Source organism: Anas platyrhynchos, chromosome 2 (assembly GCF_047663525.1).
Source record: "Anas platyrhynchos isolate ZD024472 breed Pekin duck chromosome 2, IASCAAS_PekinDuck_T2T, whole genome shotgun sequence".
In the NCBI taxonomy this organism is placed as follows: Eukaryota; Metazoa; Chordata; class Aves; order Anseriformes; family Anatidae; genus Anas; species Anas platyrhynchos.
In genome coordinates this window covers 104,699,836-104,771,924 of record NC_092588.1, presented here as the reverse complement: position 1 = coordinate 104,771,924, position 72,089 = coordinate 104,699,836, and the positions used below count along the sequence as shown (strand labels likewise).

General features: G+C 39.5%; 1 protein-coding gene across 6 annotated transcripts; it reads right to left on the bottom strand.

The window, feature by feature from the left end:
* Window positions 1–16,169: 16,169 nt before the first annotated feature.
* RAMP3 (receptor activity modifying protein 3) lies at window positions 16,170–69,343 on the bottom strand. 6 transcript variants are annotated; one of them, XM_038175009.2, is made up of 5 exons: window positions 69,055–69,246; window positions 49,836–49,880; window positions 47,868–48,000; window positions 36,219–36,359; window positions 17,623–17,763 (listed from the first exon to the last, which is right to left on the bottom strand). In XM_038175009.2, the coding sequence occupies exons 1-4, from the start codon at window positions 69,104–69,106 to the stop codon at window positions 36,239–36,241; spliced, it is 351 nt and encodes a 116-aa protein (XP_038030937.1). In that variant the 5' UTR covers window positions 69,107–69,246; the 3' UTR covers window positions 17,623–17,763; window positions 36,219–36,238. The 6 variants fall into 6 exon arrangements, with proteins under 6 accessions (XP_027307101.1, XP_038030936.1, XP_038030937.1 ...); XM_027451300.3 differs by lacking the exon at window positions 36,219–36,359 and having other exon boundaries at window positions 16,170–17,763; window positions 49,851–49,880; window positions 69,055–69,239; XM_038175008.2 differs by lacking the exon at window positions 36,219–36,359 and having other exon boundaries at window positions 16,170–17,763; window positions 69,055–69,237.
* Window positions 69,344–72,089: the final 2,746 nt, after the last annotated feature.

Sequence of the window (72,089 nt, the reverse complement as noted above, 5' to 3'; positions counted from 1 at the left end):
CCTATATAGGTATCTCACAGATTTCTAAAATAACTGTCTGGTGTATTGAAGGAATACGTGAGGAAAAGGCTGTAAGAGTAGCCAGGTATACAAGTGTTCTCTAAAATGCACCTCTTCTGCAGAGAACAGATATGAGTATCCTGGACTACATGTATCTCTGCCTTGCTATAACTTTTCTTATATTTTATCTAAAGCATTATCAATTTAAGTAATGAGCTGAGGCTTTTCTGTACAAACCCCAAAGGAAAAAAGGAGGTTCTTGTCCAAAGAATATACAAACTAAACAGAGTATGGCACTCATTCCACTGACTTCTTTAGGCACTGTTGTTGCTCACATCTGCAAAATAAAACACTTATATTTAATTTCCTATGAATTTAAAAGGTTAATTTAGGACAATCTAATTTTTAGCCAAAACAAACTTCCCAGGTCAGCAGGTTAAATACCACGCTAAGTGTACTACTGACTTATAGATTGCATTTTGGTAGAAATGTGCATTTTAACTCAAGATGCTTTCTGGCTTCAATTCAATGAAAACATTCCCAGGTTAACCCAATGATTTATCTCACCTGGTCTTATTGCTGGTAACATGCTAACATCAAGTGACATCAGCCCTGAAGATTACTCCTAAATTACAGAGTCATAACCCATTCTTTCATCTTGATTTGTAGTGGTTTCTTTAATGTGAAGGGGATGGAACAGAAGTACCTTACAATTGTTATTAATCAGGCTTCTGAAAATAAAAACATTATGTGGTACTCTTTTAAGACACAGAAGTAGGTGTAACAAGTTAATCAAGGTTCCTTATGTTCAGGTGTCAGGAAGTAAGACAATGGGTCAGCCCCTGGGCAGGGGATCCAGGGACCACTGGCAATGTAAGGCTGTTGGGCCTCACCCCTGCAGTACCCAACCAGGTGACATGGCTCAGGGCTCTGCCACAGCAAATGGGCTGTGTGGACGAGGCCTGAGAAGCCATGTCAACGTAAAGGACATTGCTGGGCACAGATTGGTCATGACAGTTTTAGGTTATCTCAGTAGCAACAAGATCCTCCTTAATGGAGTTTTTGTTTTGGTTTGGTTTGGTTTTGGTTTTGGTTTTGTTTGTTTTTTTCATAGCTAGTGTGCACTGACTTCACTATTTTCCCTTCTTTAAAATCCCATGTCCCCAAATCCTCTGTTTCCCTAAGCAGGTGGTCAAATGATGCAGAGACACTCAGGTAAAAGTGCCTCCACAGACACTCAGGCCAATGCCACCACAGAGCCGTAGTTTATACACTTCCCTGGGCTTCCTTTACCATGCAGTAAATGAGAACCAGCCACCATCTGCTGGTAGGAGTCTTCTTCCTGGATGGACTGAAAAAAAAATGAGAGGACCTTGTAGAGAAGCTTTTACTCTTAATGGCATTCAGTCATAATCAGTTTTGACCAAGGATATTCACTGTCTGTCCTGGCTAGTAGTGAAATGTGACACTTCAGAGAAGCCATGTATCAAAAGATGACTTGGAAATCCTAATTCATTAATTAGAAGTGTTAACAAACAACAAGAAGTGAGAAATTCATTCTCTGTGTCAATGATGTGTGTTGCATAAGTGTAAAATGAAGGCTACTTTTGTTTGATGTTCATCACACTGTATGGCTGGCTATTTATAAACTCCACTAAACCCAGTTAGGCATCTGTTCCCTTGGTAGTATCTTCGAACACTGAAACAAATGCAAATGCTTTGTAAGAGATGCAGGGAACAACATTATTATTATTATTATTATTATTATTATTATTATTATTATTATTATTATTATTATTATTATTATTATTATTATTATTATTATTATTATTATTATTATTATATTTTTATTTTATTTTTTTATTATTATTTCAATTTTTGTTGTTGTTGTTGTTGTTTTCCCTCTGGATAGTATATTACTTTCCAGGGGGAAAAGAAGTGAAACATTCCATTTAGAAGAAATGTTTGGAAGATCAACAGCTGCATTTTTCCTTCTAATTAAATATTCCCATGAGCAAGAATAGCATATATTCAAAAAAGAGAATGCAGCTTCTATTTTTGCCTGTGACATGGGTGGTCCAATTGGTTAATGCAACTGGCCTTTCTCCTCTGAATGCTTTGATTTTAATAATAGCTCTGGGCACAACAGCATATGTTGAGTATAACTGATTCATTCTAGTTGTCCTTATTTGTGTTATAAAACCTCTGTACAATATTTGATTTAATACTCTGGGGAAATTTGGAAACCAAAGGAAAATACCAGGGAATAACTGTTTTTGCATTAATTAATTTTACCAATATAAAGAAAATTTAAATTGGTACTTAATATTGCTCATATGACATTTGTCACCATGCAGACATAAACATAGTTCTAATATATGTAGAAGTCAAGATGAAGGGAGATAGAGGTATTCTCTGTGAAGGATGTGGAGCTGTTAGAATGGGTTCAGATGAGGGCCACAAAGATGATCAGAGAGAGGGCTGGATCACCTCTCCTGTGAAAAAATGTTGAGAAAGTTGGGGCTGCTCAGCCTATAGAAGAGAAGGCTTTGGGGTGACCTCATCGCAACCTTTCAGTACTTGAAGGGGACTTATAAAAAAGATGGAGAGCAACTTTTTTTTTCTCAATCAGATACTGACAGGATGAAGGAGAATTGTTTTAAACTGAAAGAGGGGAGATTTAGATTAGAGGTTAGGAGGAAATTCTTCACTCAGAAGGTGGTGAGGCACTGGAACAGGTTGCCCAGAGAGGTTGTGGATGCCCCATCCCTGGAGGTGTTCAAGACCAGGTTAGATGAGGCCCTGAGCAACCTGATGTGGTGTGTGGTGTCCCTGCCTATACCAGTGGGGTTGTATCTTGATGGTATCTGAAGCCCCTTCCAACCCAGGCCATTCTATGATTTACAGTCTTCTGTGTTGCATGGTGTAATCATGCTACCTCCACTTGCACAAAGACTACCTATATTTCCATCTGTCAGTCATGATGATCATTCTGCTGCAAGTTTTAAATAAATTAAAAAAAAAAAAAAAAAGACATCCCTTGAGAACTGCAAGTCCTGGTATGAAATACATGTGAAACTTGTCATAGTCTTTCAGCTATTCTGTGAAAAAAAATGAAGAGAAGGACACAAAAACAGTAAGGGAAAAAACTGTCAACAAAGGAAGGGGGTGAGAGAGAGACAGACAGAGAGACAGACATTAGTAAAAACTGTTATTTTTTCCATCTTCTAACATGCTACTAATGCCAGCAATATTTTAAAAGTATCTTAAAACCTTACTGGTATATTTATAGAAGCTAAAAGATTGCAGGACTGCAGTTTCCATTGAGAATGGAAAAAGGCAATAGTGGAGCTAATATTCAACTGGCTTTGTTTGAAGCAGTCGAGCTAAAATGAAGATTTATCTCTTCAAAAGAAGATATTAAGGTAGTCACATGCTGAGTTCCAAAAGGAAAGTTCTTCTCCTTTGAATTTTCTAGACTAGAGAGTATCTCCATAATTGGATGCAAAAGTATTTGTGTTGAACAGAAAGGGTAGTGAAGGTCTGGAAAGGATCAGATCCAGAAGTGCAACTTTTTGGCTGTTCATTAGAACACAGTGTAAGAAGACTGATGAAGGATACACTTCTCTACTTGTGATCACACTTCTCCTAGAACTTCCAATCGTGAACGTGGTGTGATATTGATCTGCACACTTAACATCCAGAGGAGAGCTTTAGAAAGTACCTTGTGTCATCAGCCATATAGTCTCCCTGTTACTCCACTAAGAGCAAATGAGAGCAACTCTCATTTCTTACCACAAAGCACATTGGGAGAAAATTAGTATTTACATTACATTAAATACAAACACTACACACTTACATTGCAGAATGAAAAGCACAGTTTGAAACTGTAGTTATCTCACCTCTAACCCAATGAAATCAGAGCTTCTATATTTGAGAGCTTAGAGTGAGGTAAAGGTAACTTGACTTTCAAGTACTGAGCAACTGTAATTCTCACCTTTGTTTCAACTGTCTGCCTTCAAAAAGTCAACTAGTATGCAGATGATGAAGCAAACAAACAAAACCCAAACTTTTTCCGTGGGAGGGCACAGGACTCTGCAAAGAGACTTTACAGCAAAGAAATAAAGAACTAGAATTCAAGTAAGTTGCTTTTATTATTGCGTTGTTTGTTTTCTTAAGAAAATAAAATAAGTTAAAAGATAGAAATGAAAAAAGCCCCACACTTGTATTACTGCAATGACTTACTAGGTAGAATTTTTCAGAATTTTCAGAAGGATGGACCACAGACAACTGTGTAAAGATGTATGCAGAAAACATCTAAGGAAAGTCCATATTCACATTATGCATTATTATTTTTTATGTCAAACATTATACCTGAAAGACTGTTGTTTTTGTTTGGTTGGTTGGTTTTTGCTTATTTGTGTTTGTTTGTTCTTAATTGTTACAGCCCTATATCATCACAAGTTTCCCACACTGCATATTGTTTTGGAGCAATGTTTTCCAGTAATATGAAGATATTCAGTGCACAGAAATTAATGTATTAGGTCTTCAAAACACTATCCGAGGAGGGATTTACAGGTAGATCTTGAGATGTCTACTGTACACTACTTTATACAAAACATGCTGTGAACACATTTGTTTTCTCCTGTTTCCTATTTTATTTTATTTATTTATTTTACTTTATTTTATTTTATTTTATTTTATTTTATTTTATTTTATTTTATTTTATTATTTTATTTTATTTTATTTTATTTATTTTATTTTATTTTTAATATATCAATCTGGGAGAAGCAGGTCTCAATCTTTTTTTTTTTTTTCTTTTTTTTTTCATTTTTTTAGCATGACTTTACAATTTGCATCATGTTCTGTAAACCTTGCAATAGATTTTATTAGATCCTTCCATTCTATCCATTAATCGTTTCACAATGTATTGTCCGAGTCGACACCCAAACTGTTATTGGAAAAATTTTAATGTTCTTTACAAAAGTATAAAATATTTCTAATTGTTAAAAAGAAATATTAAGTCATCAGTACGTTTACTGGGATTGAAGTGTTTTCATTGACACGGAGATTATTTATTTCCACAATCATCTTTTCATGTTGAGTTAACAGAAATCAGACATTCTACTTAAGCTTTCAGTGTCTGCAACTTTGGAGTCATACAGATAATTTTTACTTATTTCTTTAATTTCTTCAGCTAACAAATCACACAGATCTCTTTAGCTTCCCAACCTGGTATGCCCCTCTGATTATTATCCTCTTCTGATAGTCCAGGCGGGCAGTGACGACATTGAAGACAGAAGCCTGAAGGCAATCAAAAGAGACTTTAGGGGGCTGGGACGGTTAGTGGACGGAGCGGGAGTGCAGGTAGTGTTTTCGTCCATCCCTACGTTGACAGGGAGGGGTACGGAGAGGACAAGGAAAGCCCACCTGTTAAACACGTGGCTCCGGGGCTGGTGCCAACGCAGAAATCTTGGGTTTTTCGACCATGGGGCAGTTTACTCAGAACCTGGTCTGATGGCCGTAGACGGGTCCCTATCCTTTAGGGGAAAAAGGATCCTTGGCCAGGAGCTGGCGGGGCTCATTGATAGGGCTTTAAACTAGGTAAGAAGGGGGATGGGGCTGAAGCAAGGATTGTTGGGGCTGTGCCAGGGGGAGCAATGGCAAGGCCGGAGGATAAGGTAAAGGCCCAGCTGAAGTGACCACGAAATGGTGGAGTTCTCTATTCTTGGCGGGGCCAGGAAGGGAACCAGTAAAACCACTGTATTGGACTTTCGGAGGGCTGACTTTAGGCTGCTCAGGACACTGGTTGGTGGAGTCCCATGGGAGGCGGTTCTGAAGGGCAGAGGGGTTCAGGAAGGCTGGGTGCTATTCAAGAGGCAAATCCTAATGGCACAGGAGCGGTCTATCCCCATGTGCCCAAAGATGAGCCAGCGGGGAAGACGACCAGCCTGGCTCAACAGAGAATTGTGGCTTGAGCTTAGGAGGAAAAAGAGGGTTTATAATCTTTGGAAAATTGGGCAGGCCACTAGGGAGGACTATAAGGATGTAGCGAGGCTGTGCAGGGACAAAATTAGGAAGGCCAAAGCTCATCTGGAGCTCAATCTGGCTACTGCCGTTAAAGATAACAAAAAACGCTTTTATAAATACATCAACACAAAAAGGAGGACTAAGGAGAATCTCCATCCTTTACTGGATGCGGGGGGAAACTTAGTTACAAGAGATGAGGAAAAGGCGGAGGTGCTCAATGCCTTCTTTGCCTCAGTCTTTAGTGGTAAAACCGGTTGCTCTCTGGATACCCAGTACCCAGAACTGGTGGAAGGGGACGGGGAGCAGGATGTGGCCCTCACCATCCACGAAGAACTGGTTGGTGACCTGCTACGGCACTTGGATGTGCACAAGTCGATGGGGCCGGATGGGATCCACCCAAGAGTACTGAGAGAACTGGCAGAGGAGCTGGCCAAGCCCCTATCCATCATTTATCAGCAGTCCTGGCTATCGGGGGAGGTCCCAGCTGACTGGCGGCTAGCAAACGTGACGCCCATCTACAAGAAGGGCCGGAGGGCAGACCCGGGGAACTACAGGCCGGTCAGTTTGACCTCAGTACCAGGGAAGCTCATGGAGCAGATCCTCTTGGGAGTCATCATGCGGCACTTGAAGGGCAAGCAGGCGATCAGGCCCAGTCAGCATGGGTTTATGGAAGGCAGATCCTGCTTGACGAACCTGATCTCCTTCTACGACAAAGTGACGCGCTGGGTGGACGAGGGAAAGGCTGTGGATGTGGTCTACCTTGACTTCAGCAAGGCTTTTGACACCGTTTCCCACAGCATTCTCCTCAAGAAACTGGCTGCTCTTGGCTTGGACTGGCGCACGCTTCGTTGGGTTAGAAACTGGCTGGATAGCCGGGCCCAGAGAGTTGTGGTAAATGGAGCCAAGTCCAGTTGGAGGCCAGTCACTAGTGGCGTCCCCCAGGGCTCGGTGCTGGGGCCGGTCCTCTTTAACATCTTCATCAATGATCTGGATGAGGGCATTGAGTGCACCCTCAGTAAGTTTGCAGATGACACCAAGCTAGGTGCGTGTGTCGATCTGCTCGAGGGTAGGAAGGCTCTGCAGGAGGATCTGGATAGGCTGCACCGATGGGCTGAGGTCAACTGTATGAAGTTTAACAAGGCCAAGTGCCGGGTCCTGCACCTGGGGCGCAATAACCCCAAGAAGAGCTACAGGCTGGGAGAGGAATGGCTGGAGAGCTGCCAGGCAGAGAAGGACCTGGGAGTGATGGTGGACAGTCGGCTGAATATGAGCCAGCAGTGTGCTCAGGTGGCCAAGAAGGCCAACGGCATCCTGGCTTGTATCAGAAACACTGTGACCAGCAGGGCTAGGGAGGTGATCGTCCCCCTGTACTCGGCTCTGGTGAGGCCGCACCTCGAGTACTGTGTTCAGTTTTGGGCCCCTCGCTACAAGAAGGACATCGAGGTGCTTGAGCGGGTCCAGAGAAGGGCGACGAAGCTGGTGAGGGGCCTGGAGAGCAAGTCCTATGAGGAGCGGCTGAAGGAGCTGGGCTTGTTCAGCCTGGAGAAGAGGAGGCTCAGGGGTGACCTTATCACTCTGTATAAGTATATTAAAGGAGGCTCTAGCGAGATGGGGGTTGGCCTGTTCTCCCATGTGCCTGGTGACAGGACGAGGGGGAATGGGCTAAAGTTGCGCCAGGGGAGTTTTAGGTTAGATGTTAGGAAGAATTTCTTTACTGAAAGGGTTGTTAGACATTGGAACAGGCTGCCCAGGGAGGTGGTTGAGTCACCATCCCTGGAAGTCTTCAAAAGGCGTTTAGATGTAGAACTTAGGGATATGGTTTAGTGGGGACTGTTAGTGTTAGGTCAGAGGTTGGACTCGATGATCTTGAGGTCTCTTCCAACCTAGAGATTCTGTGATTCTGTGATTCTGTGAAGTGCATCTACACCAATGCACGCAGCATGGGTAACAAACAGGAGGAGCTGGAAGCCATCGTGCAGCGGGCAGGCTACGACTTGGTTGCCATCACGGAAACGTGGTGGGACCAGTCTCATGACTAGAGTGCTGCGATGCCTGGCTATAGCTCTTCAGAAGGGACAGGCAGCACAGAAGGGGTGGCGGTGTGGCTCTCTATATTACAGAGTCTTTCGGTATTGTAGAACTCGAGGCTAGGAATGACAAGATCGAGTCCCTTTGGGTTAGGATCGGCAGGGACAACAAGGCTAGTGTCCTGGTCGGGGTCTGCTATAGACCGCCGAACCAGGATGAGGAGACGGATGAGGAATTCTACAGGCAGCTGACAGAAGTTGCGAAATCTTCAGCGCTTGTACTCGTGGGCGACTTCAACTTCCCTGACATATCCTGGAAGCACAACACAGCCCAGAGAAAGCAGTCTAGGAGGTTTCTGGAGAAAGTGGAAGATAGCTTCCTGACGCAGCTGATTAGTGAACCAGGGGTGGTGCCCCGCTAGACATTCTCTTCACAAACAGAGAAGGACTGGTGGAGGATGTGATTGTCGGGAGCTGTCTTGGGCAGAGTGACCACGAAATGGTGGAGTTCACTATTCTTGGCGAGGCCAGGAAGGGAACCAGTAAAACAGCTGTATTGGACTTCCGGAGGGCTGACTTTGGGCTGCTCAGGACACTAGTTCGTGGAATCCCTTGGGAGGCGGTTCTGAAGGGCAGAGGGGTCCAGGAAGGCTGGGCGCTCTTCAAGAGGAAAATCCTAATGGCGCAGGAGCGGTCTGTCCCCATGTGCCCAAAGATGAGCCAGCGGGGAAGAAGACCAGCCTGGCTCAACAGAGAACTGTGGCTTGAGCTTAGGAGAAAAAAGAGGGTTTATAATCTTTGGAAAAGCGGGCAGGCCACTAGGGAGGACTATAAGGATGTAGCGAGGCTGTGCAGGGACAAAATTAGGAAGGCCAAAGCTCATCTGGAGCTCAATCTGGCTACTGCCGTTAAAGATAACAAAAAACGTTTTTATAAATACATCAACACAAAAAGGAGGACTAAGGAGAATCTCCATCCTTTACTGGATGCAGAGGGAAACTTAGTTACAAGAGATGAGGAAAAGGCGGAGGTGCTCAATGCCTTCTTCGCCTCAGTCTTTAGCGGCAATACTGGTTGTTCTCTGGATACCCAGTTCCCTGAGCTGGTGGAAGGGGATGGGGAGCAGGATGTGGCCCTCACCATCCACGAAGAACTGGTTGGTGACCTGCTACGGCACTTGGATGTGCACAAGTCGATGGGGCCGGATGGGATCCACCCGAGGGTACTGAGAGAACTGGCAGAGGAGCTGGCCAAGCCCCTATCCATCATTTATCAGCAGTCCTGGCTATTGGGGGAGGTCCCAGCTGACTGGCAGCTAGCAAATGTGACGCCCATCTACAAGAAGGGCCGGAGGGCTGACCTGGGGAACTACAGGCCTGTCAGTTTGACCTCAGTGCCAGGGAAGCTCATGGAGCAGATCCTCTTGAGAGTCATCATGCGGCACTTGAAGGGCAAGCAGGTGATCAGGCCCAGTCAGCATGGGTTTATGGAAGGCAGATCCTGCTTGACGAACCTGATCTCCTTCTATGACAAAGTGACGCGCTGGGTGGACGAGGGAAAGGCTGTGGATGTGGTCTACCTTGACTTCAGCAAGGCTTTTGACACCGTCTCCCACAGCATTCTCCTCAAGAAACTGGTGCTCTTGGCTTGGACTGGCGCACGCTTCGTTGGGTTAGAAACTGGCTGGATAGCCGAGCCCAAAGAGTCATGGTAAATGGAGTCAAGTCCAGTTGGAGGCCGGTCACTAGTGGTGTCCCCCAGGGCTCGGTGCTGGGGCCGGTCCTCTTTAACATCTTCATCAATGATCTGGACGAGGGCATTGAGTGCACCCTCAGTAAGTTTGCAGATGACACCAAGTTAGGTGCATGTGTCAATCTGCTCAAGGGTAGGAAGGCTCTGCAGGAGGATCTGGATAGGCTGCACCGATGGGCTGAGGTCAACTGCATGAAGTTTAACAAGGCCAAGTGCCGGGTCCTGCACCTGGGGCGCAATAACCCCAAGCAGAGCTACAGGCTGGGAGATGAGTGGTTGGAGAGCTGCCAGGCAGAGAAGGACTTGGGAGTGATGGTGGACAGTCGGCTGAATATGAGCCAGCAGTGTGCTCAGGTGGCCAAGAAGGCCAACGGCATCCTGGCTTGTATCAGAACCAGTGTGACCAGCAGGGCTAGGGAAGTGATCGTCCCCCTGTACTCAGCTCTGGTGAGGCCGCACCTCGAGTACTGCGTTCAGTTTTGGGCCCCTCGCTACAAGAAGGACATGGAGGTGCTTGAGCGGGTCCAGAGAAGGGCGACGAAGCTGGTGAGGGGCCTGGAGAACAAGTCCTACGAGGAGCGGCTGAAGGAGCTGGGCTTGTTCAGCCTGGAGAAGAGGAGGCTCAGGGGCAACCTTATCGCTCTCTACAGATACCTTAAAGGAGGCTGTAGTGAGGTGGGGGTTGGCCTGTTCTCCCACGTGCCTGGTGACAGGACAAGGGGGAATAGGCTTAAGTTGTGCCAGGGGAGTTTTAGGTTAGATGTTAGGAAGAACTTCTTTACTGAAAGGGTTGTTAGGCACTGGAACGGGCTGCCCAGGGAGGTGGTGGAGTCACCATCCCTGGAAGTCTTCAAATGATGTTTAGATGTAGAGCTTAGGGATATGGTTTAGTGGGGACTGTTAGTGTTAGGTTAGAGGTTGGACTCGATGATCTTGAGGTCTCTTCCAACCTAGAAATTCTGTGTGTGTGATTCTTTAAAATAGAATATATTTATATTAAAATATATATAATATTAGTTATACATTCATAATTTAAAAAAATATAATTGTATAACATATTTTGTTTTAATTGCACATGTTAATGGAGGAAAAAAAAGAAATAGTAGTAGTAGTGGTAGTTACTTTTTTAATGCAATAGTACCTACTAAGTAAGTACCAATAAGAGAGTTACTGTAATTTCTCCATGCATGTTGTGCTGCTGCTCACATATTCGGGTAATTTGATTTGAAAGGTATATGAATTTTGATCCTTCCTCAGTGTGCAGATAAATCTGGCTCTTTTACAAAGTGAGCAGCAGTATAATTGAAAAGCATTGTCGCACTTATATACATTGTCTTTCAAGTAAATTTTGTCATTATATTGGTTACAGTCCTAAAGACTCAGATCTCAGTCTAGAATCAGATCCTTTGGTTTCAGATTTTACTTTAAAATCAATAGACATTCAGAGGCTAAAACTATAGTACAATATTCACCACGAGAATGTGAGCAGAGATATTTGGGAAGGAAAAATTAGATGAGGAACATGTTTTGTTTTGTTTTGTTTTTAAATGCAGAATGTACTGTATTAAGATCTCTGGAAACAAAGGGACTAAGCTGCACTCTTTAATTTTTATTTTATTTTTATTTTTAACAGTGTTTACTCGTGTATTTAATGTTCTTTACATTTCTGGAAAAGAGGAATATTAATTTCAGTAATCCATAACATGGCAAAATCTTTGGACAGACTTGAGTAAAACAAACCTTACATTTAGAAAATATCAGAAGCTGATACAGATCTAGGTTTATGCTCTTTCATGCATTCACCTAGCTGTGTACTTGCTCTTTACCAGGTATTTATTCTACTTTTTTTTTTTTGGGGGGGGGGGGAGCCTTAATTGGCATAAACTTTCATATTGGTTGGATCCTTGCTCTATGTAAGGAAATATATATGCATCTTTATACAGATATCTATAATCCCCCCTCAGAAAAACCCTACAGTTTCATTAATACACTTTTCTAGCATCACAAATATTTGTAAACTATTACTGTCCTTTATTTCTAAACTGTCACCCTACAGCATAAATTGACAATACTGAGTACAACTGTATATTTCCATTTTATAATCTGCAGAATTCCCTGTATGTAGCCAGTGCCATTTTCCTTCACCTTTTGCAATTAAATCAAAATTATTCATTATTTCAATTTATATATTCCATGCAGATGGGGCAGATCCATCTGCACACCACAATAGAAGCCCTAAAATCATACTAACTATTTTGAATTTCTTACACCCAGTTAGGGAAAAGATGTTTATAAGGTAGATTTATCAGAGAGTTGTTTTAAGTATTATAGTTTTAGTTATTAGAAAGGTGTTTTCAACTTTGTACTGCCAGTTCTGCTACTCTGCTAAAGAACATCTACATCTAAAATAATCTATTTTGCAATCAAAATTAAATTGTAGAAAGACAGAAAATAATGGGAAGGAGGTCTGCAAATATACTGCCAACATGATTGTCAAATACTGGTATTTAGCCAAAGGTTTCATAAAGTAGTTTTAGCCAAAGTAGTTTCATAAAGTAGTTTTAATGCCCAGATTAGTTACTAAAATGGCTAAAAATTGTTGGCAGATTTTTTTCACTTTAAAATAATCTGGGGCACATTAGGAAGTCCAAAAAAGCGGGGATTCACTAACTGCTGTCAGGAAAAATCATTGCAACCACGTCATAAATATTATACTCTAAGCAAATCTCTCTTAGAGATTCGAGCACATAGGAATCCACTTAGTCAAAATCCCAGCTAAGGCATGTAGGTCTGCATGATGAGAATGCTATATTTTTTTTATAAATTATGACCTTTCTTATTAATATTTATTCATTCATAGAAATATATATTTTTTTTTCCATCAAAATCCAGCAGACTTGAGCCTTCTTCAGTGAGGCTTTAAAACCTGCAGGCTGACTCCAGATAATCCCAAACTGAAGTAAACATTCCAACTTCAGTGTACCATTAGGACTAATAAGGTTCCCTTTAAAATTTTACCCAACTGTTCCTTCAGTTCTTCTGGTTCAGTGACTGTAGTCCTGCCACAACTACCTACACTATCTTCATCTAGAGATGTCCCAGAAGACTAATCAACAAACAATGGTGACATCTCTCTGCCTACTAAACTGAAAGCAATGCACCTATATTAAGCTGGCTCAAATCCAAGCCTGATTCCCATTTGGAATACAAATGATTTCATGTGACATTGCCTATCTATTTAAAGCTGGTTCACATACTAATTCCCACACAAAAAACACTGGTTTGTTCAATTCTGATAAAGTATGTATTTTTGTTTTTAAAACAGTTAACCAAATATAAAATACCTAAAAGCCCTCTCCACCTCTATCTGACTAGATCTGTACATAATGTTGTTACAGAATTTGAACTGACAGAGACATGCTTCATCACTTTTATCACTTGATCTCCCAAGTTTATTTTGGTTCTGATGCGGCTTATCTCTATTTTCTTGCATGCAGCTGAAACATGTTGAAGTGGCATATGTGCCTCTCATGCGTTTATCATCTGGGTAAACTGGTGGGAGTTCCTTGTTGACGTGACAAGAGTGCACATATCCCTGACTGTTTTGTTCAGTGTGTTATTTACTGCGTTAGGAAGATTCTATGTACAAAACAATAAAACCACCTCTCAAAGTCAAAAACAGTATCACATTAATGTGGCTCCATACAGTTTAAAGCAGAATGTCTTGACACAGTTGGTATTGGCATAACATGACCTGTTATGCACTATTACTATTTGTCCCCTTTCCAAAAGCTCTGCTGAGATTTTACCTAAAAACAAGGTAGTAGCCACTGTGCTCCATGGCCTCTAGTAATTACTCAGCTTTTAATATCTCAGGTTTCCTGTTGTGCAGAAAATCTGCCTTTCTTATTAAACTCACAGAGCTGTTTTGGGTGTTGGTGCATTCTTGCAAAATTATGTTAGAGAAAGAGAAATGAAGATTCTTAACTCAAATTAAATAGCTCATGCCATGTCCTGAAGTACTTCTCAGTATTAATGTACCATTGCATGCTCTTATGTATTTCTGTCTAAGCACCTACAGTTTCATTCTTCTTAAATTCAGAAGTAACGTCGGTCATTAATTGCCCTTATCCTCTCAACACATCCATGAGGAGAAAAAAATGTAACCTTTGTTTTCCCATTGGAACAAAGACACCACAAACTCTGCTCAAGACCTCTCATTCTTTGGCAATAAGGTACTGTTGTATCTTTGAAGATTATGGCTTAAGAAAAATAATATCCAGTATTGCAGAGTTACTTCTGAGATGTCCGGCTGCCCAGCAAAATTCATACTTCACATCCGGTTCCAAAAAATCCAAACAAAGTATTTGAATGGGTACATATCTGCCACCAGGATGCACAGATTATATTTAGATAGGCAGAGACACCACCACTTATACCAGGCAAAGAAAGGGATAATCCTAAATCTCATTCCCAAAGGCAAAGTATTTCTCAGCCATGACTGACACATACAAATCACTAAGCCAAGACAGCCTGAACACAGAGACTCTTCCCAGTTCAAATGGCTCTGTATAGGCTGATTTTTTTCAAATCTCTGCTTAGCCTTGCAAGGATCACAGATTCAAAACCAAGTCTTTCATCTCCAAGAATGGAGATCTCTGATACAGCCTGGTCAAGTTCCTTACTGAAGCACCCATAGAAATACACACTTTCCCAGTTTTTCCTGAATGCAAAAAATACAACAGCGATACCGACTGTCTTTGCTAGCTGTTTAGTCAATTCTTTTCTGGCCTAAGCATTGCCTGCATCCAACCACTATTCTAATTAAGAAGAATTTTTAATTGTTATTTTCTTTTTGTTTTTATCTCTGCCTATTTTCCCATGAGATTGTTGTAACATAAAGTTAAATTCCAGTTTCATAATGAGCCAGATTCTTGGTCCTAGATGTGATTTTCTTGTCAATGCAAACAGACTTTGGGGGAAAGGTAGCCTCATGCCGCAGAAAGTCACCACTAACTCTTGCTAACATATAGTACAGGTAATGTCAAAAGATCCAACAGTTATTAATCTGGTTCCCTATTAATGCACACAATGGTTAAAAACTGGATGCTGTGCTTGCTTTTTTCTTTACAAACACTAGCAGTGTTTCTACAGATTTAACCACCAAGGCTGCACTAAATTAGTGATGTCTTTTCCCATGCAATGTTTGAGCTTATCTGCCCTTCTATCAAATGTATTAAAAAAAAAATGCAAGATCCTACTTAGTATGGGACAGACATGCACACGCGCACATACACAGACAGATTATATTTCCATATCCAAAGTGCAGAGCAGATGTAGAATCCTTCCCCTACCCCAGTACATGCACATTAAGGAAAATTCACTGTTCTTTAAATCTTACATTTCTTACACACTTTAAAACCTTCACTGTAGGTTTTATTTTAAAATTAAACAAAATCCATTTAAACGTAGCATTTGTTTAAAGATATATTTAGCAGTAAGATGTCATCAATGTGACAGTACTCCAATTATTTCCTAGGTCCATCTGTTTTATACTGAATTAGACTGGTTCATACCTATCAGGTGACTAGCTGATTAGTTGAACGTGGTTTCAAATGAGCCAGAACTGGACAAGAACTTGCATGAAATAAGGCAATCATATTGAAATAAACATGTTTATGAAAAAGTAAGAATTTTTACTATATGTTTCCAAATAACTGTTTTGCTTTTAAACTTATTTAGATTTAAAATGAAATGAGTTAAATGAAACTCCATGAAAGCACAAATAAAATTATTTGGTTCTGGCCACACAAAATGGTTGATGAGTCTTTTGGTTCAAATGAATGTTTGTGTTTTTTGTGTGTTTTGTTTTTTTGTTTGTTGTTTTGTTTTGTTTTTTGTTTGTTTGTTTATTTTCTTTTGTTCACCACTGGTTTTGGAGGACAAGAACTTTTTAATACGGAAAACAATAGTTAAGTTGAAAAGTAAAAGAAAATCTTTAGTATATATTTTGCTCTTCTTTTACAAATAGCAATTTTCTATTAGGTTCCAGAGAATGAAAAAAAAAAAAAAAAAAAAAAAAAGGAAAAATACACAGGAAACACCTTATGAAATGAATCATTCTACCACATAGGGTAATGGAAAAACAACCCAGCATGTTCAACTCAACTCTTGTGAAAGGATGTGAAAACAAAACAATACAGCTACAGGTGTCCTTTATGTATCTACACAATTCTATAATGGGAGCGCTTCTAATTTGATTCAGACCTGGAAAACACTCCACATACAGACAGACTTCAGACACCAGGCCAGAATCTTAAAGGAGAAAATCTAACTAGAGTAGATATAAAAGACCATTACTTTTCCATTCAAACTATATTTTATTTATCTGTATCAGGTATAGGAAAACAGTTACTTGTAACAGATTTGGGTCACTTATAACAGAAGAGCTTTCGGAAGCCATTCTTGAAATGACAGAGAAGAAAGATTTATAATACAAACACAGATTTTTATTATTATTATTATTATTTTGGCCATGTTTATTTAAATTGTTACATAGGAATAGCTTTATATAATAAGACTTTTTAGTGGATTTTTCTTCTCTTTGCTCCTATGTCTATTCCAAGCTATGTTAATACTTCTTTTGATGTTCATACTTCAATTTCCACACTCTTCATGGGATGAAAATTGCTTTATGTACAAAATCATCCTCTGAAAGGCACCTCAATAAACATCACACCTTTGTGTTTATTTGTAGGATGTCACTTCCACAAACTGAAGTGAGAACAGGGAATTTAAGTGAACACAAGTCATCACGAATAAGAATTATAAAAGTGAAAAATAAAGAGTCTGGTATATCAAAGTGTCTTCCTTAGTGCATTTACAACCAACAAATATCCTCTTGCAGTTTTTCTGTAAGTAAGAACTGTATCCTTCCCAGAGTTTGTAAGCCATAGAATTCCAACTAACTATGCTCAAAGGCATTTTCTAAGTTATTTTATAATGTGGCATGACTTTTCTCCTGTGTGAATAGTCACTGGACACATAAATTATTCCATTTGCCAATACAATATTTCCAGTTCTTGATAATGATGTTTGTAACTATCTTCTAGAAAAGTTGCCACTTGTTTACATATCCACATTCAGTTCCTTTGCTCATGATCTTCCATCCAAATCGCAAAGTTCACAGATGAAAACCTCAGGTGTCCTGAATGAAAACTCAAGAAATATCACCTCCCCAATAGTTAATGTCATACTGTGTGTACATACACTTACATACAGTTTTGAAAAACTTAGTTTACAAAACAGGTTTACCCATGGGAAAGTAACTTTTTCTCTCTTGCAGCTAAGGGGTCCATTTGCTTGGAGACTCCCCTGTTTCTGAGAATTGCCTGTGAATTCCAAGATGATGACACCTGATGGTAGTAGAGAGCTTTGCACCAGCAACACCAATGGCCAAGCTCAGAAGCACTATTTTTGGCAGAAGTAGTAGTTTACAGAAGCACTGCCTCTATCTCAGCATCGCGCAGGTTCCATTTTTGCAGATCTGAAATCTTTATGTTGAGTTTGTCTTTCTGTCCTCCTTTCTTAGCTTTTTGTTTGTTTGTTTGTTTGTTGTTTTTTGGTTGTGGTTTGTTGTTGTTTTTTTGGTTTTTTTTGGAAGAAGGAAATGGGAAAAAGAAAGCCCAAGGGAACAACTTATGCCAGGATATCACTTCTCTTACTGCACCATACTACCAGTGTTATCATGGCACATGTTAACATGACTGGGATCAAGATCAGAGTTATGAGAATTTCATCTGGCGGATCTTCCCAGAGAACATCTTCTGAAGTACAGTTTAAAAAGAATTGTTTATGAATTCTAGTGATAAAGCCCTCTACAAGGGGGTTTGGCCAAAAGCAACTTGCGTAGAAGGCTTCATGTTCTGTGCACTGCGTAAAGATATCGTAATACCTAGGAGAAGAAGAAAATGAAGAGAAATTTAAATAGAACACATATGTATATTATATTTACAGAAACCAAAAATGAGTGCAATCTGTAAGGTTGGGTCTACCAGGTAGATATTCTGCTGAAGTAACTTTAATGGAGACTGTGGGTATCAAACACAACATAATGAGCCAGAGGGAGAACTGACTAACTTGTACTCATACAACCAAGAGATTTCATATGAAATACTTAGCTTCTGGATAGACAGTGATCAAAACCCTGTCTTTTGGGTACAGTTACTACAGCTGGACCTCCTAAAGTCATTTAAGCACTGCAGAATTAGAACCCCTCAACAGAAACATCTACAGTATCATTAAAAAACATGCACACAAATGTGGCATGAACAGGACTTTTTGAGCAAAATATGCATAATTTGTGCGTCATCTATCACTGGACATGAGTTTGTGGCAACAATGATGATATGATGTTGGAATTTAGCCACAGCATACATTACTGTGTAATAATTTCAGTTCTGTTGCACCCCAAGGCAGCAAGAAGACAATGGGAAAATAAACACACAAAAAAGTCAGATTTTGACAACCTTTATCTTTGACAACCTTCTCAACTCCAGCAAACGCCCAACAGGAAAAAAAAAAAATCATTTCTCTTTATGTATGTTCTCAATACTCATGAAAGATTGGGAACCCCTTGTAATTACTTTTTTTTTTTCAACACAGCATGTGTTGAAACTTACTTTTAGAGGGATTACTCATATTTATGAGAAATGGCTCCCCCTCTTAGTAAAAAAAATAATAATAATAACAAACAATTAGCCCAAACGAGTAATTGAATGGGTTTTGTCATGTTATTGTAAGCCAAAAAAAATATAAAAATCAGGAAGCAAATGGAGTATGGGGGAAGAGATCAGAAATTAAGAAGATGAAGAGCTTCTGGTCAGTACATGAATAGGGGAAGAAATAATTTTATATATATCTTTCAGTCTTATGTGACTCAGTAAACTCACTTCAAAGGGAAAGAAAAAATAGAAAGGAAAGAACAAGAAACCACATGATACCTCAAGGGATAGCATTCTGTATTATTATTTGAAAGCCCTACCCTCTCTTTTAGTATGCTTAAATAAGGTAACTCTTGATGAATTACTCTTTCTTACATCAAGTATCACTGGGGACAGATGTTGACTCGATCCTTTGCTATGAAGTAGTGGAGGAGAGATATTCAGTGTCTGGGTAAGACTGAAGATGCCAGTCTCTAAGGAGAAAGGGGTCTGCCTGCCCCTGCTACAAGAGCACAAAATGGGAATACAGGCTGCACAGTAACATTCTACAAGAAGGAAAAGAGGCCTCACAGGAAGTTTCTTCTGCAGCCCCATTTTCATTCTTGTGGAGTTTGAGTTTATACTGGTATAGTCTCACAAGTCCACAACTTGATGCTCTGTCACGCAGATGCATACATGCACAGTGTATGTATATTTTTAAGCAAAGCAACTAGAACGGAAGCTTTTGTGACAAGGTCAGCAGCCACAGCCAAAAAGAAAAACAGGAAATAAGCTAAAAATAAAACACAAATATTAGCTGTTTGTTATTTTATTAGTGCCATTCTTCCATGTGACCCCATTGCATCCATTCTCTTTGTTCTTGGACTAAATTAGAATCTAAAGATGTCTAGCTGAATATGGAAGAGACAGTCCCAGAGGACCTGAAATAAAATACATTTAAGGGCATGTCTATGAGGATTGACGGACTACAATGTCGACATGGCAGAGCTAGCATCGAGTTGCCCAGACAGGTCAATGTTCTGTCTAGCACAGACACCTGGCAGGGCTCCAGAGAGCACTAGGCTCTGTTCCAGCCCTGTTCTGTGCCATGCACTTGCAAGCAAGCCTGTTCCACCAAAACTGCTCCAGCTCCTTGCTGCCACAGCCACCTCAGTTTGCCTGTCTGCTTGTGTAGAGTAACAAAAACAACAAATCCAGGTAACTTGCAGACTTCACAGAAATGGACCCTAAACCAAGATTTCATGATGCTTTTTTTTTTTTCTTTTTTTTTTTTTTTTCCTGGATGGTCATAAAGTGGTGTAGGAAGTTCACTACTCTTCCACAAATTCTTTGTTTGCTTTTTTTTTTTTTTTTTTTTTTTTTTTGGTTTGTTTTTCTTAAATGTTAGATGGTGTAATCAATTATATTTCCCACTGATTTTGCACTTCAAGCCCAAACATAGCCAGAAAAATCTGCTTAAGTGATGCCAAAAGGCCAGATAAAAATAATTTGGGAGTTATATTATATTGAAGCAATGATTCCCTAAGAGACAAAATAGAATATAAACATTATCTTAATAGTTTGAATTCCTCACAACTTTCTCTTAATACTCTCTCTTAAAATAAAAAGTTTACCTGCATTGTAACTCTTTTTCCTTTCAATTGTAGAATGTGAATAAGACAAAAATTCAGCTATTTGAGAACTATGTGTCTGATAGTAAAGCTCAATTCACTCAAATGTTGGTGCAATTTAGCAATTTAGAGCTTATACACTACAATAGAAAGCTCACATTTTAACAAAAAAAATCTCTGCATGGTACTGTGTAACAGCTGCTTTATAAGGGAGCAACTGAACTCTAATTACAATAGCATGGGCATTTTGTAGCTGATCAATTAGTTTGCAAGTGTTTTTTTGTTTGTTTAATAAATATTTAATGCAAATTTTATTTTCTTATGCTTCATTGTCTTATGCTTTATGTAATTCCCTTTATTCAAATTGTAAAGGCTAGAGTAGGAAAACCATTCTTTCTGTAAAAAAACAAAAAATGCCTATCACAATGAAATTCTGGCCTGACTGGAGGTACTTCAAAACAAATACATAAAAATTACACACCTTGTGAAAGGAAAAGAAAAATGCAATTTTCTACTTATTCCCAGAACAAGTAATTGGAAAGCAGTACAGTAGTACAAGCTCCAATACTTCACATCTCAGATTATAAAGATGTGTGGGAAGGCTATTATTCTCTGAGCTGAGCCACATTTTCATCTCTTTCAGGCTAGCTACAAAGACCCTCAGAAAATTAACCCTCTGAGTTAATACTCAGAAAAGGTATATTCACTGGGAGCCATATCACAAGCTTTGTGAGTAGTGGGTTGAAAAATGAATATAGCCATGAGTTTCAGCTCAGTTTACTAGGCCGCTACTGAAGAACAAAAACTAAGCATAGTCTGTGCACTGTGATTCATATAAAGATATGATTTCCACTGGTATGCTCAGGAGAATCACTATAAATTTTATTAAGGAACCAACTACTTGTTCATAATGTATATTATTTAAAATACTCACTTTCAAAGAACTAAAAAAAAAAAAAAACACACACACTTAAATGCTCTTTGAAGCTCTCTCTGAGCTGTAAAACAACTGTCTAAAATATTTAAAGTATTCTAGAAAAATACTATAATTTTCAGAGTTCAAATACTTTTTCCCCAGTACTTTACGTTTCCACTTAAACAGATAGTAAAAATCACATGGTTAGTTTTTTGTAAATATATATATATGTTTATATTTTATAAATAACCAAGATATATAAATCACAGAATCACAGAATTTTCTATGTTGGAAGAGACCTCAAGATCATCGAGTCCAACCTCTGACCTAACACTAACAGTCCCCGCTAAACTATATCCCTAAGCTCTACATCTAAACATCTTTTAAAGACCTCCAGGGATGGTGACTCCACCACTTCCCTGGGCAGCCTGTTCCAATGCCCTTTCGGTAAAGAAGTTCTTCCTAACATCCAACCTAAAACTCCCCTGGCACAACTTAAGCCTATTCCCCCTTGTCCTGTCACCAGGCACATGGGAGAACAGGCCAACCCCCACCTCGCTACAGCCTCCTTTGAGGTACCTGTAGAGAGCAATAAGGTCGCCCCTGAGCCTCCTCTTCTCCAGGCTGAACAAGCCCAGCTCCTTCAGCCGCTCCTCATAGGACTTGTTCTCCAGGCCCCTCACCAGCTTCGTCGCCCTTCTATGGACCCGCTCAAGCACCTCAATGTCCTTCTTGTAGCGAGGGGCCCAAAACTGAACACAGTACTCGAGGTGCGGCCTCACCAGAGCCGAGTACAGGGGGACGATCACTTCCCTAGCCCTGCTGGTCACACTGCTTCTTATGCAAGCCAGGATGCCGTTGGCCTTCTTGACCACCTGAGCACACTGCTGGCTCATATTCAGCCGACTATCAACCATCACTCCCAGGTCCTTCTCTGCCTGGCAGCTCTCCAACCACTCATCTCCCAGCCTGTAGCTCTGCTTGGGGTTATTGCACCCCAGGTGCAGGATCTGGCACTTGGCCTTGTTGAACTTCATACAGTTGGCCTTAGCCCATCGGTCCAGCCTGTCCAGATCCTCCTGCAGAGACTTCCTACCCTCGAGCAGATTGACACATGCACCTCATTTGGTGTCATGTGCAAACTTACTGAGGGTGCACTCAATGCCCTCATCCAGATCATCGATGAAGATGTTAAAGAGGACCGGCCCCAGCACCGAGCCCTGGGGAATGCCACTAGTGACCGGCCTCCAACTGGACTTGACTCCATTTACCACGACTCTTTGGGCTCGGCTATCCAGCCAGTTTCTAACCCAACGAAGCGTGCACCAGTCCAAGCCAAGAGCAGCCAGTTTCTTGAGGAGAATGCTGTGGGAGACGGTGTCAAAAGCCTTGCTGAAGTCAAGGTAGACCACATCCACAGCCTTTCCCTCGTCCACCCAGCACGTCACTTGTCATAGAAGGAGATCAGGTTCGTCAAGCAGGATCTGCCTTCCATAAACCCATGCTGACTGGGCCTGATCGCCTGCTTGCCCTGCAAGTGCTGCGTGATGACTCTCAAGAGGATCTGCTCCATGAGCTTCCCTGGCACTGAGGTCAAACTGACAAGCTTATAGTTCCCCGGGTCTGCCCTCCGGCCCTTCTTGTAGATGGGCGTCACGTTTGCTAGCCACCAGTCAACTGGGACCTCCCCCAATAGCCAGGACTGTTGATAAATATATATATATATATAATTAGAACCAAGAACCTGGACAATGGGACATTTTTTTTTTTAATTTTTTTTTTTTTAATCAAGCATTCTAATGCACACATGTGCCTTAATGGGAATGGGACAGTGTTTCATGAGTCACCCATTCACATTATTTAAATAGACATCTGGATGTATCTCATCTTGCCCATCTCACAGTATGTAGTCACCTACCATGCAGGAAACTGCACCAGAAGTGGAGGGTTCGAATCTTATCCACATTTTCCCACATCCCTAGGGAGGAAAATGGTGAATTCTTTCTCCTTTTTCCTCAAGCTCCCTGCACAGAAAAACTACAGAGATGATTTTTTTACAAACACACACACACACACACACAAAATACAACTTCGTCCTCCAAATTTCTATTAACAATGAGGCCAAGAAACCAAATAGATTGTTTCATTAAGAGCTTCCACAAATAAGCACTTTCCAGTGAAAAACTGTTCTTTCAAATAATCCAGAACAGTTCTTATAACGCAGAATACCATATAACATGTTATTCAAAACAAGGATTTTTGAAGGCCACTGGCAGTAGACCACTGGCAGTTCTAGTAAGAGAATGCCCTCTATCCAGCACTCACAGACAGACCACCCCCGAGACTCTCTGCACACATGCAGACAGGAATGTTTTGCTATTGCTTAATGAGATGGATCAGGAATTAAGAAAAACAAACAAACAAGAAGCATCACAGTTACCACTATCCTCTTTTACACAAATCATCTGCATTATTAGTGATACAATACAATGATGGAAAGGTCTTGCTGTCAAACAGACAGGTACACACAATACGAGTTATTTTTTGTTATTTTGCATCTAATGAGTATTCTGAAAATAGGGGGAAATTTTATGTAGCATAAATAAGTCTTGGCATAAATCAGGCAATAAATACTTCAGGGGTGCTCATTTCTGCTACTCCACAATCCTGATTAAGAATTTAGAATCACTGTTCCAGGGTACTACTAATTATGTGGCACATTTCAGTAAATAAAGATGCTTTAAGCATCTTATTTTTTTAAAGATTCAACCAAGAAATTTCCTTAGACATAATCACATGCTTCATTACAGTTCAGACTGAATGATCAGCCTTGTCATAACCTCCATCCAGACTGGAATGAGAAATGCTGAAATAATAATTATAAATAACATGTAATGAGAAAGGCTCTTCTTACAGCATTTCGAGTTGAAGTGGAGGCAGAAAATACTAAACAACACTACCACCCTTCCTTCCCCCCCCCCTCCCCCCATTATCTTGTACGTAATTTAAGGGTGTAACTGTCTGGATGAATTTCAAATAATATTCTAAACCTTAAGATAATTATCTGCTGAGGTTTCACCATTACATTTAAAAGAAAGCCTTAGTATTATCAGCTATGAACCTACAAATATGGTAGAATGCTTCTGAGCTTTTTTCATTTAACATGTCAAATAGATTTGTTACTGCATCTCACCATTCCCTTACTAAGATGTCTGCCAAGAGGAGTGTACTCACAGAAACACTTGAACTTCCTAATCAGATTTGCTGTTGTGCATTTCTAGTACTGAATTCAGCCAACAGAAAATAGTACACCACAAAATGTAAGGAAGGAAATGAATGTGGAAAAAAAATTTGCTGGTTTAATGACAACATCATAAAGTATGGTTTATACTCATGCCACTGATTAATGGACAGATTTACTCACTTGGCTTGAAAATAATAAATACATGATGTCCTTTCAAATAATTACAGATCTCTGTTCTTGGCTTGAAATCAACAGCTGGCCAGAAAAATGAAAAGTGGATGAATAAATCTAACAGAAAACCCCCAAATACATAACTATTATTAAAAGTTTGTTAATTTCCTAAAAGTATAGCAAGAAAAGATAAATGTAAAGAGTAACTGTAGATTGAAACAGTAGTTTATATACATAATACTAATCTCCAATAGGCAATAGAAGCTACCATATTAAGCAATTCTAGAACAGGGAGGGAAATATAGCCTGACACCAGGTACTACCCTATAAAAATCAGAGATTTAGTAGCACTGGAATTTTACCAAAGCAGAAGCTACTACTAGGAAGTGGACTTCGCCTTCCACCACTTCTGAGCTATATTTTAATAATTACTTACTTGTAAACACAATCCATTTGGGGGGAATACCAGTTTAGAGGGGGAACGTTCCCTGAAACCAACGTTATACAATGGCAACAGAAGACAGTCCCATAACTCCTGTGTATTAGGCAAATTCAAAACACTAGGTGGATGGAAATCCCAATCCTGCAAAAACTTAACCATATGTAGCCAACATCTTAAATGCACTCACTACCCAAGTAGCCATCGCCATCACTGACAGTGTGTGAATAAAGATGTACTTAATATACTGAAGATTCCACACTGGTTCTCAGATGCTGTCAGTCACCTCATGAATTCCTACCTCTGTGGCAGAGAAAGAAACAGAGATAAAGGGAAGGCACTGGGCAGGGCAATGGAAAATGTAGGATTCAAGAGCAGCACGTGGAATTGGCATCATGGGATTCAAACACCGAAACACTTTGCAAACTGGCTTGCAAAGATTTATTTGTGTATTGTATCCTTCCAGATAAAGAGTTTGGTTTGATCCTTAGAAATTATTACAACATTGCAGTGTCACTCTGCTCTATGCAGTGATCTGGCTCAAGAACTATGGCTTTAACGCAGTTTGTCAAAACCTTTATTTACTATCCTATTCCATGAGCAACGAGTTATGTCAGAACACATTATTTAATCATGAACTCTTCAGGGACAAGGACTAAAATGAAGAAGGCAGAACTACTCCAAATAAATCCTTCTAGAGCTAGCTTTCAGAGGAAATATGTATGTAGCAATGAACAAATACACAATATTTTAGTGTGCTCAATATTTACAGGAGGAACATAAAAAATGTATACTTTTCATGTCCATTACAACAAAATTCTGCTGGCAATGAGATTTTATGCATGTATACATTTATACACGTATACATACAACTGAACTTCAGGGTCCATGGAAAGCTAAACAATCTTCTACCACATTGTGTTGGAAGAAATGCTTCTTGATTTTTGCAAACATTAAGGGCAGTTATCACTGTGGTGAACATTGGTACTATTGGAATTTGCCAAGTTGAGGCAAATCCCTTCACCAGTTCAACACAACAGATATTAAGCTGCTATTAATATTAATATTAATATTAATATTAATGTTAATGTTAATGTTAATATTAATGTTAATGTTAATGTTAATGTTAATGTTAATATATTGACATGCACACTGTACACTACATTTCTGGCTTAGAATTGTATGTTACTGCAAGAATAGGATCATTTGTGATTGTCACTGATTTTAAACCACTGTTCAGTTTATAAAGTTAAATTACAACTTTGGTGATAGAGCAGCTGATAAAAACCTAGTTACAACTAGCAGCTCATTTCTGTGTAAACTCTGGAGACATACCAAATCTGTTTGCTAATAAGCTCCTCAGTAAACAGATGTCCTCAGATTTGCAGCAGCAGCCATGCTAACTCAATTCAGAATTAACTTAACAAGTAACATTCAAACAGGATTAAAGTCTGGGTCCAGTACTATTTTAGGAAGTCTGATACCTGTTCTGTGCCCTGATGCAACACCAGCAGATACTGTAGTAACACTGACATTTGATGGAAAACAGAGGGAACAGCAAGAGGGAAAGGAAGGGTCATTTTTTATTCATTTTATGTTGTGAGCAGAGTTAAAGCATGTAGTCTGTATCTGGAGGGACATGAGCCATTACGGGAACTACAGTAAGTTGTTTAAAGACAGATTTTTAGCACTGTTGAAATCCCTATAGTCACTAAAAGCCCCTGAAATTCTGTGTTATTCTGCAGTAAACAGATGACTTGATACACATTAATTCCCTATGAAGTATATGCAAGTCCTGTTTTTTCCCTCTTCTCTTGGTGCTACTAAAGTGTCTGTACCTGAACTGCAGCTACAATCATTCCAAAATTATTTGGGAATTCAGGTCATATTACCAAAAAGCAAGGGTGGTTTAACTTTGCAGAGGTAACAAGTTTTCTGTGCTCTGTTGTACTCCTCCCACTCCAGCACTGTGATCTATACTTTTCAGGAATCAGCTTCTGAGCCACTGCACCATGCAGCACTATGCCGGAGCACCACAAGGAACCGTGGTAGCTTGCCCTGCAGACACTCAAGAAAGGGAGGTGCTGCAGTCTGCATGGACTCTTCAGTTATACATCTCCGCTCCTTCTTTGTCCCTCTGTAAAATGAAACTAAAGTAGTATTGTCTAACCTCACAAAAATACTGTGCACAAGAGACAATGCAGTCTCTAATGACTACCTTAATAGGGACCATATGAGCCATATGCAAATGGTTGCACTCAGTTTAGAAGTCCAAAAACTTCCCAAGTACATAACAACAATCCCTGTACCAGATTGCCATGTAAGTGTTAACATTTACATATTTATAAAATTTACATATACAGTAGCTGTATATGTTTCTCATTCTCAATTCTGTTTGCAGTGCTGCTTCAACTGTAGGTAATGGGTTAAGCAAAGAAAAGAAAGCCATCCCTTTATATTTTCTGCTATAAAGCAGCCAAAAAAAAATATGGCATAGTTTCAGCATCACTTCACAATTTCTTCATTCAAAAAGCCACACAAGTAAGCATCCCTGTAGTGATAGCAAGAGACCAGATAGTACTGAAAAAATGAGTAAGCAAATAAGACCATTTTGGATGGCTGTATAGTTTTGGTTTCGAAGTCAGAGAGCAGTTATGAAATGCTAACTAAAATAAATCAACTGGTTTCTAAAAATGGGATTGTGACACAAAAAAAAAAAAAAAAAAAAAAAACAACAACAAAACATGTAAGACTGCTATCTCAGACACCGACTTTTGCACTGAAACATCCAAACATTTACATGGTTTCTATTTTTTATTAATGGTTATATGAAAAAAAAAATAGTATGACTAATAATTTCTGTTTCATCTAATACCTTTCACTCATTTATTTACAGAGGAAGCAAATGTTCCCTTTGTGTTATAGATGACAAAACTCAACTGTAATACAGATCCATAATTTGCCTGCAACAAAGTAGTTCATGGCAGAAATGGAGATCCTGTTACTAGTTATTTCCTCACAGAAAATAACACTCTGACACAGACAAGTGTAGTGGGTTTACGTGGCAAGGTTTTGGTAGCAGGGAGCCATAGGGGTGGTTTCTGTGAGAAAGATCTAGAAGCTGCCCCATGTTTGGGAAGGGCCCCATTCTTTTCCAGATCTGAGTAAATAAGCGATGTTGTTTTGCGCCTCTGTGAGAGCATATTTAAGACAGGGAAAAAAACGCTGCGCCACACAGCAGGTGGGAGAGTGATAGGAGTGAGGAACAGCCTTGCAGGTGCCAAGGTCAGTGTAGAAGGAGGGGGAGAGGTGCTCCAGGCGCCAGAGCAGAATTCCCCTGCAGCCTGTGGTGAGGACCATGGTGAAGCAGGATGTCCCCCTGCAGCCCATGGAGTACCACGGTGGAGCAGGGTTCCACGCAGCAGCCCGTGGAGGAGACCACGGTGGAGCAGGTGGCCCTGCACCGATGGAGGCTGCCGCCTGTGGAAGACCCCTGCCGGAGCAGATTCCGGGCCGGACCTGTAGCCCGTGGAGAGGAGACCACGCAGGAGCAGGTGACCTGGCAGGAGCTGCTGCCTGTAGGGGAGCCAGGTTGGAGCAGTTTGCTCCTGAGGGATGGACCCCATGGTACAGACCCATATCTGGAGCAGTTCTGGAAGAGCTGCTGCCTGTGGGAAGCCCATGCCGGATCAGTTCATCAAGGACTGCATCCCGTGGGTGGGACCCCACAGCACAGGGGATGAGAGTGACCGAGAAGGAGCGGCAGAGAAGAAGTGCTGTAGACTGACCATAACCCCCATTCCCCCGTTCCCCTGCGCCGCTCGGGGGGAGGAGGTGGAAGAGGGTGGATGGGGGGGGAGGTGCTTTTGGTTTCTTTCCTTTGTTTCTCACTTCTCTAGCTTGTTAGGAATGAGCAATAAATCTTACTATCTCCTTATGCTGAGTCTGTTTTGCCCGTTACAATACTTATTGCGTGATTTTCTTGCCCTTATCTCAACCCTTGAGCCCTTTTCACATATTTTCTCCCCATTCCTCTTTGAGGAGGGGGAGTGAGAGAGCGGCTGTGGTGGAGCTCGGCTGCCCACTCGAGCGGAACCACAACAACAAGGGAGAAGCAATGACTTCCCATGAGGTGCAAGAACACAAGCCCGTGACAGACTGTGCATTTGAGGGGCTAAATACCAAATACTCTATCCTTGCCGGTAAATCTGCATCTATACTCCATGAGGAAAAAAAAAAAAAAAAAGGAATATTCATCTTCCACTCAATTTTGAAGTCCATTTTAAGATTTCAATATGACGGGACAGGTTTTCTATATAGTTTCAATATAGTATAGTTGATACTAATTTGGGAGACTCACCACTGCAGACAAGATGCATGATGAAGACACCATTATTTATTGCCACTTTTAAAAGGTAAGTAATGAAACTATGAAGGCCCAAGGGGTCAAGGTTTCTGGTTCCTGCCTAATGAAAAACAAATTTTGATTATTCTCCTACAACAGCAACTGGGGTACTAAACGACTCTCTCCTTGTGAAATTCCCACTAATTAAGCTCCTCCTACAACCCTTCCCTCAGTGAAAGCAAACTCTTTTATGTAGCTGCCCACTTTTGTGAAACTTGTAGGAACTTCATGTCTTAAGCTTACCTTTTCTCTTCCAAATGTTGTTAAAGTCAGCTAAGGGGCTCAACAGCTACTAAGAGGGACTGGCACACTGACACACACAGAACATGACTACATGCGACTTAATTTCTCAAGAAACCAGGCAGTTGCCAGAAAGTGGCATGTTTTTCAGAGGAAGTGGAGCTGTAGAAAAGTTCAGTCTTCAGTCTTTGCAATTACTCAAGTAACAGAGCACCAGGTCTGCTACAATCTGACAGAGGGGAAAGGAAGGATGTCACAGAATCACAGAATCACAGAATCTCTAGGTTGGAAGAGACCTCAAGATCATCGAGTCCAACCTCTAACCTAACACTAACAGTACCCACTAAACCATATCCCTAAGTTCTACATCTAAACGTCTTTTGAAGACTTCCAGGGATGGTGACTCCACCACCTCCCTGGGCAGCCCGTTCCAGTGCCTAACAACCCTTTCAGTAAAGAAATTCTTCCTAACATCTAACCTAAAACTCCCCTGGCGTAACTTTAGCCCATTCCCCCTCGTCCTGTCACCAGGCACATGGGAGAACAGGCCAACCCCCACCTCGCTACAGCAAGCGAACTTCTTTCCGTTCTTTCCTCTGTGTCTGACTGATATGTATAGGAAAGGAAAATGCTGTCCATGGTGAACTCATAGACAGAAAGCAAAGTACAAAGTTACACCTGATCATTTTTCTCAGGACATACATAAAAGAAGGAGATCCATCAGTGACTAAGACCTGAGGCTGCTTGTTTGCAAATAAAGACTGTGGTTTAAATGAAGTCAGTTGAGCTGACATTACATCCCATCTGGCGATGAAGCTTCTAGGTGGACACATCCACTGTGAGGCTCCTTTTACTTCTCTAAGAAAACATAGTTTCCTAGTTTACTCCAAAAGCAATGACTCATATGGATGAGATGAAAACCTGTTTGATCTCATTTGAATAAATAGATCATTTGCAGAACAGTAGCCAATAGGGAACATCCATTCTTATTAGTAAATGTATTTTTATGTTTCTGCAAAGTGAGTCGTGTTTTTGGCACTACTTGGAAATTAAAAATAACAAGATTCACATCATCTAGACAACTGGTATTTGCCCTTGTTGATCAAGTCCCATCCCATTTATATTCAAAATAGTATCACAGAATCTAAGGAATAAGGAATGTCATGTCAACATTTGTACAAGATTACTGAGCTTCATTGTTCCAAGACTGCTACTGCTCCCCCAGTCTTTCAAGAAAAACAAAGCTGAATGTAAATGAAAGCTAACAACAGAAGGAAGGGTGCTTGATATCTTCAAGTAAGAAGGGTCAGAGAAAACAAAACTGAAAGGACACTGAACAATGTTCATGAAAGCTGTATTTGAGTTCATACTGTTACAAAATATATGTCTTCCTTCCCAGAGTATTCTGACTGAGCAAAACCCTTCCTGTATGTGGAAAACCTTGGTTGCATAAAGTTTATAAGTCAAATGGTGACATTGCATCTTTAAAAACCCCTACCACAACCACAGATAAACTCTTATAATCACTTATTTCCTGGTTTCCCGGTCATCATTATCTTTATCTTCTAGCTCCCATATGCAGCTGCCAAGATTTAAAAAAAAAAAAAAAAAAAAAAGCCAAAACAGGTAGCTGTGGACTTTCCTTGCATAAACTGGTATTCACTTGCTAACAGTCAGTAGAGAACAAAACTCCAGCTTCATACAAAATCATATTGGAAAGGAGAAATTGTACACAAGCACTAGGTAGCTGAATGGCTCAGATAAATTAATTGTATTAAACATCCTAAGTGAGGACGGTTATCTTGATATGAGAGTACTATACTGAACAATTCAATGCTGTTCAGCACTGATTCTTCTTTAAGAAAAGAAGAAAAAACTTTCCCCCAAAATCTGTGTAATTCATATTAGAGTATTACTTTGAAGCTTAATCTCTCTGACTCTGAACGCATTTAAATCCTACATTCTGTAAAAGTACTGAGCACTTCCAAACCTCTGTGACATAGCATGGTTTTGAGAAAAAGAAGTATTACTTAAGGACAGTTCTCTCTAAAAACTTCTGTTTTTAGAAAAAGAAAAAAAACTTCTGTTTTTTGCTGTCTCTACAATGGGAAAATTTTACCCATGGAAAATATCTTCAGTACATGCAAACAATACATTTACAGTTTAGCAGTAAGGACATTACTTTGAATTCTTACTCAATTCAAGGTATCAAATGCTACAATTTTTATAGACACATCCCTAATGAATGGGGATTGCAATGAGTACATAGAACAAGTTACAGGGAACTGAACTGCTGCAGACACCTCTTCTGCCACTAACGGTCTCCAACCACAGAATTCAGAGAGACAAAACTGTGTTATCTGCTGCTGGACAAACCCAGCAGAAAAGTTCTTCTGCCAAGGAACAATACCTCCTTCAGAAAGATGAATAGCCTGCTAGTAGAAAACAGCTTTTTTGCTCAGATGATCTGCTAACACATGTACACCTGCAACGTTGACATGCTAACCAGATAAAAGTAAACATCAGAATCTTTATAGACCCACACAGAGTTTATTTCCAAAGATATATATTTTTTTTTTTTAGTGACTCTTTGTCTTCTCTTTTTAGTTTGCTTTTCAAGACCCATGAAATGCTGAGCGTCTACTTCAGTATGACTAGTCCCTTACACTGATCTCTAACTTATGCCTTTTGGACAGATACCAAAAATATCAAGACTTGATGCCTGCCTGTGTTTTCAGTGCTCATCAAATATCTTGTTCACTATTTCTTAGTGTCTCACCCTCTTATTGTCTGGTGCAAACTTTGCAAACACTTTTCATGTAAAAACATGATATCTTCAATATAATTTTTCCCCACAAAGTAGTATCTTAATTCAGAGCATTTTCTTTAGATATTTTTTTTTAACTTTCCAAAAACATATATCCACAAGACACACCCATATGTAAAGTACGAAAACCAGAAAAGGGAGGAAAGAAAAGAAAGAAGTGAGGTATAGTTCTGAAATTAACAGGATTAATGGGTGACAATTCCAACTAGCACAACTAAAATATCCTTTATGTAAGAATACAATTGGCCAGATAATGTGCTAGGGAACACCCTGGTCATATAAACTTGTACTGCTTCCTGGACCACAAACATACATGTCAAACAATGTCAGTTCACTACAAGTAGCATGAAACACTGCATATTTACCCCTTGGAATCAAACAGTTCAAGCTTGTGCTTCTGTAAATTAAATGAAAACTTTAAAACCAAGTTTCAAAGATTAAGTTTCAAAACTATTGTCACCTTGGTTAACTACTTAAATCCTTTCACCTTCTTGGGTTTCTCATGAAAGGAGATGACGTGTTTCTGGCACAGGTATTCAAATACATCTTTGAATTATAGAATCACAGAATGGTTTGGGTTGGAAAGGAGTTTAAAGACCATTTAATTCCAACCTTCCTGACAAGGGCATTGACACTTCCCACTAGACCAGGTTGCTCAAAGCCCCATCCAACCTGGCCCTGAACACTTCCAGGGATGGGGCATCCACAGCTTCTCTGGGCAAGCTGTTCCAGTGCCTCACCACCCTCATAGGAAAGAATTTCAATCATGTTTTTGTGTCACTATGCTCATCAGTATTTAAAATTTTACATCTAAAATTTTAATCCTTGTATTAGAACCTGTCAAGGGAACGAGTACACCAGAATTCAGATCCAGGTAATCAGACCATCTAATAGATACTTCTCAGTGCCAAAAATCACAGATGCACATTCTCTGCTGCCTCATCTGCTTTTTCTCTGTTACAAACAGCTATTTCTCGATACAACTCAGATTATTTCATATGTCAAGGTAAAGGCAAAAGCAGATAAAGACCAATAATTTCTTCTTTCCCACCAGCTTTGCCTCCCCCTTCAGTCTCACTAAGAACATCATTATTGTTTTCTAGTGTGTATCCTTCAAAAGCCCAAGCATGAAGGCAATGAGAACCCCGAGAAGCAGTGGGCTCATCTTCTCCGCTGGTCCCACACTGAAACTTGCTTAAAAGCAAATATTATACAATTTTACTCATCAGAAGGAAAGAAAAAGAAAATAAAATGAAGGAGAAAAAGATCTTGCTAACTTGACAACGGCCATGATCCAAGCTACTAACACCACTTGAAGACACATTCACACTATTTTTTGTCAGGTTAGATTTCAAAACTTCCACACACTTATGAAGTGGGATGCCCTTATAGTCAGTGGAGACAGTGGAATAACTGTAGGGCATGATGTATATGATCTCTTTTAAGATGTCTTCCTTATGCTTTTATTAGCTAGGAAGTAAGTCTAGGACAACTAGTACACTGGATAGATGAATCCCACACCTGAATCAAGAGAGTCATCAAAAAGCAAGTTATTCAAGAATTATGCTCAAATATGCCACCATCAATGACAGAGAACCATCCAAACAATATGCTTTCCTTGTATCTACCCAAGATTACCTCCTTTCCTGAGATATTATGATCAGTCACCATTTGTTTGCACAATTATCCCTCCAATCAACCTGAGTGCAAATGCACTAACTGCATACAGGTATGCAGCTAAGTCCCTAGCATCAGACATTTGCTGATGCAATTCTGCTTTCTCCCAAACACATCAGTCACTTTGATAATTCATTTCATAAAACTGCTGAAAATAACAGCTTATTTTACACCACTCTTCTCAAAATGTTCCAACTCCAGCAATCATACTATAATGAGTATTCTACCAATGTTTACAAAATGAACACTTGATCAGGTTCAATACAGTCCTCCAACATTTGTGGAGGAGCCAAAGTCATGAGGAAAGAGCCAGTTCCCTGGTAGTATTGCCCGGTAGTATTGCTCTGAGCTAGTAATTCTCAGCACACTCCTCATATCATTGCAACAGCTCTAGGCTTTTCTTCCCATGTACATGAATGAAACTGACTTAGAAGTAGAAAAATATGGCTCTAATCCAGATCAGCACTACACAGCTGGCCCTCCAGACAGATATTCAAAAAAGCACCTGTGAATTTAGTCATTTTTCTGACCAAAAGAAAAAAAAATACAGGGAAAAAAGGAACAAAAGGCATGGGAGCCCTCCACATTCATTTCAGCTTTCATTTACAAACAACTGCTTCAGATTCCATTGTTAAAGTGTCATCTGCTGAGTAGAAGCTGTTATTAGATTTCACATAGTCCAAAGTAGCACACGCCTTTTATAACTTCAGAGTATGATATCTTAAAGTGGAATCAGGGGAGAGAAACATTTGATTATATCCAGCTGTAGAACAAAAATCACAGCTCAACCAGGCCTAAGACTCTAGGAAATACCCATTGCTGCATGTGTGTATGGTGAAAAATAAACTAAATACAAGAATAATCTGCTTCTGATCAGAACTTTCCATCACAATTTCTATACCCCTCCTTACTTGATTTTTGAGCACTATAAGAATATAGATTTTTTCAGATTTTTAAGAAAAACTTATGGGTTTTATACATACAGATAAAATTCCTTTAATTACAAAGTGCATTTGTTTTGGGAGGAGAGTGCCAGTTTTTTTCTGCTCAAATCGTACCTTAAATAATAGAGTTAAAAGTCAGGCAACTAAGATCTTAAAATTGAACTTCAGATCTACTATTCTTAGTAGAGTAGCGTTACTGCTACTATGTAACAAATTAATGAAAAAGTGGTTTCACTTTCAGGTTTGAGTAACAAACATTTTATTTAAATTGCTATCTGCCCATGGACAGTTCACAAACAAGACCAAAACTGATGAAAAATTAACCACAGAATTAGAGGAACAGTAACGCCATTAGAAAGGAATGAAAATGATAGCATAAAGATTAAGCTGTGTATAGAAAAGTCCTGCTTAACAATTATTCAAGTACATGATTATATTTTCCCATGAGTTTTGAAGGTGTAGTCTGTACACCATTGAAGGTGGATTTCTTTCTTTCAGTTTTCCTCACCCTTCCTCATTCTGATTTATTCCAAATCCAAGAAAAAGTTTCTTATATCTTTCTCTCTTATCCATGTTACCAAAATGTTTGTTTTAACATTTCTTCTTCTTAAAACATGTCTATGTTATGAAATGATAATCACTTTAATATGAAATGGGCAACCTCAGCAGTCAGTGAAATGTGTGAAGGAGATCTGTATACCCCAGAGAAATGTAAAACATTGTTTTCTTGAAAGCTGAAAAGAATGGTGCCTTTAATTGTTCACCTACCCACCATGCCTTGGAAACTTTTGTTCTTTCCATACCTTATATATTCAGCTATTACCATATAAGAAAATCCTCAGTTTTACAAAGCTGCTGTATCTCTTGGGTATCATTTTTCCTAGTGACTATAGTCATTTTATACATTGCCATCAAGATAATCAATGGAGATAGTAACACATTTATTTGCCCTTTGCAAATTATTCAATAGGCTGGAAAAGGTGAGTGATCTCTTTAAGAGTGCAGAACACAGCATTTCTTGTCTTGGAACTACTTTCCAACATTGAATTATATACCATTTGCAAGGGTGAACAGAAAAGGCAGAACCTTGTCAATTAACCATGTACAATACTTTTTTTATTATTATTATTATTTTAAGTATCATTATATAATAAAATTCTGTAATTGAAACAAGACCCTGAATACAGAATAAATGGATACTGTTAATTCATACCTCGTTGTGCTGTCAACGGATTACCACACGACTAATACATCTAGCTTGAAGCAAGAAAATCCAAATTTTGCCTCTGACGAGTTAATCTTATTGCTATTATTCATGGTGGATCCATTTGAAAAACAAGCATGTAGAAACTGTCTTGCAAAACAAAACAGAAGAACCATAAATGTTTGTAATTGAGTATTCATTTTCATAACATATTTATCTTCTTTTGCATATTTGTTGCCTCTAAAAACATACTGTGAATTAATTTGTATTGAATAACTGATACCAGTCTATCGGTTATGCCACATTATTTTACCACCAAATAACTTTAGACAAAATTTTTACAAATTGCTTATATTGAAATGTTATCTTTAATAATAAGATTCATGGGGATTGTTTTCTGTTACTGATTACTGTCTACAATTGACACGGAAAAGGTAGAGGTATTCAACATTTTTGCTATCTATCTGGATATGTGTAAGGCTTTTGATACTGTCCCACACAACATCCTTGTCTACAAAATGGAGTGACATGGATTTGATGGATGGACCGCTCAGTGGATAAGAAATTGGCTGGATGTTCACATTCAAAATTCTGTGGACGACATCTTGATGTCCAGGTAGAAACAAGGGATGACGGGTGTGCCTCAAGGGTCTCTACTGGGACCTGTATTATTCAACATCTTTGTAGATGACATGGGCAGTGGAATTGAGTGCACCCACATAAATTTGCAGATGAAACCAAGCTGAGTGGTGCTGTCAACATGACAGAGTGAAGGGATGTCATCCAGAAGGATTTTGACAGCCTGAAGAAGCTGTCCCATATGAACCAAATGAAGTTCAACAAGGCCAAGTGCAAAGTCCTGAACCTGGGTCAGGTAATTCCAAACATGAATATAGGCTGGGCAACGAGTGGATTGAGAGCAACCCTGTGGAGAAGAACTCAGGGCTATCAGTGGACAAAAAAATGAACATGAGCTTGCAGCCCAGAATGCCAGTCTTATCCTGGGATGCACAGAAAAAAAAATAGTATATATATGTATATATATATATAATATGTATATATGCATTATATATATATATAATATATATAATGCATATATACATAATATACATATATATATATGTATCTATCAGATCAAGGAAGGTTATTCTCCCCTTCTGCTCTGCCCTTTTGAGACCCCACTGGGAGTACTGAATTCAGTTCCGGGGCCCACAGCATAAGAAAGATATGGACCTGTTTGAATGGGTCTAGAGGAGGGCCATAAAGATTATTAAAGAGCTGGAGCACCTCTCCTAAAAAGACAGGCTGAGGGAGTTGGAGTTGTTTAGCCTAAAGAAGAGAAGTCTCTGGGGAGACCTTATTGCAGCCTTCGAGTGCTTTAAAGGGGACTTATAAAAAAGATGCAGAGCAACTTTTTAGCAGGGACTACAGTAATAGGACAAGAGGTAACAGTTTTAAACTAAAAGAGGGTAGATATGGATTAGATATTAGGAGCAAAATCTTTACTGAGGGTGGTGAAACTGGCATGGGTTGCCCAGAGAGGTTGTGGATGCCCCATCCCTGGAAGTGTGTAAGGCCAGGCTGGATGGAGCTTTGAGCAACCTGGTCTAGTGAGAGGTGTCCCTGCACATGGTAGGGGGTTGGAATTAGATGATTTTTAAGGTCCCTTCCAACCCAAACTATTCTATGATTCTATGATCTTGTCACAATAAAATTCAAATACAGCTTGAACGATGTTGAAAGGACATACCAGCTGACAATCATAAGATTTACATATAAGTGGGGATTGGTTTCCAACATCACTTCTAAATTGCTAATTTCTTACAAGTGACTTTAATCATTAGGATCATTATATTCTTATACATTAAAATATTTGTTAAATGATTTGGTAAAGTAAGCATTGTTCTGACAGAGTTTTTAACAGTGGTGAAGTTAAGACCATCAGTTACAATATTTTAGCAAGGCTACTGTGACTCAAATTGATCTGTGCCACAGTGGATGCATCTGACTAATGCAAGCTGGTAACTTGCATGCACAAGGTAGGACAAGTATAGAATCACAGAATTATATCATCAGATCAATTTAAGTCACAGCAGCCTTGCTAACTATAAGAAGAAATTACCAATATTTATACTGGTGACCTTTTGGTAAATGACAAGTGCCAGATTTCACTCTCTTTTTTAAAACACTGAGTCATGGCAAATAAACGTAACCAATGTCAAAACATTGAAAAAAGCACTTGAAAAACTGAAACTGAAAACTTGAAATCTGATATTAAAAATTGATGAGTTTGCAACTATTGGTAATTAATTTTATTTTTTTTTCTGTACATAGTAGCAGGTTCAGAATATCCCTCTCTTTTCTTAATAGGTTGTTAAACTTTTCACAAAGATTTGCAAAAGTCTCTGTAAAATGATGAACAGGAAGGTCTCAGCTCTTACCAGCCTTGATAGAGATGGAGAATGGGCAGCAAAAGCACACTACTTTGGTATGATAGTCATCATAATTATCTCAGTTGCAGACCTAGAGTCTCCATTGATTTAACAAGAAAGAAACAGTTATCCTAGATGGAAAAAAAAAAATTCTCTTTTATACAAAAATAAAAATTTTCTCTTTTACCCATTCCTCAGTATTGGTATCCTTGAACTGAAGCTTTTGTAGACTACAATTGTAACATATATTGTGGTATATGTGTAACAAATAAGATTATTTGGGTTCATCAAATCTGAACTCTTGGAAGTTTGTGCAGCCTCCTAAACAACTGGTCAATTTGTCCTTATACTTTTTCATTCAACCCATTCACCTGTTTCAAAAAAGCTCTTCTAAGAGAGGTTTTCTTTCCAAAAAGTAAGATTTTCAGTGTCCAGAACTGGAAAACCCAAGTAATCACATCAGATGAAAATAACACTTTGCTAGTGTGTAATATAGTCTCAAATTGCACCAGAGGTTTAAATTAGGAGGAACTTCTTCACGGAGGGGGTGGGCAAGTGTTGGAATGGGTTGCCCAGGGAATCGGTGGAGTCCCCATATCTGGAGGTATTTAAAAGATGTGTGTATGTTAGTGATGGGGATCGGTTGAAGGTTTAATCTGATGATCATGATGGCCTTTTCCAAACAGATTCTATCATTTTATTGATATTTCTACAGTATGCTGCAGACCAGCCATGGCTTTGGATTTATAAGCAAAACCATCTGCAAGGTTTTCACAGCATTCATAAATGCCAGTTTCTTTAATAAATTCTTAAAAGTCAGAAGTCATACTTAGAATAGTTTATTAAAAAGTTGATGTTTTTGAATGCTCTTCATCATCTTGGTGATGAAGGTGCTCTTCATCACCTTGGTGGTGAAGGTGGCCACAGCAGACTGATATAGGAGCACATTGCCATAACTTTACACTAAAGAGAGAAAAAAACTGTCATCTGGAATTATCAAACCTAGATTAATTTTCACAGCCATGACTTGCATGAACAGTCTTTCCCTCTCCTATGTAGTGAAGGAATAAATACATAACTGTGTTAAGAAACCATGTTTCAGCCACTGCATCTGTCAGGAGGAAAGCAGTTATGCAGTAATAAACATTCTTGCCTAATAAGGAATCCTGGTCTCTGAATTCAAACAAACCACTTTATTTACATTCATCAGGATATACTCATCTAAACAATACAAACAAAGCAAATATCTTTTATATGGAAGTAATGGAGATTCACCTGAAATGCAGTTCCTCTTAAAGATGTTCTAATATAACCTCATTCAGGGAAAAGCTGTGCCTTTGCATTACCTTCACATTTAGAGCTGATCAAACTGAGCTGAGCAGGTGAACACACACATTTTCAGCACAGACATGCATCTGGTAGTGTACTGAGATTTTATAAACTGTAGGGTTTATTTCCCATTTTTAAATAATAGATTACTATTTTTGCAATGAAAAATTGTCAGCTACCAGCAAGATAGCAACACAACTGCTCGGATGTGATAGCCCTTCCCATTATTTTACTTGTTAGCACCTAACTAATTTGTATGTGGCCTTGCGTGCCCAGGCGGCCAAGAAGGCCAATGGCATCCTGGCTTGTGTCAGGAATAGTGTAGTCAGCAGGACCATGGAGGTGATCGTCCCCCAGTACTCTGCTCTGGTGAGGCCGCACCTCAAGTGCTCTGTTCAGTTTTGGGCCCCTCACTACAAGAAGGACATCAAAGCCCTGGAGCACGTCCAGAGAAGGGCTATGAAGCTGGTGAAGGGCCTGAAACACAAGTCTTGTGAGGAGCGGCTGAGGGAACTGGGGTTGTTTAGTCTGGAGAAGAGGAGGCTCAGGGGAGACCTTATTGCTCTCTACAACTACCTGAAAGGAAGTTGGGGAAGTTGTGGGGAGCTGGGGGTAACTAGTGATAGGACTAGAGGGAATGGCCTCAAGTTGTGCCAGGAGAGGTTCAGGTTAGAAATTAGGAAACAGTTCTCAGAAAGAGTAGTCAGGCAGTGGCCAGGGAAGTGGTGGAGTCACCATCCCTGGGGGTGTTTAAGGAAAGGTTGCATGTGGTACTTAGGGACATGGTTTAGTGGGTGACATTGGTAGTAGGGGGATGGTTGGACCAGAGGATCTTGGAGGTCTTTTCCAACCTTAATGTTCCTGAACCTATAGTTCATAAACTGCTTTCTTTGCTTTTGGTAAGAAAGGCATGAGTCCCAGAAGGAACATAAAAGGTTAAGGTTACTGGGGGCAATTACTACCAGCCTGGTTTTGCCTCTGCTGCCATGACCTAGGAGGTTTTAGAAGGATTTTTTCATATAAAAATATTTTAAGCTTTGATATCTAAAGAGACAAAAAAGAAATACACAGGAAGAACAGATGAAATATCATTATTATCTGCATTTCACTGAGAGCACAAAAAAAAAAAAAGCAGCAGCTATGTCTATAGCGGAAGCCTGAAGGAAGACCCTGTTAAAAAAGAAAATAGTACTGTGTCATAACACTCTGTTCTATACCAGAGCACCAAACATTTAAAGGTGAATAAACTACATATAATAAGAGGTCACATAAACTGCAGGCTTCTTTAACCTTCACTAACAGAAACACTAAGCTGATGAAGAGTATTTTCTTCTATGAAATCTGGGATGACAAAACTGGGAAGTGCTACAGCAGGCTAAATAAGGAATTTTGGTTCTCTTCCCGATAAATCTTCAGAGAAATAAGAGAATTCTTTTCAGACATATAGAATATTACTCAAAAACATTGCAGAAGATGATCCAGGGACTCGGCAACAATAAGTGAACTCTTGCTGTGCAAGCACATCTGTGATTTGCAACATTTTAGCATGAATTTGTCTAAAATAAACCATAACCACTGTATTAATGAGTCTACTGAGATATAAATCCTCACACAAAAACGCACACGTAGCCCTAAGCATCACAACTGAGGAAGAATGATACTCCTTTCAAATCAGTACTATTCTGGTTCTAAAATCACACACGTGCTGGATGTTCAAAGGTTCAGCTCCAGCAAGCCTCACTTCCACCTCAGGGCCCCACAGCCAGTGTTTCCTAATAACTGGCTCTTCTCATTCAGGGGTGCCCTGCTAGTGTTAGATGTAGTTATGTAGGTGACCAGGTCTATACTGGAGCAAGAGCCATCACTCACACTAGAGACATGCACTCAGTGTTTCAACAAGTTGGTCTTTACTTACAGTATACTCTTGCTTTACCAATCATTTTTGTTCTTTTCCATCTTTTATGTGAGAAATACAAATGCAGAAATCCAGAATTTATGTTTCTCTGATGATGTTGAAAAGAATGAGCCTAAGGTATCCAATTTCTAAGTATGAGATACGTTATTGTGAAACATAATTAGCTCACTTGAATCAGTCCCTCACCTTAGCTGCAAAACAAATCCACTGATTTTCTAAGATTTTCACATCATATTCCCCTTTTAGAGATTTTTTGACATGAGCAGCTGGATGTGATCACCAGTCATCATCTGGATGAGACTTCTTGCAGCAGTCAGTAGGAAAGATGAAGAAAACTTTCACAACTGGCCAAGAAAATGTCTCAGTTTGGAGGGCATTTGCCCCACTTCAGTCAAGAGAAGTTATTAGCTCAAAGATTTAGGAACTGTGGGCATAGAATATCATCTTGTTTCCTTCTACAGTTTGTTTTCCCATTGATATTAATGTCAGCTGGCTTTCTTTTAATGTTTGACCATGTTTCTTTGCAAACTAGTCACTTCTATAATTAGCTTAGTTAGGTCAAACTTGAATAGGCAAAATTTATATTAACTTTAAAATTGAGCAACAGCTTTAGGATTATTTTTTCAGAAGATTAGATCAAATTTGGCTCTAGTCATATACATATTTTTTCCTTTTTCAAATCTTAAACATCTGTACAGAACATGGGTGGATCTTCTTAGAAAATTTCAGTGGGAATGAAGCCTATTGCTTCTGTTTATGCAATTCATTTTTGATGTAAAGGGTTCTCAGAAAACTACACTGAAGCTGTATTGAAAAGAAAACAATTGATCAGGGTGGGGATGGACCTCAGACCATGCTCATGCCAAAGCATAAAATTCCGTCAGATACACATTTACTTGCAATCTGTCAGCTTTGGACATGTAGCTAGAGACAAATTTTTCCCTCTCATCTTGTGCTAAGGACTCAAATTTAAAACTTTAGAAAAATCAGAATTGTAACATCTTCCAGGTGTCATAAAGCTATGCCATATCTCAGCAAAACTGAGGGTCTCTCTGGGTCATAGACATGATGGGGTCAAAAGAAACATAGGAACAGCAGGAACAAGTCCGTTGCAATTAATTATTTTGCTGAAATAACAAATAAAAATTATTATTTATAACTTATTAAAAAAAAAAAAAAAAAAAACATTCTCCTTACATATACTACCCTGTCAGAACTCTCTTCCAAAACATAAATTGCTGTTTCATTCCTAGCCTTCTACTCCACTGCTGGCAAACACAGAATGATTGGCTGGGAGCTCCCAGGGAAACAGGTATGTGACTGTTCCAAGAAAATGACTGTTGCAACAGTAATACAGGCTTCAAATAACAGAATGCCTTACACTGAAATAGATGACACATGACTAACACAGACAATACAGATAACAATCAAATCCTTTATTTCTCAATTTCAATCCAATACCAAATAAATGAGGCTGGTCTGTCCCCTCAGGAAACAGTCAGCAGATTCAAACACTGGGAATTTCATAACAGTCTTTTAGATATTAATTTACGAATTGTTATTTCATTTATTGATTCAGCTTAAAAAGAAAAGCACTCTATAGTTTTATTTTTTATCCATGAGAAATTAGTTTGGGGATGTGCTCCTTAAAACTCCAAGTTGTCATGCTTCTCCTGAAATTCAGTTTAATAGAGGATTTTCGGAGTGACAAGATGTGTGAGGATACAAGATGAGTAACTGTGCAGCAAAAGACACATACAAAATAGTAGGCATCCATTTGTCTTTGCTGAAAGGAATTTCTTTGAAGGAAGATCATTTTCTGGACTCATCTGTCACCACTATCCCTAATTACATTGGAAAAATTGGTCAGCTCTAATGGGAAACATAAGGATACTCTCTTCACCGTATCTTTCACTGTCCAGAATCATGCAGCATCCTGCCCTCTTTTTTATTTCCCAATACATTTGCTTAAACGATGGTTATAGGATTGCACTCTTTAGTGACATTTGCTTCTCAGTGTCTCCAAAACACAATGTGCATCTTTTGCTTAAAAAGGCATGTTTCTGGCAGCTCAATAAAATAAACATAACAACATAACTCTAACAGCTGAATTAGAGAAAGGAGATGGCTTATACCTAAATAGCTACATTTTGGCCATCTTCATTTTTCCAGGAGTGACCCCTTGATTATTTATTTCTCTGTATTTTTAGTCTTTTAATTGCAGAAAAAAAAAATAAACAAGCCCAAATCAATGGGAAATCCACATACTTCTGACCAGAGGTGCCTGGTGATCTGTCAACAAAAGGAGTACGTAAATAACGCAAGTATGTAAATGCCATTAGCCCTATCACTACCACTAAAAATACTTAATTTCTAGAGACGATAATGATGTAAAATCAGGAAAGGTGACAGGACTGTGCTACAATAACATTTTTTTTTTGGACAGTTTTTTTTAGTGAATGTTCTCTTTGAATCAAGTTACTGGATGAGTCCTTGTGAAAAAAAGTAGTACAGCTCTTTGTCTTTAAGAAATGCAGTGCAGGATTAACCAATAGCACATATTAATCTAGCAAAGCTTGATATCATACACTAAGTAAAAGCTTCTAATTAATCAAAGCTCTTTATATATGTCACTTTTCAGTACAAATTGGTACTAAAGTTTTTAGCATTGACATGCCATGTAGATCTGTATTTCCTACATTTGTATAGTGTTTGTTACCACAGCAGCCAATCAATCAACCAGATTGTTCAGTTGCATACTATAATTCCCCACCATTTTAACTACCTAGTCATGTTTTTATCTTCAGAGCTATTTGTAAATAACATAAAAGCATCAACAAAACTGGAAATGACTGATCCCCTTCCCTTTTGTCAGTCTCCAGGCTTTTTTTTTTTTTTTAATTAAAAGGGGCAGGGGGGGTACTTTTCTATTTTCTGGTTGCCCTTCATATTCCAGTGTCCAAACATGAACCATTGAAACCCATGTGTTTAAACAACTTGAAAATATTTGAAAACCCCACTTGCACCCTTAATATATTTAAGCTTTCAAAAACTCTTGACAATATGACCCAGAGAATGTGTATCCTAATTTCTGTATGAATCCTCACAGAAAAATAGGAAAATTGATGGGGAAAATTTTACTAGACAGTGCTTCTGTAAGATGTTACTTGGTATCCTGATGTTTTGCAGTTGATATGTGATTGCTATATATTTTCAGCAAGATTAGGATCAGCTTCAGAGATTACAAGTCCCATTTTGTTTTCCAGTACCAGTTGCCATATATGACAGCATCATCTCTTTAAAACTAGCCAAAAGTGTGGTTTTTAAAGAATACAAGTTTGTTAAGAATGAAATTGGGAAATAAGTAACAGAACTGTCAGAATATCTTGCAGTAAAATTAAGTAACAGCAAATTGAAGTCACTGAAGTCTCTCTCATGACTGTTTGGCCAAACAGTGAAATAATGCAGAATAATTGATGGCATTCTTCTTCCAGTGCTGCATATGAGGAAAAATGAGGAAACCTTCAGACTGACAGGTAATTTTAGGAAAAAAACAGCAGGAATTTTCTTGTACAGGCAATGAAAATAACACCAAAGGGGAAGTACTATCACAAAGAACAAAGGCATTTTTAACCCTATCAAAGGGTTCTTAACTAATTGAATGTCAGGAGAATTCAGAAACATCAGTCCTCCAAACCTTGGAAAAATCTTGCACCAGAATACTTAAACTCTTGAAGAAATCTTAGCACAATGTGTGTAAAAAGCTGCTTGCTTTTTCACCTGCAAAGGCAGTCTAATACTTTGACTCCTGTAAGCATCCTTCTCTCCAGCAATTAATCCCAGTAGTTAAGGATACTTACCAATATGAACAAGATATCACCAAAGAATTCAGTTTCATGATTATAATACATTTGTAAAGGAGATCAAACAGGGCAAAACTACAGTGCTTCCTTCAAAATAAGTAAAATTACTTTTTTACTTAGATGAGTACAATCCAACTCATTCTATAATTCTATGAGTTGCAACATTAAAATTATTGCTCTATAACATAGATGTATTTGTACTTGCAGTACCTGTATTGCAAGACTTTTTCTTTGTATACAGATGCCGCTGTCAGATTTCAATGCAATTTTTGCTAGCTGGACAAGAAGGGCCTACTTCCCTTAACTCCTGGTGCTCTTTCCCACAGCTAGAGGGTAAATTCATGAATGCATCTTTCACTCCAATGCCATGAGCTTTAAGACTTTACCCTTTAAAAGGCTGAAAGGTTGTAAAGTCACCCACCGGGTGCAAATAAAAGTCCTAAAGGAAAAACGTCTAAGTTGTAAGATTAAATTATGAAATACTGTAAACAGATGGAACATCTCAACATGGATATCAGTCATAGGGAAACATAGGGAACTGTTTAACACATAGCACTGAAGTACATTTCATTACCTATCATGTCTATCAGCTGGCTAAGATCTTGCATAATACACATGAGGTGATACTAAATAGGAGAAAAGATCAGAGGTAATATGAGACAAGAATGTAGCTGGGGCAGGTGTGGCAGCATCTACCCTGCCTCGAGAGCAGCACTCAAAACAGCACCAGTGCTGTTTCAAATCCAGTAAGATGTTCTGCATTAGGCTATCTTGTATCACACCAGAGCTAATACATTCGACTCTTGTTTTCTGAAGTGCTGAACACCTGCAGTTTCCTCTGATTTCAGTTGGTGTGAAGGGTACTCAGCGCTTCCAAAAACCAAGCATTATGCATGAGCAGACATGCATCGAAGAAGCTGATGCTCCACAAAGCCAAAAATGCCACAAATTACACAAGCCCTGTGAGTTTCCTCCAGAATAGAGTTTGAAGTGTGCAGCTTTGTAGAGAAATGTCTAAATAGCTCCAGCAACTACAAAACAGAAATAGAGATAAGATAACCTCACTGCTGTCAGTCTTGCAGTGCTATGGTCACTCAAACAAAATGCACTCACTCTTCATGCTATCTGGCAGGCATAGAAACAAACTGCAGCAGTTTCAATACAACACATTTTACATTTGGACAGGATAGTTTCATACAAGAGGTGGATTTCTGAATTGGTGAATGAAGAAATGTTATTGTCTTCTTACTGAGAAGGAAGAGGGAATCAGAAGAGGGAACTGCACAGAGGAAAACAGACTTACATGATTTTAAAAGTACATTGCTTTAGTAATTTAAAAGAAAAAGAAAAAAGAAAAAGAAAAAAAAAACATGGATATAAGTAACATTTGTCTAAAATGCAATGAAATATAAAGTAAATATAAAAACAACTGCCTGAGGTGAAAATAATACCAGCTAGTGTTGATTAACTCACTAGTTAGTTTTCATTAATGTGTTCTATTATGCACACTTGAGTTAAATGGGTCTACCTGTGTTCATGGGGCCACATTGCAGGGACTTAGGAGCTACAGCTTAGCTCTATGCAAGTGGGAACCAAATATAGGAGGATTTTAATTTGTCTGGAACATAAATATTTTACATGTGTTAGGGATAGCAATAAATCCTGGCTGCCATTATGTGATAAAGCTATCCAGCACCAAACATAAATTGTTTTGAAAGGTGCTCTGACATAAAAAGCTGAAGAAAGGAGTGTTAGTGGAATTATTCCTTGATGAAGTATTATCATGAATTTTCACTGTTGTCATAACTGAATGACAACATGAAGGCAAGCAAATGGCTAAGACAAAAACACCTTTCACTGAATTCAATATAATTGATGTTGAGTAGAGTAGAACTTTTTCCTGAAAAGAACTGCCCAAATTTGGCAAGCCTAGCCTGTTATATGTGAGGAATAAAATAGGGATGTCCAAACTATTCTGTTTTAGAGAACTTGCACATCCTTAATAAATATTATGCTGTTCACTGTTCTAAGTATTTGAGATCATCAGGGTTTTTTGTTTGTTTGTTCATAAGGACAAATATCGTTGTATAGTGAGAACTATCAAAACTCAAACTCTTACTTGATAAATTCTGTCAGGTTGCACCATTTTTTGGAGTCCACTTTCTTCATCATCTCTTCAAAGTATTTTCCACAGGCAGGCAACTTTTCTAACATCAGAGATTCATTGCAGGGTCTAGTCTGTTGATGTGCACCTAGGTAAGATAAGAAAGCACCTTAAATGTCAAATATTGGAATAGAAGAAGCACAAACACATAATTTGCAAACTCCTTCACATAATTCTGCTTGTCTCTTTCTGTTGGAAACCTAAACCTAACATTCCATTTCTTTTCCTTGTATTAATTAGTTTGAAAGTAAGATCCCATCATTGCTGAAAAGATTTGGTGGCTTTTTTCCCACTTCATTCTCTGCTGCTCCAGAGAACCTGAAATCCTACCTTCTTCCATGAAAAAAGAAATCTTACTTGCTGCCTACTTGACAACCAAATACTGCTTTATGGTTTTCATTTTCTCTATCTCTTTCCTCAGCTTCAGTTACTTCATTCACAGTTGCTACATAAATAACAAATAACTAGTAACTTAAGGCTGTCAGGAAATTTCACAATGATAATCAAAGTTTCTCCCAACTTCTCCCTCTTTTCTAATTATGTTCTAATTTTATATTGTGTTGGCCAAACACAGTCAGGTGAAGTATGCAAGTCTTCACTTAAAGAGAAGTCAGACATAGCCCTCACTCTCAACAGTGTACTGAGGCTTGGTTGGTTTCATACTTCCTCTCAAGACTAACCTGTCAATCAGAAACTTGAACATCTCCATTCAAAATGGGATGTGTGACTGTAAAACAGCCTCAAGTGCATGTTATGTATCCCACTCATGAAGATGACAGCTCCTTCAGAGCCCAGACAGGAGCTCCTTTTGATTTAACTCAAGCTATCACAGCTTACTTCAGATGGTGAAGTCACTGACTCACTAATTCCACATGTAAATCAAGAGACAGCTATCATATCTGTTGAAAGCATGAAAACAAGCTTTTAAACAACAGCACATTCATAACTAGACAGCCCATCCTAAACCTGAGACCCTAAGCCTACAGTTTCATACTGGCCACAAACAGTATTCATTATCCAGGTGTACAAATGACCGATTGGCACCATCTGAATAAACCCTTTACATCTGCCCATACTTCCTTCAGTACATCTGATTGGCATAGCTCTCATGGCTGACACTAAGCCTTTGTCAACGTCAGAAAAAAAATCAGATCTACAGTTAATCAATAGTGACAATTATGAAATAAGGAGAGTATAATTTTATCCTCTGGAAGTTAACATGATACTATGAACCTTTTTATTTAAGAATTCGCACAAATTGATCTGGCAGCTGCAGCAGTTATAAATTACACTTTGCAATGCTAGATGTGCAGATGAATATTAAATCTGGACAGAATTCAAAACCAGATATAATAGTTGTATGTCTGACAACTTAAATCCTGCATTGATGCTTGGACAAAAGTTAGGCAATGCGGAGTTTCCTAGCATGGCAATCTAAACTGCCAACTATCACTTGATTTATAATCCTATAAATTGAACAGAATACAAGTTTCTTCTCCATTACATAATGTATACTGACAATTTACTCAAGCTCTTTCTCAATGGAGTATTTAAAGTGAATTTGCCATAGCCTTGGTATTTTTGGTTTGCTCTCTTTAGAGCTTCAGTATTTTGCAGGGTTGTAAGAGAAGCTCTGATAGAGACATTTGACAGTAACAATAGGACAACATACTAGTCTGTCTAAATCCCTGGCCAAAGGGATTCAAAATTATGAATAATTTTACAATTTTGCCATCTCTATTGAGACTGACCTTTACAGAATACTGAAACACTCTCTGTTCATACAGCCAGTGGACAAGACTGACTATAAAAAAATGCTTAAAGGTTGAATAATTGAAATGAGATAAAATAAAGTGCTTCTCAAATGGCTGTCACTGACAAAACAGAAATTTGTAAATTTTGAATTTTAGAAGTAAAACTCACCTGCTAATCCCTCACCTGCTAATCCAAGTGTCATTAGACCATTAACTAGAAGGGGGAAAAGAAAGAGATCAGTTAGATAGCTTCATTCTATCATCTAAAAGAATTAATGTAGATACAAGCAAACTTGAACATAATTCATGGTTCAACAGAATATCAGAATATTCAAAATGTTAATTTGAACATTAGATTTGGTTTTATTAAAGAGTAAGTCTGAAAGGAAAAATGAGTACTTAGAGAACTTTATGTTTTAAATCGCTATTTATCTATCCTTTAAATGGGAGACTCATACAGACTTGTTATGGGTCTGTCTATACCACTATTTCCTGTAATTTCCAGTGTAAACAATAAGGAACAGCAACATCTTTATTTTAGTTTCTTGAGACTACTAACATGAAAGAGCTGGAGAAGCTAAAGCATCCACCTGAAATGTAGGTCAACTGCACATTCTAAACTGTAAAGTACATAAAAATCCTTCTGCTATTAAAGATAAGCAAGCACAGATTCACAGAATAGTTTGGGGTTGGAAGGGACCTTAAAGATCAAAGTTTCACTAACCCTGTCCTGGGCAGGGACACTTCCCATTAGATCAGGTTGCCCAAAGACCCATCCAACCTGGCCTTGAAAACTTCCAGGGATGAGGCATTCACAGCTTCTCTGGGTAAACTGTTCCAGTGCCTCACCACCCTCATCATGAATCCTCATCAAAAATGTGTTCCCTGTGCATTTGGAAATGTAATCCTGTGCTTCACGTTCTCCACCTTTTACACAAAGGAGCTATGCAATTTGGAAAAAAAAAAAGGAGTTCTAAAACCCTAAGTGTTTCATGCAGATGTCTTGTTAACCCAGGTATGTCAGAAGAACATCCAAAGGGAAACACACACTATTCTAACAAAGAGAGTCTTCTGCTCATCAATTTGCACTACATCCAGATGGATGAAATTAACAGAAGCCTACTGTGTTAGCACAGCTCCAGCCACACTTTGGATTTCACAAACATAGCTAAGAGGGATGTGGCTTCAATTATTTTTGATCTCCTACTGAAAAAAAAAAAAAAAAAAAAAAACCAAAAAAAAAAGCTGGCAAATATTTATAGTGTTAACCTTACATCAGAATTGAAATGAGTAATTTCACACAGATGGTTGCCTCCTGCTCCTTTTTAAGAACCAGCATGTCACTCCAATAAAATAAACCAAGATATATGTCGCAGAATATCAGTCCGAATCATATTGATTCTTTGTCTTCACTGAAATATGCCAAGCTCTCAACTGCTAAAAGTGAACTGTTACATACATACATCTGAGAAAAATTTAGGTCCTTACCAGGAATATATTGTTATTCCAGACAAGCAATAATCTCTGTGTTAGTTACCAATGAACCAGAATGTACTGAAACTGTGAAGAACAGGAATCCATGTATCAGAATTTTTTTTGCATTTAAACACACAGATGAAATATTATTATACACTCTGATGGTCATATCTCTCATAAATAAGGCCTTTTTTTTTTCAAGGGCATTAGTTATTATATTAGTAAATATACTTGATTCTCTGCATAGTTTTTTCTTTAATCTGTACTTGAAAACGTGCTTTATCGAGTCTAGAAAACTGAAGATTATTATTTAAATTTAAAGCGCACACTCTATGAGGAAGCCAAACCCACCCGTTCTTAGGAAATAACCTAGATGCACTATCATACATGGTCCCCTTGATGACCACAGACTGCAATTCCTACTATGTTATTTTCTACCACTGATATCTATATCCTTCATAGTTATTGCTGCAGAGATCCTCACAAGACCTTGGTGAGGTAAATGAAACACAATTTACAATGAGAGAGAACCAGTAAAAGAAGATGTGTACAGAATAAAGGCTCACAGATTTGTGGTCTCATCACAGATTCCCCTGGTCACCGAAAAACTTCCTTTTGCTCTTTCTGATCTGATACAAACAGAGTAGCACAGGATGTTTCACACCTATACTAAACCAAAGGAGTCCACATAGATTCAGATAAGGGTAAAACAACAATAAACACTGACACATGCTATGGTGCTCAAGCCTCATTGTTTTCTTTGCTCTCAGATGTTCAACTCATAATAAAGATTTAATCAGTAGACTATAATTTGTTGGTTGTGACAATTTTCACAAAAAAAAAAAAAAAAAAAAAAAAAAAACAGAAAAAAAAAAACATAACCCTTCAGGCAGCCCTTTTTAGGAATGGTGAAGTTCAGTTTATTTCTTGAAAGACTGATACCAACATACATCATTACTAGGTAAGACATGGGAAAATGAGTGGGTCACTGCTGCAAGAAGATGTTGCCATAGTCTCAAAATAAACAGTTGCCAAAATACATCCCCATACACTTCTACCTGAACCAACAAAAAGGACGTTCAGTTTAACTGTAGTATTTGCCTGCATGTTAAATCATGTCAATAATAGATTACAGCAATGGCCTTCCATTTTCTCCATATACTGTAATAGAAGATATGATTGCTCCTAGTGTTAGTGGAATCATACTACAAGACCATCAACTCGGAGCCTGAGAAAGGTGAAGGAAAGCACCAGTACAGATGAGGAAAATAGGTTTGAAGAGCCTTTCTTAAGAAAAAGATAAGTAAACTACGATAAAGTAGTAGAAAATAAGAAAAACAAAAAAATATATATAACAAGCTTTTATTAGCAATCTACTTCAAAATCTTGTACAAGATTAAAAAAAAAAAAAAAAAAATCCTAGACCTATATTGCCGTCTCTTATCCTTCTGTAAACAGACACCATTTTTACATTAAAAAAGAAAGTCAGAATGGGATCCACAGAAATATGTAAATTCACCATTAGGATACATAAGAGGGAAATTGGTCTATAATGTTTCAAATGTAGAAACTTGATTTGCTGTGAGATAGATAAATACATCTTTAAGTTTATTTTTCTAATATACTGTTATTATTCATTGCTACTTTTTTCTCAGAGGCTTATAGCCTTTACATCACAACTATTTCATAGATCAGAAACAACCTTTAGATTGCTGTGTGTACATCCTACTGTATGTTACACTAATCATTTTGTAATAATAATTCTGAAGACCTTGTATAAGTATATAAGAAGGAAGTGTCAGAATATTAATTTCCCTTGCCTTAACATTTCTTGTGAATGCTGCAATTACTGACAAAATAGATAAAACTATTTTTGAGAAGCTCCAATACTTCCTCAAAATAGACATGAAGTAATTCTTATTTTATCTGACCACTGTGCAGTTTTTCACCAGCAATTACAGCAGTGTACTCTTACACATATGTTGTCTGGGATACAATCAGCTTTGAAATTTTTGAAATTTCTGTGGTCTGATCCATAGATGTATTTCTTCTCCATCATGTTTTTCACCAAAATAAAAATAAAAAATAATAAAAATAAAAAATAAAATAAATAAATATATTGACTTCAAGTTGAACCTCAAGTCAATACCCCACTTATTTCTATATCTCACAGAATCACAGAATCACAGAATTTCTAGGTTGGAAGAGACCTCAAGATCATCGAGTCCAACCTCTAACCTAACACTAACAGTCCCCACTAAACCATATCCCTAAGCTCTACATCTAAACGTCTTTTGAAGACTTCCAGGGATGGTGACTCCACCACCTCCCTGGGCAGCCTGTTCCAATGCCTCACAACCCTTTCAGTAAAGAAGCTCTTCCTAACATCTAACCTAAAACTCCCCTGGCGCAACTTTAGCCCATTCCCCCTCGTCCTGTCACCAGGCACGTGGGAGAACAGGCCAACCCCCACCTCACTACAGCCTCCTTTAAGGTATCTGTAGAGAGCGATAAGGTCGCCCCTGAGCCTCCTCTTCTCCAGGCTGAACAAGCCCAGCTCTTTCAGCCGCTCCTCGTAGGACTTGTTCTCCAGGCCCCTCACCAGCTTCGTCGCCCTTCTCTGGACCCGCTCAAGCACCTCCATGTCCTTCTTGTAGTGAGGGGCCCAAAACTGAACACAGTACTCGAGGTGCGCCCTCACCAGAGCCAAGTACAGGGGGACGATCACCTCCCTAGCCCTGCTGGTCACACTGTTTCTGATACAAGCCAGGATGCCGTTGGCCTTCTTGGCCACCTGAGCACACTGCTGGCTCATATTCAGCCGACTATCAACCATCACTCCCAGGTCCTTCTCTGCCTGGCAGCTCTCCAACCATTCATCTCCCAGCCTGTAGCTCTGCTTGGGGTTATTGCGCCCCAGGTGCAGGACCCGGCACTTGGCCTTGTTAAACTTCATGCAGTTGACCTCAGCCCATCGGTGCAGCCTATCCAGATCCTCCTGCAGAGACTTCCTACCCTCGAGCAGATCGACACACACACCTAACTTGGTGTCATCTGCAAACTTACTGAGGGTGCACTCAATGCCCTCGTCCAGATCATTGATGAAGATGTTAAAGAGGACCGGCCCCAGCACCGAGCCCTGGGGGACGCCACTAGTGACCGGCCTCCAACTGGACTTGACTCCATTTACCACGACTCTTTGGGCCCGGCTATCCAGCCAGTTTCTAACCCAACGAAGCGTGCGCCAGTCCAAGCCAAGAGCAGCCAGTTTCTTGAGGAGAATGCTGTGGGAGACGGTGTCAAATGCCTTGTTGAAGTCAAGGTAGACCACATCCACAGCCTTTCCCTCATCCCTCTTTTTAAAGAGGATCCTGCCAGTCACCATGATATAATTTATAACTACGTTTCTAGACATCAGACCAGCATTGGGAGTTACCCACTAAACAATTATCTACTTTTCTCCAGAATCTGAAGTTTTATTAATAGCAGCACATTACTATGTAAGAACTGCTCTGACACACAGTTCATAACAGCAATTAAAACCACAGTTTGAAATGACATCTGTTGCTCTTCAATCATGCACCTGTAAGTTGTTGGAGATGCAGAATAGACTTGCAAATTCTATTAATATAATTTTGTCATACTGATCAAATCTCGTTAGTCACATTTATTTTATAAATCTAGTTTTAAATCCTGAGCAAATCAACCTTACAGAACTGTACTAAAGTTCTTCCAGGTATTTATTTAAATGTTACATAAAGTTACCTGTTACATAGCCAGTAAATTCAGCAATCTTTTATTTAAACCTAAGTTTAAATAACTGTTACAAGTTTTCTTGCAGGAATGCACAGACACTTTATGGTATCTAACCTAATAAAAAAATCATGTGGAAATTACTGCACTTATGTTCTGACACAACGTCAACAAGTAACCCTATTATACCACAAATATATTTGTTACAGCTTGGGTAGGATTTCTTTATCTGTTGTCATGGGCGTTTATGAACTCAAGAACCTCACTGCACTGGAGTCTGTATAAATACAGAAAGAAAATACAAACGTCACGTGTCTGCCTTCCAAAGAGCTCTCTACAAGCCCTGTATGGGAGAATTTTCAAATATATGTGTTCAAGACACCTCAGATTATGAAGAGCCTGAGCAGTCCTGAAACTTGATGGGAAAGCTTATGACGATCCTATACCTGAGCCCTCCTGGGACTTCCTGGCAGACAGAAGGCACCAGGAGCCAGTTCACATCTGGGGTAACTTTGGATCCACTTTTATCTCACCCCTCAATTTACCACAACTTTTTGTGGTGATGGGGTGTCTTGGGAGAAAAAAATAAAGAGTTTCCCAATGACAACCTTTGAATAAGAGGACTGTAAGACAAACCTTCAAATATATTTTGTCAAACGTACCTTCTTATACCTTCTCTGTATAACCTCCATACCTACCTTCAGGCAACTATCAACAGTAAGCATTTCCTACAGGCAGATGAACATACACCTCTCTATTACAATTTTGCATTATGTTAGAGCACACAGGCTTGTAATGCCAGCTCAAGCAAAGTGCTGGAAGGAAGGGCAGAAGTATAGTTAATTAGAATATGGCCACGGAGCTCCCAGAGCAGAAATATGTCCTGACAGCAAGAGAAACATGAAAAAATGTATCGTTTCCGCACCTCCAGCTACAATCTAAGGCTTGCTGCACCAGCTGTTGGGAGAAAATGGGATGATCCTTAGTTAGCATGTAAGTGCACTCATTGAGTTTCAATCATCTCAGTTCACTAAGGATCTGACGCTGGCATATGCTGACCCATCTACCAAAAGCGAAAGCAGACATGACAACCAAGTTACTGAAACAGATTTAGCTTAAAACCTGCCATGCCACTGCCTACAGCTCAAAGAGAAGAGTCTCACCAGTGTTAGCTTCACAAAGGGCTGTGAAAGCATAAGGTCATATTGCTCCCAGGATCCACACCATACACCTTGCTCAAGTGCCTTAGGCATCTGGCTGGTCCTCTCCATGCTGCAGCCCATGCTTAAGGATCTAAGTCTTTATCCTTACTGTCTTTTTAGGCCTACTTCATACTCCCACAAACTGCAGCTCTGGGTTATTTTTTTTAATATGTGGAATCACTTCTCTGAGCCCATTTCTTATTCCAGCTAATCCCACCAGGACGTTAAACCCTCAACAGAGGTAACAGTGATAATTTAGCATTAAATTTATACATAGATGTGCAAAGCATAAACTTATGCTAAGAGAGAAAGCCTGAAACACACTCAGGGAAGCAAAAATTGTTGAGGACTGTCCATTCTGAAGCAAACTCTCACAGGCAAAGCACAGGGACCACTCACAATTGCCAGGCTGATTATGCACAGCATTGGCAGGGCATTTATCAGGGAGCAGCAGGAGCAGGGCTGTGTGAGAGGGACAAGTTGGGGTGACCATGGTGCAGGTCATACCCTTGCCAATGGGATTCTGCCCTCCAGCCTGAGCCAGGTAGGCAGAGCTGTGAGTGGATAACATGATGTGCCAACAGCCCCAGCATGGCAGGGGACAAACCAGGGAGCACGGACATAAATGAGGAAATAGTGCCAGAGGTAGAATGGGAGACAAAGTGAGTCACTACTTAGGTTCACAATGCATACAGGAAAGCTTGACAGCAAGCCAGAACATGTGCTAGGACCAGACCACCTGCGGTGCACATCAGTGAATGTGGACCCCAGACCCATACACAGGGTTCAGGGGGACCTGGTGAGGCTGTTCAGGGGATTTATAATGTGCTGACAGTCCTGACAAGCACATGAGCCATAAGCAAGCAAATCCAGCCTTCTACCCAATCTTAATGAACATGATTCAAACCCTACAGCACAAGAAACGAACAACAGGAAGTTAGAGGTGAGAACATGTTGGAAAAAGGCTGTAAAAGCAAACCTAACCTTTTAAAATACATAGATATGTCATATATTAATTTACCACCTGGTTAAGCTAATTAGAAGAATACTTCCCCCTTTAGGATAAGTTAGAATTTCAAAATGTTTGCATCTCCCTACGTATTTTTTTTTCTGCTCTGTTATGCAAGGACATAAGCAAGTCAAAGATATTCCCAGAGCCTTCACTTCACTTGACCCTGAGCCTTCCCAACAGCTCTGCACCACCTGCAGCCCCCTGATCTACCACCCAAGGCCAGCCCTGCTCTCCCACTCCCTGACAGTGCATGCCAGGTCTCCCCACCCTGCAAGGCAACTGCAATTGAACTTGTTCACTTGTTCCACCATCATCATTCAAAAAGTGGTCCAGCTGGGTACCTCTACCCACTATGCAGTGAAATATAAGCACATTCTTACAGCAAAATAAACCACATCTTCTCAGGTGGCCCACCCTCTAAGAGGAAACTAACACGAATGTCTGCATTGTTTCAAGTCTAGGAGGTGCTGTAAAAGTATGAAAGGAAAAATAATGCTATTGGTACAAAAACTGAAGTCCCACCTGCTAATCTTTAAATAATCCTCACTACAATATATATGACTCAGAAGGTTACCTTTTGTTCTCAGTTACTAACTGTACTTTTGACACTTCTCCTTATAAAAGGACCGGGACAGGGAGGGTGGACAAGGACAGGACACAGGAACATCACCATATAGTGTGAAAGCAGCAGAGGAAATGAGGCAACTGAAGTTCATGGAGCCAAGTGATGACAGGAATCCAACACAAAGGAAGGATGCTGGAAATAAACAGAAGCTTGCAATAAATATAGTACTTGAAAAAAAAAAAAAAAAAAGTGTCAAACTTGCATTCAAAATTGTCCCCAAAAGAAACATGCCTGTATCAGCACATGGACATGCAGGTGCAAGGTAAACAGCAGGGTAGATCAATCTGTTGGTGCATCAGCAAAGTATAGTATCAACCCAGCTCTCTGACTCCTCCTACATGTCAGTAACACACTACAAAGCAATCTGGTTTTGGGAAGGAACATTGGGCTAACTAGGGGATGTGAGCATGCAATGTGGCACATATGAAAAGATTTTTACTGGGCTGAACTCAAAAGGAAAACTCAGGAATTTTCTCAGTGCTGACAGTGAGTGGGAGATCTCGTGTGGGACAAATACATGTAGTTCTGTTTTTTGTTTGTTTGTTTGTTTTCTTTTCTTTTTTAATCCATGTTAACAGTTTCCCAGGTCTGTTAAAGGAATGTAGACAGAAGAGAAACAGTTAACAGATGCAGCTGGTTTTGGCTAAGGTACAACCTGGAAACTTAAAGAAGAAGTTTCTCTATGCCCAGGAAGTTACCCAGCGATGAAGGCTAACACAGAAGTCAGCTTTGCATTATTCCTTGCTTTGATGCTGATACCTTTTTAATACTTTATATTTCTTTTCTTGTGTCAACTGTGTGGAAGACATTAGTCAAAGAAACGTAATATTTAAAACTAAATGTGCAGTTCAGTGCTGCACTTTATCATGGTTTGAGGCATTTTGTTATTGCCTTTGAATTGGTAAAGTAATTTCAGACAGTTAACAATTTTGGACATTAGAGTCTTCTTCCTGCAGAGCAAGAAAAGCATGAAAGGAAGCAATTTAAGCTTTTTCATTTCATCAGTGCAAATCAACAGGAAATGTTACTGAGGGCATCAACTGCTCAGTCTCATGTTGGTTCAGTTCCCCAGCTTTTCCACTACAAAGAAACGTGCCAATTATTCTGAACTCATACTTCAATTGTGAATTTTTCAGAGGAGAAATACAAACGTCTTTCACATTCCTTTGTAAAGTGCTTAAAGCTCTGCTGCCAGCATATAAATTGTACTTGACACTTTCTGAACAGCCTACATCTACTCCCAGAGTTGCTTGATGGGTTTTCTAGTATTTTGCTTGAAACCAGTATGCTTTCTTTATTTAAATAAATGTATAGCCAGTATGCAGTATTTAAATAAATAGTTTAATTTAAATAAAGCATACCATTTCAACAACAGACTTAGGAGAGATACTTTTTAGCAATCATCCAAATATTTAGATCTGCATTACATGGAAGTCATGTGGCTCAATGTGAAATGCCAAATGTTTTCTTCAACTCTTTCCTGTCCAATTATGATGTTTTTGATGAAGCATTGTGTAACTGAAATATAAAATGGTATTTTTTACAACCACTGATCTTCAGACAGTAGATGAACTAAATATTCCAAAAGCAGAACCATTTGCTTGAAGAAAATTCTCTTCACACTGTTTTAATAGAGTGGTATAAATCAATGTGCTCCTTGAAGGAAATCCTAACTCAAGATCCTCCCAGAGCATAAAACTGAAGAAGAATAAGAACATATATTTGTTTCCATAGCAGAAAGAAATTCATGGCACTAGAAATTGTTTAAAATGTTTAGACATGACAGTTATTAGACAGACATTACAGGGACCATGACCTAATGTATAGTGGCCAGAAGGTTCCAGAGGATGATGCTCCTCATGAAGTGCTATAGGCTACTGCCTGGAGAAATGATAAGAACAGCTTTTCCTAACAAATCCAAGCCATCTCTGGTTGTATTCTCTTCTGCCCCCCTGTTCCCAGGGTAGTTAGGAAGGAATGATATTCAGGATGTATCTACAGGCCTTGCAAAAGCTTTGTGCTCATTTTCATCTAAACTTCTGAGAGACCTAGTCTTTGGGGTCTTGGGATACAGTGCTAGTCACATATATTTATTATCTCTTCACCAACCAAATCATAGCTCTTAATAATTTATGATCAAAGATAAATATGCTTTTAGCAAAAGGAGGTGAAAACCTTGTTTTCCTCCCTAAATGTCTGCACTTCAAGTTCATTATAGGCTTGTGAGGAACTACTACTGCAATCTCCATTTCACATCAACTATGGAAATAATGATGAAACTAGAAATTTGTCTAAAGCCAGAAACAGAAATCAACATCACACTGAGTACAGTGTCACCCCAACAGCAGTCCTGTGCCAGGACCTGTCACACAGCCATCCCCTTCTCTCAGATAATGTTGCCAGAGCAACTGAAGTACATGACAATCCCTCTCTGCCTGAGATAACTGTGAAATGTGTCTGTTGTGTAATTAATGGAAAAGGTACATCAATAAATGAGGCAACACAGTTCAGATTTACTCCCCCAAAAAAGACATCCAACTTGCAACTACAGTGGAGAGACACTCTCCCAGTCTATGTGAGAACACTGATATCCACCAAAGCAGTATGCATATCCAGGACCTGTCTGACACTAGCATCTGATCACCCCTGAAGCACGTATTTGAGGTAATGGGTACTCATTATTGCAACTCAGCTGCCTGTCATTAGCTGAAGAGGCAGGAAAAGACAAAATAAAATGTGATGGAACATAAAGTTTCCCTGTAATAAGGAAACGTAAGGTCAGCACCATACTGACTTTATGCCTATCCACCTGTGAATGAGTGTAAAACACCAGTCCCTCAAGGCAAATAAGGACTCTAATCTGCTTCTCTAGAATAGCCCAAGAGAGGTTTAGTGACTTTTTCTCTTATTTTCTTTTAAATAACCTTGTGAAGGGGAAATGACCCATATAAGTTTCACAGACAAGGGTCACAGCACACTCCCTCCTGAGGAAGTCTTTAAAACCATGAGATACTTGAAGACATGAAAGTTTCTTGTTCCCTTGACAGGCAGAACATTTAAATGAAGATACTGCCAACACAGAATGCCTGGGAAAATGTTTTTTTCGCATTCTGACCAGACAACTAAAAACCCCACCATGCAAATCCATCTTGTCTTGATGCTACATGCACTCCTCTCCTCATACTGTTACTTACCATGTTGTGTTATTTTATCAACATAACTTCTATAGAGTCACATTTTCACTGTATTCCACATCAACCATGAAAAAGTAAGTTGGGTTGACCATTCAAGTGTGAGGTTGTTTTCTTAAGTAGACAAAGTAGTCTATGAGTGCTCCAGAACTCATAGGATTCTAGAATCATACCATAACCCAAGTTGGAAAGGACTCCCAAGGATCATCAAGTTCAAATCCAAAAATCAAACCATATGTCTGAGAGAATTGTTGAAATACTTCTTGAACTCCAGCAGGCTTGGTGTGCTACTTCCCTAGGGAGAATGTTCCAGTGCCTGATCACTCTCAGTGAAGAACCTTTTCCTGATATCCAACATGAACCTCCCCAACACAGCTTCATGCCATTCCCTCAGATCCTATTGCTGGTAAACACTGTAGGGAAAAATACCAAAAAGTATTTCTCCCACTGGGTCCCCTGAGGTAAAAGAATTGCTAGGGAGTGATGAAATTATTTATGGAGTCAGGTTAAAACAGTGAACACAACCGACCTTGAACAGCAGGCTCCTGAGATTCTCAAATCTACACATTTCTGAGCTCTGTGGTGGTTGATCCATCATCCAGAGTTCCCTGATGCACAGCAACCCTATTGTTTCACTATCCAAACCTTATTTGCATAGCCTTTCTCTCAAACTTTGACACCGTAAATAGTTAAGAAATTTTTCTGTAATTTAAGAGTAGAACAATCTCATCCCTCATTTTGGGGACTACACAAATAAATGTCTGCATAAATTCAGATGCAAATATATATATGTATGTATATATGTCTTGCTATTCCAAAAAGCATCGGAGCTAACTGTACTGTGTGACTGCTAAGACTTTGGTTTCATAACTGGGAATTTAATTAGTGGCACTTGAGCTGACTGCTTAGTTTTGCACAAAACCAGCCTCCCTGCATCACTGTAGAATGTTTCTATAACTCTTTGCTGCTGTACTGAGGGGTAAGTGAAGTGTTTTAATTCACCCTCACTAACAGAAAAGAGCACTTCATACAATTCCTGTCACTTCAATGTGTATTCATATCTTTCAACCAAAAAGGGGGAACTAAAATGAAAGCATAGACATAATCTGACCAATATTTTTGTTCTCTATTGATCCATACACCGTAAGAGTTTCTTAAGCACAAACACCATCAGTGAAGCTGCAAAAAAGTTTATCTAAATCTGCCTGCTTTCAGTCTCAGAAACATTCTTCTTGATCTGAAATTTTCCCCTTCTTTGGTCTCATATTGAGGTGAACTTGCTTTTCCCTTAAGTCTGAGGAAAATTATCCTCAAGATTTTTGAGTCGTACAAGAAATCAGTACAAGAAAGTAGGGTAGAGCGTCTTCCAATAATCTCTACACCAAGCCAATAACTTCTGTTCAAATGACAATGTATTCTTCAAAAATATTTCCAGTTGTAGTTTTCAAGATTGCAAGTGATGGAGAATTCCCACTCCCTATGGGAGATGTTTATTTTGGATTGCTTCTGCCAATATTTATTTCTCTGGCAAGGTTTTTTCATAATTCATTACATGATAAAGTATGATGTAGCTCAGAGGAAAAGGAAACCAAACAACATCTAAGCATACAACAGCCCAAATCTCCAGAAGACCAGTATATCAAACATCCTTAAGGCAGTCTATGTATCCCATACCACCCTAACAGAAAAGCAAGAAAAGGATACAGTTGAAGCCTACTTTAATTAAAACCCACTGAATAATGCCAGATTTAAAATATTATTCTACCACACAGATTTTTATCTTTTATTAAAAATACATAATTTAATGCATGAAGAGCATTAAGATTTCTTCCCAAAATCTTGAAATGCAGAAAGACAAGAAAACACAAATAGTTTGTGGAGCTTAATTTTTCCTTTCTCCTTTCCTTCACATTGCTTTGACTTCCTTTGGTGTTTCTAGTTTACACTACAGCTAGTAATAAAGAAAGTGGACCCATAGTTACTGCATCAATACCAGCTCTATTTCACTGTGCATCACTAAGTATTTTATGGCATAATGTTTCCTATTCCAAACAACCTCCTGGAAATATGTTCAGCAGCATCATTAACCTAATGATAAAGACTGGGTTGCCTGAATGCAAATCCAGCCTAGGTCCAGTGATCAAAAACAAGGAAGGAGGTATTTCAATGACTTTTTAATATGATACAGTAAGTACTAAGTTTGAGTTATTTTGTGGTGTGAGGTTTTTTTTTTGTTTGTTTTGTGATACTTAGCTTATAACAAAACTATATACTGATGTGCTTTTCTAAAATAGGAATATAGGAGATTTCATACATACTGCATTACAACCATGGAAATTCCAGCTTTGAGAGTCTTTGAAATGAAAACAAAACAATTTTTTTTCGTATTTCCCTTGAAGATGTAAACTTAATACTGTACATAGTAAACATGGCTAAACATTTAAATCTTTTCTAACATTACATTGGACAAGTTATATTCTTGATATGTGGAGATCCACTGAGAGCAAAGCTGGAATAGCTCATGAACTCATGAGGTGTGGATGACTTGCCAAACACAAACATGAAGAAATTTGCCCCATGCGGCAACCAGGCAGCAAAACCAGATACCCTCCAAACAAAGGGTCCTCTTCACTTCTAAACTGCAGAATGTGTCCAGGTACTCCACAGACAATGGAGCCTCGTCCATGAGACTGTGGGCACCCACATGGCCTCTTTATTACCACATCTGTGAGGACATTATCCTCACAGCCACAATGATGTTCTCCAGTGCATAAAGAAGCATGGGGGGTGAGCAACAGGGAGGACTACAGATCAAATCCAACAATTTCTAAGCCTCTTCTGTCCCAGTACTCTCTAACCTAAAGTTCAAGAGCTTAAGCCTTGGAGGAAACCCAGATTTTCTGTCCTGTTAATGAACACTTGAATGGCTTCTACAAAGTGTTATTTCTGGAAGATACTTGGACAGTCTGTTCACAAGACCCAATGGCTGTGAACTGTCTTTTCCTTGACACTGAAGGCAGGAGGGCCACATAGACCAAGTATAGCATATCCTGTCACATCTCGAACTAAGCATTTTTGAAAAATCAAAAGTACAAGAATATTTTCTAAACATTACAGTCTTTAGCATTAATCTCACTGCACACAGAGGAACACAAAAGAAATTGGTCACTTACAACATTTGGAAACAAAACTCTGAGTTACTATGCAAAGTGACAGTCATTATTGGCTGATGTAAGTTACAGTACTTCTTCTCACACTGCCTGAAGAATTTTTCCCCATATCAAGCTCTCCAAAATAAGGACAAATTAGTCACATTTATTAGGGTGTGAAAGTAATAAAACAGATGCTTTATTGTAGGGTGCGGTGCTTCTGCATAGTCCTTTGCTTACTCAGCTTAATCTGGTTAGATGCGAACAAGATGTGCCTTTGTCAGTCCAGTGCTGTGCTATGGCCTCAGCAGGGCCTATCACATTATCATCTTCAAATCAGAGTCTCACTTGGAGCATAGGTGGAGCAAACAAAATCCTTTCTGCAAAAGGCCATAAATTTGGCCGTCTGCTTCACACAGATAAAATTCTCTATTCCAGGGCTAAATATAGGCCACCAGCTGCTATGCAGACATGCCCCTTGTTCAAGCCAATATAGTAGGTCATGTCAAGCTGCTCTCAAGATAAAGGCTGGGACCCTCTCTAGCCTTCAGATCATTTTGAAAAACACCATCACACTTTTAAAGCCCTTTGCGAGGAACCGAACTGCTTCCTCTCTTCAGTCTGGTCTCAGAGAACTAAAACTAAACATTTCTAGAAATGAAGACTTCCTTTTTTGCTTTCTACTCACTTCGTTCCTCATACTCATACCCACATATCTTCCTCCCAAACGACCCAAAAGCTTCAGGCAGAGTTTTAGGTTGTTCTATACATACAGCCACTCTAAAATAATGTTTGGTTTTGTTTTTTTTTTCTGTCATTTATATTTTCCGTTTTATCTCAATAAAAGACTATCTTTAAAGAGACTCTTATTTTAGAAAAAAAAAAAGTACAGGCTGTTTTCATAAAACACAAAATAATATACTTCTATTTTGAAATAGGATGTTTCAAACAACTGCTTTTACTAAAATAAAAAGGTGTGAATTAAAACAGGATTCATTATGTTTGTGAAAATTAATCTCTTTATGAGCGTTAAATGAAAACACGCTTTGCTTTCTTCATACCTCTCTCTCAAGCACTAATTTCAACAACAAAGACACAGATGGTAGCAAATGAAGTTTTCTAAAGGACACCCTCACTTTGTTTCTTTCCTGAGATGGAAAAACTGAAATTTGATTCATTTGACTCTAATCCAAGCCATGAATCATCTCTTATCAATGGAGATGTAGGAGAAACCAGAAAAAAAAAAAAAAAAAAAAAAAAAAAAAACACAAACAAACAGGTGCTGCTGCAATGTTTAAAATACAACTTAATTGACAAAACCTCCCACAGTTCTCCTTGAGGTGATCTGTTCTTGTTCATAACCCTTTTCTTAAGATCTCATGGTTCTTGTGTATCTTCACCTGCCTATGTGCTACCTGCCTATCTCAGTAAAGACTTCTAGCTTCAGTTTGCAGCCTCTCAGTTTGTCTTGCAGATATAGCTAAAACAAACATAAAATCTAGGGCCTCAGACCTCAAAGCTACTTAGAAACTGAACTACTATTTAGGCAGGGAAATCTTACGAATTCAAGAAGAAGTGTTTACTATCTTAACGGTTTTCAGGATTAGATCTCACTTAGATTGGTGTAAATTGGGTTCAGATAGCCCACTTCCTTCCTTCCCACATTCAATCTGGAGTTACCTTCAAACCCTTTGGTATCATCCCTACTGGCTTCTGGGACCAAGAGTTGGAAACGGCATTTGATGCTCTGTGCTACCACCTACAGTTCACACCCAGAAACTTTAGATAACTGAACTCAAACATTAAATACTGCTGCCAAGTGCACATAGCATGAACCTGTCTCCCATGTCCATGTCCTCAGTGAAAGGACAACTTTTTCCCAAGAAAAGGGATCAGGAGAAACAGAAAGGGTGAAGGACAGTGGGAAGAACATATGGATCCAACAACAAGTTAGAATACAGGTTGCTTATACACTTAATGCTTTGCTTTCAGAAGATGTTGATGGGGTCCGCTGATCTTCCTGCTCATCTGGTGTTGAAAATCATGTATTTAGAAAATGAAGCATATTTATTTTGGTAGAGAAGCATTTTTGTTATAACCTTCTGTTCTGTTTCAAAAGCAGATGTTCTTCTTTGCAAAGGTTTATTTGTTTTACACGCACACCCGCCTGGATCCACTAAATTCAGCACTCCCACACTGGTTTTCCCTTTCTTCATCCCACCCTTTGCAGCTGCAGAACAGCATGATAGATTTATAAGGAAATAATACACTCACACACACAAGTTGATTTCGTTTTCAGTCTTTAACCTAGCAAAATTATTTCCCATTAATTTTCCCGCCCATCTGAGTCCAAACTTCCTAGGAGTTATGGACACTGTGTTCCAGGCAAGGGGAACTCAGGACCTTACAAAATTCAGATTTTAATACATATTTTTTTCCAGGATTGTTTACAGGATGAGATATGGTCTTTAAAAAAAGATAGTAAGAACAGGCATCTGAAGTCAGTCTCTGTTCCCAGCTTTCTAACTGTCCGGTTGTTCACCTCTTGCCAAAATGTTAAGCTTCTGCTGTGAAACAGGATTAAGAAATGTGAACAACTATATACAATCTTGGAAATCTGCATAGGAAACTATTTCTGATAAGTACTGTAATCTCTCTGTATGTGTATACATACACATGCTGTATATATACACATACTGAGAAAGACTCCTCTAGAATTTAGAAAAAACATCCAGCTTTATTCTGATAGCATCTTTCAACTCATATACAAATAACATCACTGAAATGTGGATATTATGCAAACGATGGAGGAGCAAAGTTTTGGACAGGGATGTCAAAACAATGACTACTTGCATAAAAAGCCTACTTCGTCTGTTATATGTCTTCATCAAGTCATTAAAGTCATTAAATGTCTTAAGTTTCTCCTTGCTTTAGCTTCCATACATAGGAGTGGAATATCATAATATCCTACTGGATTCTTTTAAATATATGATTATTTCCCAGTTCCCTAGATTCTGCAACCCACAGATACCTTCTAAGCATCCCCACTCTTACGATAAACTATCAATTATGTGCGCCTGTGCCAGCCACCTCAGTTCACAGATTCCTTCCCACCAGCAGATACATACACACACCACCGCAAACCCAGCTTCTCCTGTATTTTCTGAGCTTCCGAGAAGCAAACACACTGTCTTTTTTGCCATCTTTGCAAGGAGAGACAACACAGCCAATGATTCTATATAGTGATAATGTTTTCAGAGCCGCAGACGGAAAGACACTCAGGAAGCAGTGTCCTGAGTTGGGAGAAGGTCCCAGTCCCTACCAAGACAAGCTCCCTACAGAATTCGGTGAGTGTTAACATTGAAGACTCTTCACCTTCCAGAGAGTTCATGGGTCTCTGGTTAATCAAAAGAAGACATTAGAAAATGAGGAGGAGAGCAAAATAGAAACCATTTGAAATAACTGATATTAAAAGCATGTTTGCATTGCTTGAAGAAGTTTAGTTTTCAAGCAGTTAAGGCTTTCCTTATTAGAAACTTTCCTTATTTTATGTCATAAAACTTTCAAGGCTCCCAAAAGGCTTTTCTACCAGGAAATTACTCTGATTTAATTTAGCTTTTGATTATATCTGTCCTTTCCAACTTAAAGCAAAAGTGATGTATTATCAGTTAGCAGATATCCTTAAACTCATTTCTTCTCTGTTATGCTTTTAAGAAAGCAACTAGCACAGTCAAAAATGTCTAGCACAATTGATTTACCTGTGTCTCTGGTAAAAAATGTCTGCTAGCTTTCTGAGCTACAAGGATTTGTCCCTCACTCCACTCATTCTCTGAAAATAAATCTTCACTAAGTAATTTTGTTTTGTAAAAGTCACAGAAACATCATGATGTCTCCACAGTCAAAAAATAAATAAATAAATTAATACTTGGTTCCCTAACTTCAAGACTGCATAAATCCTCATCTGTCAAGGCAGGTGTTAGACATTTTTTTATTCATTTTCAGATGAGAAGTAAAGAAAAATAAAATGAGCGATCAATATAAGATTTTAGCAACTCTCAAGTCACAGAGACCAGAAAAATTATGTATTTGACCTGTAATTCTTTTGACCGAACAGGTAAGACGACGATACTGAACACTACCAATACAACAACTCATTTATTTGTGGGTCTTTTTATAGAAAGCTGTCCAGTGTTTACCAGCTTTGTACTTTGGTAGGACTGTGAAGTTAGTGAGTGAAGTTATAAAGTCCTCAGATAACCCTTCTAAATCTACAAGGTCTGATTTTCTTCTCCGCTATCTGTGACTTGTGGGGAATTAACCTCATCTCTGGGTTTATTGTAAAGGGAAGGTCAGAAATGCCTCCTCCCAGCAGTTTTTGACCTGACTGCAACACACCGTATATGGGAGTCCTAACACTAGAAACCTGATGAAAAAAAAAAAAAAAAAAAAAAAAGCACTACACAAGTATTTCTAGCAATAAAGTTAATCTTACATTTAGCAAAAGAGCTGAAGGCTATCTACACTTCTAACCAATGCCCATTTGTAACTCAGCACTCTAACAACAGCCCCCTCTTCATCGGCAGCTGCAAACTTTCCCCTTCTCCCGCGACCAAACCTGCCTCCCGCAGGGTCGGATTCGGGCTCCGCGAGGCTGACCAAGTCGGGTCCGTCTCTCAGAGGGGTGTTGTTTGCGGGACCAGCAGAGCAGATGCTGCGCTCTACCCCAGCCCACCCCGCTCCGCGGCGGGGAGCGCCCTCCCGCACCACACCGCACTCAGCACCCCGGCCCCCGCAGGGCCCTGCGGCAGGCGACCCTTCTCTCTCTCTCCCTCCCCGGGAGATGCTCCATTCCCTTTTCCGAGCTTCACCCCCGCGCCGTGCGGATGCTCGGCCGGTCCACACCGCCCCCCGCGGGGCTGCTGCGTCCCGGAGCATCAGCGCCCAGACCCGGGACGCCCCGGCCCGGCCCCCCCGGCTCACCCCACAGCAGCAGGACGGGAAGATGCCGGCGGCAGCAGCCGGGCGCCTCCATCCCGGCTCGGCTGGGCGGCGGGGGGACAGAAGCCGCATGGGGTGACCGCTCGGCAGCCGCAGCCCCCCGGCGGGCGGCTCCTTGTCATGCCGCGGCGGCCAGCCCCGGGCGGCGGCGGGGGCGGGCGCGGGGGGGGTGGGGGCGCGGAGCAGCTTCCCCGCCCCCGGGGGGCTGCCGGCAGCGGGGGGGGCGGCTCCAAGGCCGGGCTGGGCTGGGCTGCACCGAGGGGATGCTCCGGGTGGAGGCAGGGAGAGGGAGCCCTGTATGTGTGTAAGAGCGGGCGTGGGGGTATGTGCACGAGTGTGCGCGTGTGCCTCTGCGTGCACACGCGTGTGTGTGCGTGGCGACGAGCGTGTGCTTCCAGGACCTCCCAAAGCCACGACAAGCAGAGGAATACCATTTCCACCCTACTGAGCCAAAGGTGGGGGCGAGACCCTCCTGCTCGTAGGGAATGTCTCTCCCCCCACACACCCAGCCCCTCAGTGACGGGAGGGCGGGGGAGGGGACTCGGGAACCCCTACTGCCCCAGGGAGCTGCAACAGCCTTTCCCCTCCTGCCACCTCACCCTGGCTGAAAGCACAAGGGGCTGGTGGCCACCTGCGTTAGTCCACCCGCAGCCCCTCAGTTTGGCCTACACAGCACCAACACGTTAACTTGCTTAATATTTACGGTTGAACATGGGCAGAGAGATAGCCTAATCCCACACAGAGCCAGACCGGCCAGGAGCTCTACAAAAATGCTTATTTTTTGTGTCTCTATTTCATCTCTGTGTGGCACTATCCAGAGGGAGGATGGTAAGGCTCCTCCTTTTCATCAATACTTAAACGCTTTATTCTTTGAGTTCTCTCCTCTCTCTAGTAATTTACCATCTCCAGCAAGAAACAACAAATTGAGAAGCTCCTAAAGAAACATCTTCTTAGCTAAAGATATTTGTACTGCTAGGGAATAATAAGTCAGAGTGTGTTTCTAGGCACAACGAACGATTCACCTCAGTAGCTGCCTTTCAGTGGAACATTAAATCACGGTCATTGTTAAAGGTCAAATGCACAGAAAATCTTTAAATTTAAGAAAAATTGTCATGCCATGCACAAGAACATAGATGCTTTTCTATGTCAGTCATTTCACTCCTGAAAACTTAAAGCACTTGCCTAGAACAGTGCTTTCAAATGCTTTTGGAGAGTGGGACCCCAAACACGGCAGAACTACACATTGCACGTGCATCCAAGTGCAAGCTACTGAATACACAAACTAAGAGTAACTGATTGATGAGTTTATCGAGGCTGAAGGAAATGGAAAACCTGGGAAGCCACAGAGAAGGCTGCGATTCCAAGGTGCTGAAATAGCTCTGCAGACATTTAAGTGCATCAGTTATAATAAACCTTCTATTATTTGTGTGTCACTTTTTCCTCTTAACTGAAATGAAATCTTGTAAAATGCCAAAAGCCATAAATTACCCATAGCTCAAGGAGATAATCTTTCTGCACAGGGGCTGCCACTTGTGCTTTGCCAGGAGCACTTGCAAGCTGCAAGAGCAGAGGAAAGTACAGAGCACAGCACAGTGACAAGCACAAAGCTCCTCACACCACAGACATAGCACATAGCATCCTTCCTATCGCTATGATCTTGGTTCCACTTATAAAGTCAGTTACAGGCAATATCTGAAGTAACAATCAGTATTTTCAGGAACTTGGACTGATCTTCAGGAGTGTTATGACATGTGCTTAATTTGCAGCATTATGTATTCAACAATACATTTTACAATATACAGCATACAGCCAATATTTCCATCACATAGGATATGGAAATAACAGCACTAATTTTTCTTCTAATCTTTATTCATCATCCTCACATTCTTCAGATGAGAAATCTACAAATTTTACAAGTGAAAGTTACTGCTTTCAGCTAGGAAGGTTTAGCAAGCACTTCTCATTTTATGCTTGCAGCAGACAGAATGAAGCTGCAAATATTCAAGGTAGAAAAATAGCTAAAATATATAGGCAAATGCACTAGTTTAGAGACAGTCAGGTTGTAGTATATAACAGGCCAAGTATCCTAGGTGATATCTTCAGCAACGTGAACTAAAGCAAGTATGTCTGATACACAGGTGTACCCATGAACAAGTGTCAAAGGGTTAGAACCTTCGGTAAGAAGCAACTTAAGACATTTAAAAGTTTTCATTAAGACTGTCTCTCCCCCTCAGCTGCAGTAACGCCAACAAGTTTACTTCGGAAAGGTTGTGAACTCTTTTATTCTGCAAATCTACCTTAGTAACATTATGTGTCTGTGCCAGTAGAAATCCAATTCAAATAAGAAATGCTACAAATTCCCTCTGCTGTGCTTAGCTCTGAATCCTGCCCCAAAAATATGCAGTTGCAATAACCTCAAAACCATAGTTTGTCTTAGTGTCCCAAAACACCACCTCTGCAGATCACCCTTTTTCATGTACCCTGCAGATTAAAAAATAAATAAATAAATAGCAATAGACAGATAGATAGTTTTTTTCAGCACTGAAGGTTGCCAAGGAATCCAAGACAAGAAAAGATAGAAGGAGCCAAGCCATATAGGACCATTGTTATTGTAAGTGCAAGAGTATTCAAGGCAGCATTACATACAGCAGTAAACTCTCATACTCTAGAGCCTGAACTGATGCAACAGAAAAAAAAAAAAAAAAAAAAGCATAAAAAGTTGGAGATATTACACTATGAAAAGTAGTTTCTCTGTAGCCTCAAGTCTCACTTGTTTGTGTGAAGAAATACCTTGTTGGGTTACAAACTGGAAAGTTTTTTTGTGCTCTTCTAACACAACATTTTTGCATTCAGATTTTAAAGCCATATTTTATTAGAATTGCTCACTGGCATGAGGACTGAAAGAGCAGATTCACTTCACCTGTTTCTCAGCTAAAGTAGGTCATCTTGCTCTCCCATTCAGTGCTCCTAGGAATGTGACTTTCCTACTCCAGCAGTTTTAAAAAACAACAGGCACC

Coding starts and splice junctions, on each gene's coding strand:
- RAMP3 (XM_027451296.3), bottom strand. CDS start 69,106: ATGGAGGCGCCCGGCTGCTGCCGCCGGCATCTTCCCGTCCTGCTGCTG. Junction 49,881..69,054: donor TCCCGTCCTGCTGCTGTGGG/GTGAGCCGGGGG, acceptor TCCCCCTTCTAG/TTAATGGTCTAATGACACTT. Junction 45,382..47,867: donor AACCTGACAGAATTTATCAA/GTAAGAGTTTGA, acceptor CCTCATATGCAG/CACTGGAAGAAGAATGCCAT.